The sequence below is a fragment of the Hemiscyllium ocellatum genome, chromosome 42, assembly GCF_020745735.1.
Source record: "Hemiscyllium ocellatum isolate sHemOce1 chromosome 42, sHemOce1.pat.X.cur, whole genome shotgun sequence".
Classification (NCBI taxonomy): domain Eukaryota; kingdom Metazoa; phylum Chordata; class Chondrichthyes; order Orectolobiformes; family Hemiscylliidae; genus Hemiscyllium; species Hemiscyllium ocellatum.
The window spans coordinates 20983211-21044158 of NC_083442.1; the positions used below are offsets into that span (position 1 = coordinate 20983211).

The window sequence follows — 60948 nt, forward strand, 5'->3', positions numbered from 1 at the left end:
CTCTCATAATAAAGAACGTGGGCACACCTAGGGGGTGATTTCATTTGATTTGTTATCGTCACATGTGCTGAAAAAGGTAATTTTGTGTGCTAACCAAAGAATTTGTAAGTACATCAGACTGCAGTAGGTAGCATTGAACTCAAAGTAGAGTTACTTACTTAATGAAGACCTAGTCCACTGAATAGCCTGTTTCCAAAATAATCATAAGATTTCAGCTGACATGAGGAAATTTTGCCATAAGTAAACGTTTAGATTCTCTGTATGAATTTCAGAGAAAAAAAATCCCTCACCTCACTTAATTCTGTTTTCTCAGCTTTACTGAGAGATTAACAGAGCAGTAATGTTCCAACGACCTTGAGGCTAAAAGAGGCCAACTCCCTCTTTATCACTTAGATCCCAGGTCAGATTGCTGTTGTGGGATTGAATTGGTTTTGTCTGCATCAATCAGGAGAGGTAGGACTGCCCGAAATCCTCCGTCTCCTTGTAAATTGTCAATCCATTCATTCTCACGCTATGAATGGGGACTCAGGTGATACCGAAAATAAGCTAAGCATTCAGTTTAAAGGGAAAAAAAACATTGATGTTGCTTTTGGCAGAAAATGGGTTAGGGTTCGTTAGTGTTAGGTTTAGGGTTATTTTGGATGCAGTTTGGTTGTGGGGAAATGGCAGATAAATGACATTTTGGAGTAAAAGATTGCCTGTGCTTTACCCATATAGAGCAACAATAATCCATTGTAGAGTCCAGCATATGCAGAAATTTGCTCCTATACTTTAGTACTTGCTTTAATAAAAAAAAACTTGCACCCAGTCAGGATTTTAGGAGGTCTTTAACGTGCTTTATAGTCAATTAAACTATTTCTCTGCAAGTATGCCTGCTGCGCTATAGAAACTCGGACAGCAATGTAATCATGTCCAGGCAATCTGTTTTTAGTTATTGCTTAAGGGATGAATAATGGCCAGCAGTGATGGGTTGGAAGGAAGGGTGTGTTTCCATGCTGTGATGCCAGGGAGAACTTGCAGCTGTTCTTCATACAATACCACTGGAGCTTATAGCTGAGAGTGTAGATATGGGCACCAGCGTCGCGTCTTGCATTCTGGTGCACCAGCTCATCTACAAAGTGGCACTCAAATGATGTAGCACGCCACAAACATTGTTACGGAGTATCAGCCTAGCTCTTTTCTTCTGTGGAGAAACTGAGGGCTGCAGATGCTAGAGCTCAGGGTCGAGAGTGTGGCGCTGGAAAAGCACAGCAGCTCAGGCAGCGTCCGAGGAGCAGGAGAATCAATGAAGGGCTTATGCCTGAAACATCGATTTTCCTGCTCCTCGGATGCTGCCTGACCTGCTGTGCTTTTCCAGCGCCACACTTATTGACTCTGAACTCCAGCGTCTGCAGTTCTCTCTTTCTCCTCTCACTGTATCTGACCTTTTATGGAGTATAGTCATACAGCACGGAAACAGACCTTTGGGTCCAACCAGTTCATACCATCCTATAATCCCAATCTAAATCAGTCCCACCTGCCTGCCCTTGGCCCATATCCTTCGAAACCTTTCCTATTCATGTATTAATCTAAGTGTGTTTTAAACATTGTAGCTGTGCCCAATTCCACTACTCCCACAGGAAGTTCATTCCTCACATGAACCACCGTCTGTATAAAAAATTTATTTCCTCTCACCTTAAAAGTATTCCGCCTAATGTTGAAATCCCCCATCCTAGGGAAAGGTGTTGGTCTCTAGATAGATGTAATAGAGACGCAGAAACAGAAAGAAAAGGAGCAGGAGTAAGCCATTTAGCCCTTCAAAGCTGAAAATGTGTTGCTGGAAAAGCGCAGCAGGTCAGGCAGCATCCAAGGAACAGGAGATTCGACGTTTCGGGCATAAGCCCTTCTTCAGATTCCTGAAGAAGGGCTTATGCCCGAAACGTCGAATCTCCTGTTCCTTGGATGCTGCCTGACCTGCTGCGCTTTTCCAGCAACACATTTTCAGCTCTGGTCTCCAGCATCTGCAGACTTCACTTTCTCCAATTCAGCCCTTCAAGCCTGTTCTACCATTCAATACAATTGCAGCTGATCAGTCATTTGTTCCCACTTTCTTCCCATACCCTTTCATCCCTTTAGCTCTGAGAACTATCTCTATCCATTGGGCAGAAGATGTAAAAGTTTGACTCTCAAATGTTAATTCTGATCTGTCTCTCCATACATTCTCTGCGGCTGTAACACTGCACTCTGCTCTGCTATCCTGATGCACTTTGTATAGTACGATCTTTCTGTATAGCACGCAAAACAACACTTTTCACTGTATCTCAGTGCATGTGACAACAATCAATCAATCAATCAAATAAATTGCTGGAAATGCTCAGCAGGTCTGCCAGTATCTGTGGAGAGAAATCAGAGTTAACGTTTCGAGTCGAGTGACCATACCTCCAAACTCACTGGATTCGAAATGTCCACTCCGCTTTCTCTCCACAGATGTTGCCAGACCTGTGGAGCTTTTCCACCAACTTCCCTTTTTGTCTCTGACTTACAGCACCTGAAGTCTTTTCGGTTTTAATCAAAGCAGTCAATCTCATTTTTTGAAAATTCAAACTGCTTTTGTGGCAGAGAATTCCACAGACTTACCACTCTCTGGCTGGAGAGAATTCGCCTCATCTCAGTCCAAAATGGCGTACTCTTCGATCTGGGTTGCCCAGTCATTGGGAACATTCTTCATGCGTTTACCCCGTCCTGTTAGAATTTTATCGGATTCTAGAGATCGCTAATTCTTCTAAGCTCCAGTGAATATAGTTCTAACCAGTCCAGGCTCTTTTCATTAATACTGGGAGATTTGTGCATCAGAGAGATGAAACCTTCTGACAACACAGTGTTATTGCCTTTACTCGTCAACAGCCCCAGGTACTTTGGGTCCCATTGGAGACAGATAGGAAATCACCTCAAATTCTGGTCAACATTTCTCAGAATCTAGGAAAGACAAGACCCAGACATAGTCAGTGAGGTGGAGGTCGATTCATAAAATCAAGGGCATGGAGAAAGGCCCTTCGGCCCATCTCATTCTTTGTTTTAAAGTTCAGTTCAGGCAGCAAGGAGATTGCTCCACACAAAAAAAATGCCTCAAAATCCACAAGAAACCAGAAACGGTGGATATTCAGAAAGCCACTATTCTCAGTTCGCTGAACGTGTTACAAGATTAAAAATATTCCGTGGGCGGCACGGTGGCACAGTGGTTAGAGACCCGGGTTCAATTCCCGACTCAGGCAACTGACTGTGTGGAGTTTGCACGTTCTCCCCGTGTCTGTGTGGGTTTCCTCCGGGTGCTCCGGTTTCCTCCCACAGTCCAAAGATGTGCGGGTCAGGTGAATTGGCCATGCTAAATTGCCCGTAGTGTTAGGTAAGGGATAAATGTAAGGGTGTGGGTGGGTTGCGCTTCGGCGGGTCAGTGTGGACTTGTTGGGCCGAAGGGCCTGTTTCCACGCTGTAAGTAATCTAATCCAATCTAATCTAAAAAACATTTCTGCAACAGCAACAGATATGGGCACCAGTGCCCCACATTAGCATAAATAAAATGGCTTCCACAAGGTTTACAGATTTGAGATTCAAACCAGTCTGAAAAACACCTTTGGCATTGCCCTGTGGATGTATACCGTGGTAGCACGGTGACTTAGTGGTGCTGCCTCACAGCCCCAGGGACCCGGGTTTGATTCCAGCCTCTGTGTGGAGTTTGCACTTCTCCCTGTGTCTGTGTGGGTTTGCTCCAGTTTCCTCCCGCGGTCCAAAGATGGGCAGTGTAGGTGGATTGGCGATGGGAAATTGCTCCAGTGTCCAGGGATGTGCAGGCTACACAGATTAGCCACGGGAAGTGCAGGGTCTGAGTGGGTTGCCCTTCAGAGGGATGGTGTGGACTCAATGGACCGAATGGCCTGCTGTAGGCACTCGATACTTTTGCAGAACCCTTAAAATCGCTGTTATATGTCTGTTTGGCCTTTGGAGAAATGTCCTGCCTTACCAGACGGTTACCTGCAGCCAGTGGTATGTTGAAGACAGTTATCAGTTAACTTCCTGGTCTTAATGTAAACAGATAGGAAGAGGCAGTCACAGGTAAATAAGGGGAAGTGTCAGTTTGCCAGTACCACTCACTAACACATAGATACACCTCATGTGGGCTCAAGCAAATCTCATGCAGGCAGTAAAACTGGTGCAGTGGATCAACTTGTTATTTATATCTATCCCTGTTGAGCCACATCAGGAAATGTGTTCAAAGATGCCAGAGGATGTGGTGGAGGCTGGTACAATTGCAACATTTAAGAGGCATTTGGATGGGTATATGAATAGGAAGGGTTTGGAGGGATATGGGCTGGGTGCTGGCAGGTGGGACTAGATTGGGTTGGGATATTCAGTCAGCATGGACGGGTAGGACCGAAGGGTCTGGATCCATGCTGTACATCTCTATGACTCTATGTAGATTCCAGAAAGTGCTTCACAGAGAAAGGTATGTGCTTGATGGAGTTCAGGACGGGGAGGAGATTAAATTAAATCTTACAGGATACTGAGAGACCTGGACAGAGTGGACATGAAGATGGTGTTTCCACAACTAATAGAGACTAAGTCCCAAAGGTACACCCTCAGAGTGAAGGGGACAGTCCTTTAGAACTGAGATGAAGAGGAATTTCTTCAGCCAGGGGTGGTGAATCTGTGGAACTCAATGCCACAGAGGGCTGTCGAGGCCAAGTCATTAAGTGCCTTTAAGACAGAAATAGATAGATTCTTGATCAGTAAGGGAATCAAAGGTTTTGGAGAGAAGGCAGGAGAATGGGCTTGAGAAATGGAACAGCCATGATCGAATGGCAGAGCAGACCCGATGGGCCTAATGGCCAAATTCCGCGCTTATTACTTATGGTCTAATGAGGGAAAGAGGTTTGTAGTGAGTGAATTCCAGACTGATTGTCGAGACAGCCCAGTGTACAGTCATTGAGGTGAAGGACTGTGACAGTTTGGAAACAAGAGGCCAGGATTTAAGTGATACAGAGACCTCAACACTAGAGGCTGGTGCCATTTACTGGAATGTAGGATTCGTGTAGATAGATCAGCACAAACTCAGTGGGCCAAAGGATCTCCTATGTGCTATATGACTCTACGACTCTCTCTCGGATGGCTGTAAGACGGCAGAAAGAGTGAGGGGAAGTCCCATGACGCAAGAACGAGAGTTTCGTAAAGTTATCGAAACTGGAAAGGGTGCCAAAAAAGATTTACAAGGATATTAACGAGACTGGAGGGTTTGAGTTATAAGGAGAGGTTGGAGAGCTTGGGACTTTTTTTTCCCCCTGGAGCACTGGAGACTGAAAGGTGACTTTAAGGAGGTTTATAAAAAAAATGAGGGGCAGAGATAAAGTGAATAACCAAGGTGTTTTCCCAGGTTAGGGGAGTCCAAAACTAGAGGGCATAAGTTTAAGGTGAGAGGGGAAGGAGACTAGAGGGGCAACTTGTTGTTGGGTGATGTATGTATGGAATGAGGTTCCACAGGAAGTGGTAGAGGCAGGTACAATTACAGATTGTTCTTCTATAATGCAATGGTTGCGTTCTTGTGCAAGCCCATGTTACAGAAAATCGCGCTTTATAAAATCGCTTAAAGTGTTGGGGATGTAATCACCTTACGGCCAAAACATGTTTCAGAAATTCCCGCTTTAGAAACAGTGTCCTCAATTCATCAATTGCATTGCAGCAAATTCACATTGACGAAACGTGTGAGGGGCAGACCTACCTGTAAAACATTAAACAGAAGTTTGGACAGGCACAGGGATAGAAAAGGTTTAGAGAAATATGGGCCAAACACAGGCAAATGGGACTAGTTCAGTTTAGGGAACCTGGTCAGCATGGATGAGTTGGGCCGAAGGGTCTGTTTCCATGCTGTGTGACTCTATGACTCTATAGCATTCCTGCATAGGCAGCAAGGGTGTGTCACCAAGCACAGGGGTAAAGGGCCAACGCCAGCTCAAGTAGAATGCTGTGTACAATCCCCCAAATAGCATTGCGTTTCTGCAGGGGTCAGCTACACTCCCATGGGGAAGCAACGACTGAGAGCAAGTGAGGACTGCTAATGCTGGAGAGGCAGAGTCGAAAAGTATGGCGCTGGAAAAGCACAGCAGGTCAGGCAGCATCTGAGGGCCACGAGTGTCAACATTTCTGGCAAAAGCCTACATTCCAGATGAAGGGCTTATGCCCGAAACATCGACTTACCTGCTCCTTGGATGCTCTCTGACCTGCTGTGCTTTTCCAGCACCAACACTGTTTGACTCCCGAAGGGAAGCCTCAAATAGAGGTCAGACTGTTCACTGTAGGAGACTAAGGAACGGGGAAACTGCCACTCATTCCCATGGGGTGTGATCCAGAACATGGTTGAGAGAAGCCTGTTTACTGACCTATAGAATGCATTTGGCAAAAAGAGGGTACAAGAAGAGGGAAGAGGGAAGAATTTATGTGGGAGCCCTTTCTGCTGCACTAACTGGAAACCCAAACTAAAAGCAGAACCAGCATTCTGTTTCTCCCCACAGATTTTGCGATCTCTAGCGTTTTCTATTGTTTTTGTAACCATTTTCTGTTTGCCTTGCTCCAGCAGGTAGTGAAGAAGGCTAATAGCATGCTGACCTTCATAACAAGAGGGATTGAGTATAGAAACAAAGAGGTGCTTCTGCAGCTGTACAGGGCCCTGGTGAGACCACACCTGGAGTACTGTGTGCAGTTCTGGTCTCCAAATTTGAGGAAAGACATTCTGGCTATTGAGGGAGTGCAGCGTAGGTTCACGAGGTCAATTCCTGGAATGGAGGGATTACCTTACACTGAAAGACTGAAGCGACTGGGCTTGTATACCCTTGAATTTAAAAGACTGAGAGGGGATCTGATTGAGATATATAAGATTATGAAAGGATTGAACACTCTGGCAGCAGGAAACATGTTTCCGCTGATGGGTGAGTGCCGAACCAGAGGACACAGCTTAAAAATACGGGGTAGACCATTTAGGATAGAGATGAGGAGAAACTTCTTCACCCAGAGAGTGGTGGCTGTGTGGAATGCTCTGCCCCAGAGGGCAGTGGAGGCCCAGTCTCTGGATTCATTTAAGAAAGAGTCAGATAGAGCTCTCAAAGATAGTGGAATCAAGGGTTATGGAGATAAGGCAGGAACAGGATACTGATTAGGAATGATCAACCATGATCATATTGAATGGCGGTGCAGGCTCAAAGGGCTGAATGGCCTACTCCTGCACCTATTGTCTATTGTCTATTGTCTATAATGTATATTGACAGTGAAAAACCTGCTCGACAAGCCAGAACAATTAGCACATTGAGATTTTGCTCGTTTTGAAATCTAGGGTGTCACTAGATGAATGATTGCCACATGTTCCTCATTCATTGTTTTCGCAAAGAAAATATGTTTTCAAAGAGTTTCCATATTGAAGATTCATCAATTTCTGTGTCATTCTGATTCAGTTAACAACCTCAATTTGCCATTTCCCCACTGTCACTGAGAATGAAGCTCAGTGTGTGTATTGCAAAGTCACATTTACAAATAAAATATAAGAAGGCGTTTGATAGGCTTGCCTTTATTATTCAGTCCACTGATCACTGGAGTTGGGAGGTCACGTTGTGGCTGTACAGGACATTGGTTAGGCCACTTTTGGAATACTGCGTTCAATTCTGCTCTGCTATAAAGATGTGGTGAAACTTGACAGGGTTCAGAAGAGACTGACAAGAGCACTGCTAGGGTTAGAGGGTTTGAGCTATAGGGAGAGGCTGAATAGGCTGGGGCTGTTTTCCCTGGAACATCAGAGGCTGAGGGGTGAAATCATGAGGGGCATGGTTAGAGTGATTAGCCAAGATCTTTTCCCTGGGGTAGGGGAGTCCAGAACTAGAGGGCATGGGTTTAGGATGAGAGGGGAAAGATTTAAAAGGGACCTGTAGGGCAACGGTTTCACGGAGAGGGTGGTACGTGTATGGAATGAGCTTCCAGAGGAAGTGGTGGAGGCTGGTACAATTACAGCATTTAAAAGGCATCTGGATGGGTTTATGAATAGGAAGGGTTTGGAGGGATATGGGCCAAATGCTGGCAAATGGGACCAAATTAATTTAGGCTACTGGGTCAGCATGGACGAGTTGGACCGAAGGGTCTGTTTCTGTGCTGTACAGCTCTAGGACTCTAATTGGGCAAGTTGGACCTTGTAGAATCTTCTGGGTTGGAGGAGGCTATTTTCCTCCCTCCCGTTCAATTTTGTGTTTTGCATAAAGTTGCTAAAACTGAGGCTTGAAACAGACGGGAGACAAATTAGACCAGCTGGAATTTGATACTGGCAGTACATGTTGATTCCTGTCTGTGCATCAAAAACCTTTTTATTGGGGAAATTTACAGGAGCTATCCTTCTGCATGGAGTCGCTGGAATGCGTGACACCCTGCAGGATGAGTGACTGTTTCCTTAGTTTCCAGCAGCGAACAGTCTGACCTCTAATCAAGGCTTCCCCATGGGACAGTGCCTGACTGCAGGCGTGCAATGTTATTCAAGGATTTGTCTTCACAAGCCCACCCCGATAAACTTTGTTTCCAAGTCAAGCAAAGCAAGACCCCTTCTGCAGGGAGGTTAATTGTTTGATGAAAGCAAGTCTGATAAAGGAATCAAATTGTTTAAACTCTGAGGAAGTTTCAGCAAAGGAGTCCAGAGGGGACATATTCTGAAATTTCGATCTGGGAATTCAAGGAATTCTTAATTTCTTCCATGCCGCAAGGAATGGAAATCCGAAAGGCAGATTCCAAAACATTGTGGATACTGAGTTAATTGTAATATTCAGTGGTGAGATGGACAGATTCTTACTTATTAAGAATATCAAGATTTAGATTTTGGCTCACACAGTGAGAGGAACAGGAAACTCTAAGTCTCCACCACCATCCATGGGCCATCGGAATGTCAGTTGCTCCAGCCTAAGTGGTCTTCCACTCGTTAGGTCTGGCACGTTGGCTCAGTGGTTGGACTCAAAGCCCTCCGCTTCTTCCTTTCCCGCCGCACTAACCAGTACCCTTCCACTGACACCCTCCTTCGACTGACTGAACTGGTCCTCACCCTGAATAACTTCTCTTTTCAATCCTCCCACTTCCTCCAAACTAAAGGAGTTGCCATGGGCACCCGCATGGGCCCCAGCTATGCCTGCCTCTTTGTAGGATATGTGGAACAGTCCATCTTCCGCAACTACACTGGCACCACCCCCCACCTTTTCCTCCGCTACATCGATGACTGTATCGGCGCTGCCTCGTGCTCCCACGAGGAGGTTGAACAGTTCATCAACTTTACTAACACCTTCCATCCCGACCTGAAATTCACCTGGACTGTCTCAGACTCCTCCCTCCCCTTCCTAGACCTTTCCATTTCTATCTCGGGCGACCGACTCAACACAGACATCTATTATAAACCGACTGACTCCCACAGCTACCTGGACTACACCTCCTCCCACCCTGCCCCCTGTAAAAACGCCATCCCATATTCCCAATTCCTTCGTCTCCGCCGCATCTGCTCCCAGGAGGACCAATTCCAACACCGCACAGCCCAGATGGCCTCCTTCTTCAAGGACCGCAGATTCCCCCCAGACGTGATCGACGATGCCCTCCACCGCATCTCCTCCACTTCCCGCTCCTCCGCCCTTGAGCCCCGCTCCTCCAACCGCCACCAAGACAGAACCCCACTGGTTCTCACCTACCACCCCACCAACCTGCGCATACAACGTATTATCCGCCGCCATTTCCGCCACCTCCAAACGGACCCCACCACCAAGGATATATTTCCCTCCCCTCCCCTATCAGCGTTCCGCAAGGACCACTCCCTTCGTGACTCCCTTGTCAGATCCACACCCCCCACCAACCCAACCTCCACCCCCGGCACCTTCCCCTGCAACCGCAGGAAATGTAAAACTTGCGCCCACACCTCCACACTCACTTCCCTCCAAGGCCCCAAGGGATCCTTCCATATCCGCCACAAGTTCACCTGTACCTCCACACACATCATCTATTGCATCCGCTGCACCCGATGTGGCCTCCTCTATATTGGTGAGACAGGCCGCTTACTTGCGGAACGCTTCAGAGAACACCTCTGGGCCGCCCGAACCAACCAACCCAATCACCCCGTGGCTCAACACTTTAACTCCCCCTCCCACTCCACCGAGGACATGCAGGTCCTTGGACTCCTCCACCGGCAGAACACAACTACACGACGGCTGGAGGAGGAGCGCCTCATCTTCCGCCTGGGAACCCTCCAACCACAAGGTATGAATTCAGATTTCTCCAGCTTCCTCATTTCCCCTCCCCCCACCTTGTCTCAGTCGGTTCCCTCAACTCAGCACCGCCCTCCTAACCTGCAATCCTCTTCCTGACCTCTCCGCCCCCACCCCACTCCGGCCTATCACCCTCACCTTGACCTCCTTCCACCTATCCCACCTCCATCGCCCCTCCCCCTAGTCCCTCCTCCCTACCTTTTATCTCAGCCGGCTTGGCTCTCTCTCTCTTATTCCTGATGAAGGGCTTATGCTCGAAACGTCGAATTCTCTATTCCTGAGATGCTGCCTAACCTGCTGTGCTTTGACCAGCAACACATTTGCAGCATCAGTGGTTAGCACTGCTGCCTCACAGCACCTGGGACCTGGGTTCAATTCCCACCTCAGGCAACTGTGTGGAATTTGCACATTCTCCCCATGTCTACGTGGGTTTCCTCCGGGTGCTCTGGTTTCCTCCCACAGTCCAAAAACGTGCAGGTCAGTTGAATTGGCCTTGCTAAATTGCCTGTAGTGTTAGGTGAAGGGGTAAATATAGGGGAGTGGGTCTGGGTGGGTTGCACTTAGGAGGGTCAGTGTGGACTTGTTGGGCCGAAGGGCCTGTTTCCACACTGTAGGGAATCTAATCTAAATGTACCCCCACCAAGTTTCCCTCTCCTTTCCCCATTTGGTGGTTCCCATTCCATTGCTGCTCGCAGGATCCAGAAAGCAGAGGACCTGTCGGTCTCAGTCATAGCTGTAAGGGCCTCTGACCAATCTGATGTGGCATTTCTTCACTTAGGGGTGACATGCCTCCCAGTGACATCTAGGGTCTTCTGTTGACAATGTTGATAGAAGGTGCCCAACTTACATGCCGCCTTCAGTTCCATGTCTCACTGGCATCAAGGGATGTCGAGCAAAGGCCAATTGAGGTGTGGCTATAATTTAACAGAATGGTCGAACAAATTCAGAATCTCTTGCTGTTAACTGCTATGGTTTAGTTCTGGGCTACCTTTTCCGATTGGTGTACAGTTTTTTAAGGCCAACTTTCGAAGAGCTCCAGGTAAAGCTGGAAGGGGCAAATTTCTCTATTTCTTTTGTGGACCGGTCCTCCAATGCTGGGCACGAGCCTGCGTGGTTAACTCGGATGGATAGTGTCAACATCACTCAGCTCGGGATAATGTTTTCGGGGCCTGGGCTCAAATCACACCAGAGGTTGTTGGAATTTGAATTCTAGCCAGAAATCGAAAGCTTGCCTCAATGACAAAACTGTATTTGCCAAAATGTGTCTGCTTCACTGATTTCCCTTTAGGGAAGGAGATCTGCCTTCCGTACCTGGTCTGGCCGCCATGAGATTCCCGGCCCACTTAACTCTAAACCAGATGACTCCTTCCCTGTGAGTCCTTACTCTGTAACTAACAGTAGGGTGAAATTAATGGATGATACAAGTGTGCAGAAATTAAAATGGTGATGTTTTTGTTCTACTTTAGAATTTCCACGTGTCACCCAAGGACACGAAGATGGGTCTGCTGACACCAATCCTCCTGGCGCTTGTCACAAGTAAGAAAACTGTTCTGAATCATGTTAAAAATATCACTGATACAAAACAAGCAGATTCTGTGGTCTGTGATTTCAATGCAAATAAGAGTTGAGATGGCACAGTGTCTCAGGGGTTAGCGCTACAGCCGCCAGCGACCTGGGCTCAATTCCAGCCTCGGGCAAGTGTCTGTGAGGGTTTCCTCTGAGTGCCCAGGCTTCCTCCCAGAGTCCAGAAATGGACAGGTTAGGGTGGATTGACCATGGGAAATGCAGGAACCCCAACATAAAGGACGGCCAGGCCCAACTTTGAGAATCATTACAGGTGGGTGGAAGAAAGAGGAGGAGGGGTTTAAGGAAGAGTTGGAGCATCTCCTCAGGACTGTGGTTTCACAGTGAAACAAAACCAAACTTCTGGCTGTAGGCCTGACTGACAGAACAATACACGCTCACCGGAGCAGAACCCAAAATGTGGGTTTTTGTTCCATTCATTGGCGAGGCCAGCTTTTATTGCCTCATCCCGAATTGTTCAGAGGGCAGTTAAGAGTCAGCCATGTTGCTGTGAGCCTCGAGTCACATGTAAGCCACATCACCTGCCCTGAAGGGCATGAGAGAACCAGGTGGAATTTTGCAACAATTGTTAGTGGTTGTCATGAGTTTCATTTCAGAACTTATTAAAGAGTTCAGGGTTCACCATCTGTCAGGGTGGGAATCGAACCCATATCCCAAAAGCATTGGCCTGGGGATCTGGATTGCTACCTCAGTGACATTCCCACTGCACGCTGCCAACCTACACTGATTGGAGCCCAAAGTGCAGTCAAGGCCTTAAGTTTTTGAAACACATAGGCTTGGGGCCTGAGCAGACTAGGCCCCAGGCCTGTGTATTTAAAGAGGCCAAGGCCTGAACCAAAAGACTTTCAAGCTGCGCAACGTGATATCAATCTCACCAGCACCATCAGTGAAATTTTGGGCTAGAATATTTTAAAGTCACCTTATGCCTAAGGTAAGATGCTTGAAAATCTCCCTGTACTTGATTTCCATCAAAATATCTGGCCGTGTTTTGGTTGAAATAGACAACCTCCAAATAATGAACAAAGGCTATCTAGCAGCAGCTGTCAATCCCTCAGGATTACCACCACAGGAACAACAACACCAGGATTATCCAAGCCGCCTGCCATTGGTACCTGCCCACATTGAATAAACACTTCAAAGTTTGAGGTTCCTAAATCGAAGGTCACATTTTCCTGTTGACATCTACACATACTAAATCCAAAATCTTTCTCTTCAACATGACTTGCACAAACCTTCAAGCTTATTTCGACACCGACTTCCTTCTCAGGCGTATCTTGGGAGTGGGTTGCTAACCTTAGAAGTCTGTCCTTACCAGCCCACCCAACAGTTCATTCAAAAGGTCAACAAAATACCTGACAGCAGACATCTTTGGCTACAGGCCTGGGTTGGTGGTGGAGGTGAGGGGGGAAGTGTAAGGGGAGAGAGCATAACTGCTTTGGGCCTTTTGTCATTCGGAAGAATAAAAACACGCCCAGATATTGGAAGCACTTGTAGAACAGTAATGATATACTCAGGCATGGCAGAATTAATAAGTGTGTGCAAAACTGTTTTCACACAGGTGCCATTCTTACAAATGCCTCATCAACTTCAGAACCAACTACCACCACAGGAACAACAGCATCAGAACCAACGACCACCACAGGAACAACAGCATCAGAACCAACGACCACCACAGGAACAACACCAGAACCAACCACCACCGCAGGAACAACAACACCAGAACCAACGACCACCGTAGGAACAACACCAGAACCAACAATCACCACAGGAACAACACCAGAACCAATGGCCACCGCAGGTACAACAGCATCAGAACCAACGACCACCACAGGAACAACAACACCAGAACCAACTGCCACCGCAGGAACAACAACACCAGAACCAACTACCACCACAGGAACAACAGCATCAGAACCAACTACCACCGCAGGAACAACAGCATCAGAACCAACTACCACCGCAGGAACAACAGCATCAGAATCAACGACCACCACAGGAACAACAGCATCAGAACCAACTACCACCGCAGGAACAACGGCATCAGAACCAACTACCACCGCAGGAACAACAGCATCAGAATCAACTACCACTGCAGGAACAACAGCATCAGAATCAACGACAACCACAGGAACAACAGCATCAGAATCAACGACCACCGCAGGAACAACAGCATCAGAACCAACTACCACCACAGGAACAACAACATCAGAATCAACGACCACCACAGGAACAACAGCAACAGAACCAACGACCACCGCAGGAACAACAGCATCAGAAACAACTACCACCACAGGAACAACAGCATCAGAATCAACGACCACCACAGGAACAACAGCATCAGAACCAACTACCACCACAGGAACAACAACATCAGAATCAACTACCACTGCTGGAACAACAGCATCCGAACCAACTACCACTGCAGGAACAACAGCATCAGAATCAACGACCACCGCAGGAACAACAGCATCAGAATCAACGACCACCGCAGGAACAACAGCATCAGAATCAACTACCACCGCAGGAACAACAGCATCAGAATCAACTACCACCACAGGAACAACAGCATCAGAATCAACTACCACCGCAGGAACAACAGCATCAGAACCAACTACCACCGCAGGAACAACAGCATCAGAATCAACGACCACCACTGGAACAACAGCATCAGAATCAACGATCACCACAGGAACAACAGCATCAGAATCAACGACCACCACAGGAACAACAGCATCAGAATCAACGACCACCGCAGGAACAACAGCATCAGAATCAACTACCACCGCAGGAACAACAGCATCAGAATCAACTACCACCACAGGAACAACAGCATCAGAATCAACTACCACCGCAGGAACAACAGCATCAGAACCAACTACCACCGCAGGAACAACAGCATCAGAATCAACGACCACCACTGGAACAACAGCATCAGAATCAACGATCACCACAGGAACAACAGCATCAGAATCAACGACCACCACAGGAACAACAGCATCAGAATCAACGACCACCACAGGAACAACAGCATCAGAATCAACGACCACCGCAGGAACAACAGCATCAGAATCAACTACCACCGCAGGAACAACAGCATCAGAATCAACTACCACCGCTGGAACAACAGCATCCGAACCAACGACCACCGCAGGAACAACAGCATCAGAATCAACGACCACCACAGGAACAACAGCATCAGAATCAACGACCACCACAGGAACAACAGCATCAGAATCAACGACCACAGCAGGAACAACAGCATCAGAACCAACGACCACCGCACAAACAACAGCATCAGAATCAACTACCACCGCAGGAACAACAGCATCAGGACCAACGACCACCGCAGGAACAACAGCATCAGAATCAACGACCACCACAGGAACAACAGCATCAGAATCAACGACCACCGCAGGAACAACAGCATCAGAATCAACGACCACCGCAGGAACAACAGCATCAGAATCAACGACCACCGCAGGAACAACAGCATCAGAATCAACTACCACCGCAGGAACAACAACATCAGAATCAACTACCACTGCAGGAACAACAGCAACAGAACCAACGACCACCGCAGGAACAACAGCATCAGAATCAACGACCACCACAGGAACAACAGCATCAGAATCAACTACCACCGCAGGAACAACAACATCAGAATCAACTACCACTGCTGGAACAACAGCATCCGAACCAACTACCACCACAGGAACAACAACATCAGAATCAACGACCACCGCTGGAACAACAGCATCAGAATCAACTACCACTGCAGGAACAACAGCAACAGAACCAACGACCACCGCAGGAACAACAGCATCAGAATCAACGACCACCGCAGGAACAACAGCATCAGAATCAACGACCACCACAGGAACAACAGCATCAGAATCAACGACCACCGCAGGAACAACAGCATCAGAACCAACGACCACCGCACGAACAACAGCATCAGAATCAACTACCACCGCAGGAACAACAGCATCAGAACCAACGACCACCGCAGGAACAACAGCATCAGAATCAACGACCACCACAGGAACAACAGCATCAGAATCAACGACCACCGCAGGAACAACAGCATCAGAATCAACTACCACCACAGGAACAACAGCATCAGAATCAACGACCACCGCAGGAACAACAGCATCAGAATCAACTACCACCGCAGGAACAACAGCATCAGAATCAACTACCACCGCTGGAACAACAGCATCCGAACCAACTACCACTGCAGGAACAACAGCATCAGAATCAACGACCACCACAGGAACAACAGCATCAGAATCAACGACCACCACAGGAACAACAGCATCAGAATCAACGACCACCGCAGGAACAACAGCATCTGAATCAACTACCACCACAGGAACAACAACATCAGAATCAACGACCACCGCTGGAACAACAGCATCAGAATCAACTACCACTGCAGGAACAACAGCAACAGAACCAACGACCACCGCAGGAACAACAGCATCAGAATCAACTACCACCGCAGGAACAACAGCATCAGAACCAACTACCACCGCTGGAACAACAGCATCAGAATCAACGACCACCACAGGAACAACAGCATCAGAATCAACGACCACCGCAGGAACAACAGCATCAGAATCAACGACCACCGCAGGAACAACAGCATCAGAATCAACGACCACCGCAGGAACAACAGCATCAGAATCAACTACCACCGCAGGAACAACAGCATCAGAATCAACGACCACCGCAGGAACAACAGCATCAGAATCAACTACCACCGCAGGAACAACAGCATCAGAATCAACGACCACCGCAGGAACAACAGCATCAGAATCAACGACCACCGCAGGAACAGCAGCATCAGAATCAACTACCACCGCTGGAACAACAGCATCCGTACCAACTACCACTGCAGGAACAACAGCATCAGAATCAACTACCACCACAGGAACAACAGCATCAGAATCAACGACCACCACAGGAACAACAGCATCAGAATCAACGACCACCGCAGGAACAACAGCATCTGAATCAACTACCACCACAGGAACAACAACATCAGAATCAACGACCACCGCTGGAACAACAGCATCAGAATCAACTACCACTGCAGGAACAACAGCAACAGAACCAACGACCACCGCAGGAACAACAGCATCAGAATCAACTACCACCGCAGGAACAACAGCATCAGAACCAACTACCACCGCTGGAACAACAGCATCAGAATCAACGACCACCACAGGAACAACAGCATCAGAATCAACGACCACCGCAGGAACAACAGCATCAGAATCAACGACCACCGCAGGAACAACAGCATCAGAATCAACGACCACCGCAGGAACAACAGCATCAGAATCAACTACCACCGCAGGAACAACAGCATCAGAATCAACGACCACTGCTGGAACAACAGCATCAGAATCAACGACCACCACAGGAACAACAGCATCAGAATCAACGAACACTGCAGGAACAACAGCATCAGAATCAACGACCACTGCAGGAACAACAGCATCAGAATCAACTACCACCGCAGGAACAACAGCATCAGAATCAACGAACACTGCAGGAACAACAGCATCAGAATCAACGACCACCGCAGGAACAACAGCATCAGAATCAACGACCACCACAGGAACAACAGCATCAGAATCAACGACCACCGCAGGAACAACAGCATCAGAATCAACTACCACCGCTGGAACAACAGCATCCGAACCAACTACCACTGCAGGAACAACAGCATCCGAACCAACTACCACCGCAGGAACAACAGCATCAGAATCAACGACCACCGCAGGAACAACAGCAACAGAACCAACGACCACCACAGGAACAACAGCATCAGAACCAACTACCACCGCAGGAACAACAGCATCAGAATCAACGACCACCACAGGAACAACAGCATCAGAACCAACTACCACCGCAGGAACAACAGCATCAGAATCAACTACCACCGCAGGAACAACAGCAACAGAACCAACTACCACCGCAGGAACAACAGCATCAGAATCAACTACCACCGCAGGAACAACAGCAACAGAACCAACGACCACCACAGGAACAACAGCATCAGAACCAACTACCACCGCAGGAACAACAGCATCAGAATCAACGACCACCACAGGAACAACAGCATCAGAACCAACTACCACCGCAGGAACAACAGCATCAGAATCAACTACCACCGCAGGAACAACAGCATCAGAATCAACGACCACCACAGGAACAACAGCATCAGAATCAACGACCACCACAGGAACAACAGCATCCGAACCAACGACCACCACAGGAACAACAGCATCAGAACCAACGACCACCGCAGGAACAACAGCATCAGAATCAACGACCACCGCTGGAACAACAGCATCAGAATCAACGACCACCACAGGAACAACAGCATCAGAACCAACTACCACCGCTGGAACAACAGCATCCGAACCAACGACCACCGCAGGAACAACAGCATCAGAATCAACTACCACCACAGGAACAACAACACCAGAAATAACTACCACCACAGGAACAACAGCATCAGAACCAACTACCACCACAGGAACAACAACACCAGAACCAACGACCACCGCAGGAACAACAACACCAGAACCAACGACCACCACAGGAACAACAACACCAGAACCAACTACCATCGCAGGAACAACAACACCAGAACCAACTACCACCACAGGAACAACAACACCAGAACCAACTACCACCACAGGAACAACAACACCAGAACCAACGACCACCACAGCAACAACAACACCAGAACCAACTACTACAACCACTGGTACAACTGAAACAACATTCTCAGCAACTACTTCAATCACAACTTCTTCTACCAGTACAGAGGCACCAGTAGCCGGTCCTGTGATCGTTTTGGAGTTCCGAATAGATCAACAGTTTAATCCACGTTTAAGAGATCGTAATACTGATGAATTCAGGAATTTTGCGAGCATTATAATAATTTCAGTAAGTCTTGTTCTTTGAAAACCTCTTTTTATGTTGCCTGTTCCGATTATGGTCCCTAACACCTAGTCAGTATCATAAAAGTTTTAATATATTGTATCTTACCTTTCTCAAATGGAGATTTTCAGCTTGCAAACCTTTGTAGGGATAGCAAACAAAATTGTTGTATTACCATGCTTATGCCACTGCCTATGTCTGCAGAATTTTATCACCCTCCTATGTCCCTGAGTGTGCTGGTTCAATTCAGCTGCAGAGAATTCTGTGTCCCAGCACGTTTCATATATCAGACATTAAAGGCAGCCACTCCTGCCAGTCACGATGGGAAGGGGAGCTTTACCCACTTTGTGCAGTGGCTGTTTACATTTCATTCACATGCATCATTTTTTGTCTCGACTGGATATAGGACAGCCACAGCACTGCCTTTTTTTAAATTATCGCGTAAATATATTTTATTCATTAAAAGCTTCAGGGACATACACAGTTACTGAAGCAGTTCTGTCCAGTCTTTGAACTTGGATAATATTTACATATATCTGAGAGGGTCTAATAACTGAATGGACCACTATTGTACTTTGGCAAAAAGATCTTAAATGTTGTTTCTTTTCCCCATTCCCCCGTGCCAAGGTTCAGTGTATCCCTCAGCACATAGTCTGGAGCTTGCAATGTGCCAGCCTGCAACACTCAGTCAAGGGCAACTTTTACATCTGTTTCATAGCATAATAGAATCCCCACAGTGTGGAAACAGGCCCTTTGGCCCAACAAGTCCACACTGACCCTCCGAAGCATAACCCACCCAGACCCATTCCCCTACCCTATACTTACCCCTGACTAGTGCACCTAACCCTCATATCCCTGAACATAGAACATAGAACATAGAACATAGAAGGATACAGCGCAGTACAGGCCCTTCGGCCCTCGATGTTGCGCCGACCGAATCCTACCTAACCTATACTAGCCCAATAACTTCCAAATGCCTATCCAATGCCCGCTTAAATGACCATAAAAACACTATGAACAATTTACCTAAACTGCACATCTTCAGATTGTAGAGGACATGCAGACACGGGGAGAATGTGCAAACTCCACACAGACAGTCACCCAAGGCTGGAATCGAGCCCAAGTCCCTGGCGCTGTGAGGCAGCAGTGCTAACCACTGAGCCACCATGCTGCCCCATAACCACTAAGCCACTGTGCTGCCCCATTGTTTCCATTGCTGGATTCTTCCTGGGACACATTGCCAGGCTTAGATTTGATTCTCTACAGTGTGAAACAGGCCCTTGGGCCCAAGTCCACACCGCCCCTCTGAAGAGAAACCCACCCAACCCCATTCCCTGACCCTATATTTAACCCTGACTAACGCACCTAACACTGTGGGCAATTTAGCTTGGCCAATCCACCTGACCTGCACATCTTTGGACTGTGGGAGTAAATCGGAGCACTCGGAGCAAATCCACGCAGACACAGGAAGGATGTGCAAACTCCACACAGACAGGCGGGAATCGAACCCAGGATCCTGCTGCTGTGAGGCTGCAGTGCTAATCACTGAGCTACCGTGCCACCCAGAGCATGCAGCTAGAAATGGTCCCATTCACAGTCAGTGTGCCTGACCAAGAGAATTGTCCACCACCTTTCTTAAAACTCTGCCAGAAGTGTGCTGGGGTGATTGTTAGGTTGAAAAGGTGTGCTGGAAAAGCGCAGCAGGTCAGGCAGCATCCAAGGAGCAGGAGAATCGACGTTTCGGGCATGAGCCCTTCTTCAGGAATGAGGGGAGTGTGCCAAACAGGCTAAGATAAAAGGTAGGGAGGAGGGACTCGGAGGAGGGGCAGTGGAATGCGATAGGTGGAAGGAGGTTAAGGTGAGGATGATAGACGAGAGAGGGGGTGGGGGCGGAGAGGTCAGGAAAAAGATTGCAGGTTAGGAAGGTGGTGCTGAGTTCGAGGGTTGGGATTGAGACAAGGTGGGGGGAGGGGAAATGAGGAAACTGGAGAAATATGAGTTCATCCCTTGTGGTTGGAGGGTTCCCAGGCGGAAGATGAGGCGCTCTTCCTCCAGCCGTCGTGTTGTTATGGTCTGGCGATGGAGGAGTCCAAGGACCTGCATGTCCTTGGTGGAGTGGGAGGGGGAGTTGAAGTGTTGAGCCACGGGATGGTTGGGTCGGTTGTTAGGTTGACCCACCCTCATATAGATGCTCTTTCTGTAGCCATCAGCTCGTGGACTGGGAGACAAAACTGGAGCTTCAGGCTCAGAATCAGGACACTACACACTGTGCCACATGTGCTCCCTTTGTCTCAATTACTAGGAAGAGAATGATGTGTGCTTCATCTGGTCCAGCCTCAATTTGAGGGTCCTGTACGCAACTGAGCACACCACAGCCCTGAAGTGATTTTCCAAAGTTCTTCAACAATGTGTCTGAGCTTTAATAAGCAAACTCGCAATATGTTAAACAATCCCTTTTGTATAGCTGGTGCTTTGTCACTCATTAGCTGAAGTGCTGAGATGATCATAAAACACTAATAGTCGCAGAAGCAGTCCAGGCAGCTTCTAAATAATAGCCTTAATTGGTTTTTCATTTCAACTGGAATTAACAAGTTCATTACCAGAGAGCTGGGGGTCAGGGAAGTGACAGGGGAAAGAACACAGAGGGAAGAATTTCCAAGCTGCACTACCTCCATTCCCTCCCAGATATTAAGTCCAATGTCCTTAAATTTTCCCAGTGGATGACCTACCATATCAGTCTCTCTTCCCAAAAATCACCTGGCCTGCTGAGTTTTTCCAGCACTTCTTGTTTTGATTGCTGTTTTTGAGAGGATGTAAAATCCCGAACGAATGCTGCTGTTCTGATGGAGGTGCTTAGGGGTCCTCTGAGACAGCCTGACAATGTGTCCCAGGAGGAATCCAGCAATGGAAACAAACATAAGAGTTGACCTCAACCGAGTGTTGCAGACTGGCACATCCTAAGCTCCAGGACTACATGCTGTGAGACTCACTGAAGCCTGGGGGTCAGCTGTTGGCAAGGGGCAGTGGATAAAAAAAATCTAAGATCTTTCTGGCAAACTACAATGGTGGTCCATTCAGTTGTTAGTTTTTCAATAGTATCTGGAGTCTGTGTTAGGGCCATTGTGTTATTCATGGCAGCATCTCTTCTAGGAATGGTCCCTAGAGCGAGATGTTAAACTGCATCTGGCCTCCTCATTGACATGAATGGAATGAATCCAAACATTCATTATGGAAATGAGCTTTTATTGCTCACCTAAGACTTAAAAAGTGTTGATTATCTGATCAGCTGAACAATTCCCTCCAAAGTAAGGCAACTCCATCGGCACCGCAACATTCAACATGGGTTTTACACTCACATTCCCCTGAGTGAAACCGGAGTTTAAAATCTCTGGTTTGCGACTAAAGGTTGAGTGTATTTAAACAGACATTAAAGCGGTTAATTTTACTGATTAATTATAAAACAATTCCAACCAGATCCTAATGTATTTCTTTCCTTTGAAGCTCGAGAGATTATTCCGTGGGCTGCCTAACTTTATTCGAGTAGAGATCCTCAGTTTCAGGTAAGAAATGGGCTCAATTTAAGAACCTTGGTCATGGTTAATTGATGAATAGTTTTCTTGTCGTGCTATGTATGCATATATAGAGCTTGGAACTAAAGTTATGCATGGTTTAACAGGAGAGCAAGATTTGGATAAGCATGTCATGGTGAAAAGGGGCCAGTAGGGACCAGAATGATGTAACTGGAACTGGGGACTCTTTCAAGCAACCTGTAGAATTAAACAAGATAAAGCTCAGATTTCTTCAGTTTTGAGGTGTGATTGACCAGACCTCGCAGAACTCATAGCAACAACTCAGTTCATTTACCTACAAACTAATGATGGGATTTTGAGAAATAGAGAGCTCACCTGCAGCCACATGGTTAGAAACAACTGCTAACATAAAATTGAGCAGGGAATGTTGCCTGTGAGAAACTTTGGCCACAAATGAACACAAATTGTGATTGCAGAGACAAAGCTTGTGAATAGAAAGTGTGTTAATGTCCAACGTTGCAACTTGCTCATTTTAAAATGCTCACATGGATTTTTGATTGCCTTGACATCACTCAGATGGACGCCATTTGGTCCATTGAGTCAGCTCCAACTCTCCAAAGTGCAATCCCACCCTGTCCTCGTAAACTCACATTTACCATAGTTAACCCACCTAACCTGCACACTCCAGGGCAACATAGCATGGCCAGTCCACATGTCTTTGGAGGATGGAAGGAAACCAGAGCAGATTCAAGGAGGAGATGCAAACATCAGATAGACAGTCACTCTCATGGCTGGAATTGAACCCGGATGGCGTGTGCTGTGAGGTAGTACTGCCAATGTGCGACCCTGGTGGTGTTATACATTTTATTTCTCCTTGAATCTATTAAATAAAGGATTGCTCAGAAACATAATGTTGAAATGGCAAATTCTCAAAATTGGAAGATGGGAGTACAAGCAGCAGTAACATAATGTGATCAAAAACCGATTCTTTAATTACACGGTTTATTAGCCTATTTTACTAATCAACCTTTCCACTATCTTCATTTAACATGCAGGAGGTAGTTCATATTTAATTAGAGATACTGCAGGAGAGGGTTGGTTGAAAGATTGATACAAAACAGATAGGCCATTCAAATTCTGACTTGTCCTTGCCTTTTAACGTTCTGCTCTCTCACACAACAACACATACCCTAAAGTACAACAAAATGTGAAATCACAGACTGACGTCAATGAATCTATTAACGCAGTATGTATAATTTATTCCTTTTTCAGTCCAGGATCCATTGCTGTAAACAGTACCTTGGTTTTTGAAGAAAACACTCAACCACTATCTCCTTCAGAAACAGTCAAAGTGTTGGCAAATGAAGTGAATAATAGCACAAATTTAGGGAACCTTTCAATCATTCGGGAATCCATCCAGTCTGAAGGTAAGTATGAGATGTTGCGAAAAATGTATGACATTTTATATTGTTGGTCTTACCTCAACTTGTGAAGCTCAATGCCATCTGCATGATCCTTTCCAAGCTGCACGCATAAGAACTAGGAGCAGGAGAAGGCCCATCGAGCCTGTCTTTCCATAAACACAGCTCCACTGACCCGCCCGCTCATCATAATCCTTAATTACTTTACTGTTCAAAAATCTATCTTTGCATTAAAAAAATTCAATAAGGAAGCCTCAACTGCTTCCCTGGGCAGGGAACTCCACAGATTCACAACCCTTTGGGTGAAGAAGTTCCTCCTCTACTCAGTCCGAAATCTGCTCCCCCTTATTTTGAGGCCCCCTCCCTAGTTCTAATTTCACCCACCATTGGAAACAACTCCTTGATTCTATCTCATCTATTCCCTTCATCATTTTATGGTTTCTACTTACTTTCCTAAATTCCAATGAGTATAGTCCCAGCCTACTCAATCTTTCCTCATAAGCCAAGCTCTCAACTCCAGAATCAATGTAATGAACCTCTTCTACATCCTCTCCAGCGCAAATAGATCTTTTCTCATTTCAGGAGACCAAAACTGTACACAGTAGTCCAGGTGTGGCCTCACCAGCACCCTGTACAGCTGCAGCATAACCTCCCTGCTTTTAAACTCCATCCCTCTCGCAAGGAAACACAATTTGCTGAATTAATTAGCTGCTGTACCTGCAAACCATTTTTTTTGGGATTCATGCACAAGGACACCCAGGTCCCTCTGCACAGCAACATGCTGCAACTGTTCACTGCCGGATTTGGAAGTACATCGCCATTCCTTCAGTGTCACCAGGTCAAAATCATGGCACTCCCTCTCTAACTTTGCTGTGGATGCCTGTACAGCGCACAGACTGCCACAGTTCATGTAGGGAGGAGGCACCTACCATCTTCAAGATGGCTACTTGGGATGGGCAAAGAATACTGATCCCGCCAGTGGTGCCAACACATGTATCACAGAATGTGTAGAGCTGCAATTCTGCGACAGGTCAGGCAATAGGGTGGAGTCTTTTCATGTGCTGTAATGATTAGATTCCTGGTGGGAGATTTTCCAACATGTCCACCAATGCAATCAATGGCTTTCCCTGGAGTTATAAAGGAGAGTGTGAGGAGGTTCACCTGGCCTGTAAACATTAGTATTTAGTGTATGGTGAATGGCCAATTCCTGCATTACCTAAGTAGCCTTCCACAATGTTTAGGCAATATAATAAAGTGTCTAATATTTATTTTTCAAAATAAATTGCTAATACAGTGTTAAAATCTCTTCTAATTTTATCCCAGCCTGTATTCCAGGAGCAGAGGTTCTATTTGATCAACATTCCGTGAATATCAATGCTCATTCAGTGGTCATCAAAATGGTGGCTTGTAGGGATTTGTAGCTCTTTTGACATCCAGCACCTGGCATTCTGCAGGAATGATGGTTTGATAAATCCTAAACCGCAGTATCCTGTAGTTTAAATGGAAAAGAGAGACACTTTGGGCTTTCTACTTCTGTTGTTGTCAAGTTAATGTTTAGTGATCAGTTGTTTAGCAGGAATTGGTTAACTCGGGGGAATTAATTAACTCAAATAGGAAAACTATTCAAAGACATGAGGCTCATCTTATAGGAAACCCGGGGCAGGTTCTTGCAGTTTGCAGCTGCAAATGTGTTGCTGGTCAAAGCACAGCAGGCCAGGCAGCATCTCAGGAATAGAGAATTCGACGTTTCGAGCATAAGCCCTTCATCAGGATGCTGCCTGGCCTGCTGTGCTTTGACCAGCAACACATTTGCAGCTGTGATCTCCAGCATCTGCAGACCTCATTTTTTACTCTTGCAGTTTGCAGACAAAGCAGATGGTCAAGGCACATTGTGTACACGCAGAGCGTGGTGTTCTTACGCACGGTTCACCTCCTTGTTTCACTTCCCCATTGGGGGTCAGTTGCATCTTATCAGAACCTCATTCTGTATCTTGGGACCAGCTCTGTCGCCCTCTCTCTGCTGCTCTGTGTCCTCTGGAGCAGAATTTGCTCCAATCACCCAGTCACCTTATTCACCAGCCTGTGCCAATCCCCTAACCAAATTCCAACCCACTGGCAGCCATGAAGTTGATGGGAGTAGAAGGGTTGAATTAATAAATGCACACAGCAGAGAGGGGGGTCTCCAAATTGGAGGTTGCATATTGAGAAATCACATGTCTCATTGTCTTAGAACCTTCCTGCATTTCAAAATCTGTAGCTGGAAAACTGGAATCTGAGATTGCTCTCTACAGATTCCCGATCAGAATTCCCAGAGACTCCACCTGGAACACAGAAACTGTAATGTTTCATGATCTACATTGTCAGCTGACTGTGTTTTCATACCGATCATCTGCTTTTTATTCAGGTATCACTGTGAACAATTTGGAGCCAGTTTCTCTGAATATTACGTATGTGATAGAAAACGTGACTTTCACTGCTTCACTCACCAACAACGCTTCCAGTGACTTTACAAGCCTGCGAGATGCAGTCCTCTCCTGGGTACGTAGCAACAAGTTGTGAATACAATTTGAAAATCTCAAAGAGCCGAGATTAATGATACAGTCTTTCTCACTGGGTTTCTCTTTCTGTCAAACAGCTCGAAAACGTTCTCAGATCAGGATTTTCCCCAGAGGTGCTGCCTAATTCTAGTGTTGTGTTCAGGTATGTCCACTTCCATCCCGTTTCTTTTTTCAAGTTTTCGAAGGCTGCCAATGATGTATCTGTCAGTGATTTGTAGCTGGTAGAGGCTAAAGTTGCAGTGAATATTTGTGCTTCACTATTCAAGGCCTTCGGCAACATAGGAGTCTAAATCACTTCATCAGGCTCAGTACAATCTCCTGAAGGTGTTTGAATAAACAAATTCCAGTCCAAGTTGAACAACTGATCTCAGAACTTCCAAATGAGGAATGGAAATCACTCCAGTTGATTGCAGGGTCATAAGAAGTCATGGTTGGTCTTTCCCTCCGAAGTGCTTCACTCTCCTATCTTTGTAGCCATTGATTCCTCATGGACTATAAGACAGTTCACACATTCACCTCACCTTCATGCCTCCACACAGAGTGAACGAACCCATTGCTGCACGAATTTGCCTTAAATGTCACCCCGCATTGAAAGAACGGAAGGGAGATTCACATTGGATGGAAATTTCCAAGCCCACTAGATGTTAGAATATTGCCCAGTAATGGGGTAAAACCAATGACTGCAGTTGCTGGAAACCAGAAGAGCACAGCAGTTCAGGCAGCATCGAATAAGCAGCGAAATCGACGTTTCGGGCAAAAGCCCTTCATCAGGAATAAAGGCAGTGAGCCTGAAGGGTGGAGAGAAATGTTTGCCTCTTGAGCTCTCACGGAGAGACCAGTCTGTGTGTTGATCAGTCGACTTGGCATAATTTTCACTCTTGGCGGTAATGATTGTCAGGTTAATGGGGAAACGCATGAGCAGTACTGCAAACCCAATGTCTCCCATCTTCCAGTGTCACCAAGAGGTTAAAATTTGCCCATCTACATGAAGAAAACATTCCTCATTTCATTAATTTTCTTCACAGTTGCTTGGACTAATTGTCCAGCTCTCATGATTTATTTTTCAGATCAGTAACCATTCCATTTTAATGTTGAGCTCTCAATTGATTCTTTTTCCTGATTGTAGTCTTTAGTATTTCCTCCCACATCAGGTCTCAGATGTTAGCTGAAGCCCTTGATTGCCATCCCTTGGTGTTAGAGACATATAATATAATCAGAGTGTTAGATAGGGTGGACAGGGAGTGCCTTTTTCCAAGTATGGTGACGGTGAGCACGAGGGGACATAGCTTTAAATTGAGCGGTAATAGATATAGGACAGATGTCAGAGGTAGTTTCTTTACATAGAGAGTAGTAAGGGCATGGAATGCTTTGCCTGCAACAGTAGCGGATTCGCCGACTTTAAGTACATTTAAGTTGTCACTGGACAAGTATATGGACATACATGGAATAGTGTAGGTTAGATGGACTTCAGATTGTTATGACAGGTCGGTGCAATATCGAGGGCCGAAGGGCCTTTACTGTGCTGTAATATTCTATGTTCTATGTTTTGGCAAGTAAACCTGGATGCCAGCCATCTTTCTAATGAATCAGTGGCTACTTTAATAGGACAGGGCTGAGCCGATGTCCGACTGAAGCATTCTGTGCAGTCAATAGCATCCCAGCTTTGGATTACTGTTTTACAGACATCTGAGCCAGGCGCTAATTGAATGAAACATTGTGAGTGGGAGAAGGGAGACCAAGCGACTTATTGAGCAGGATTCTGCCCAGTAACCAAGCAGCCTATCACGTTTCTGTTCTTTTTCCAGCAACGCTTCCTCAAAAGTACAGGTGACTGCATTCATCCAGATCAACACGACCAAACTAGAAAACCGAACATTCCTGCTAGATCTGATCATTAATAACGTTAACATTTCAGGTTTTGATATCATCAGATCCACTGTTCGAGTAAACGGTGAGTGCCTGTTTGTGTGAATGTGTTTTGTCTTGATGCCTAGCATCAAGAAATGACTCAAAGTGCTTCATCTGCAAAGACGATAAACTGGCTTGAAGTCCAGGCATTATTGTTCTGCAGCGTCAAGATTAGAGTGGTGCTGGAAAAACACAGCAGGTAGGCAGCATCCGAGGAGCAGGAAAATCGACGTTTCAGGCAAAAGTCCTTCACCAGCCCTGCCGAATTTCCACTACCTCCTCCCCCCCCCCACTCCCCCGACCTCTCCCTCACTGAGGGCGAATGATCAGTCCTCAGCAAAGGCCTTACCTTCATCCCCCACCGTCCACATATCAACAAATGCAATACGCGTTGTGACATCAAACACTTCTTCCGCCGCCTCTGCCTCCAAGCTTACTTTTTTCATCACCCACCCTCTGAGGACCCCTTTGCCCACCCCATCCACCTGGATACCCCATGCCGGTCTATTACCCGCCCTTGATCTTTCTGTTTTCAACTGTTTCCTGCTATTTTGATGCTGTCTGACCTGCTGTGCTTTTCCAGCACCACTCTAATCTTGACTCTGACTCTCCAGCATCCGCCGTCCTCACTTTCTCCTCAGTTTATTTGAAAGTACCTTCAAATAAACCTGTTGGACTATAACCCGGCATTGTTTTGATTTTTAACTTCAGCCACCCCAGTCCAGTTCCGGCACCTCCTCATCATGATTGGTATTCACCAGCCGTTTAACTCTTCACAGTGTAAACGGTGAACGCCTAATCATCAGTCAGGATGATTTCTACGCACCCAAATGCTCTTCCTGTTTGTATTGAACAGTTGAACTTTGCAAATAAAGATGACTATTTTGATATTTAAGAAAAATTAAGGACAAGCAGAACTGCCTTGAAGCGTCAATTAATATTTGTATTTCAATACGCCATGGCATTTTACCATGGTGGCACGGTGGCACAGTGGTTAGCACTGCTGTCTCACAGCACCAGGGTCTCAGATTGATTCCAGCCTCAGGTGACTGTGTGGAGTTTGCACATTCTCCCCGGTTTCCTCCCACAATCCAAAGATGTGCAGGTTAGGTGGACTGACCATGCTGAATTGCCCATAGTGCTAGGTGCATTAGTCAGAGGGAAGTGGGTCTGGGTGGGTTACTCTTCGGAGGATCAGTGTGGACTTGTTGGGTCAAGTGGCCTGTTTCCATACTGTCGGGAATCTAATCTAATACAGGCTACATTCCACTTGGTGGAACAGTGAATGACGAGTGGCAATGCTGCTACTGGATTGCACTGGAAATGGATGGGAGCAGCCAAAATGTAGCCATTGATTCCTCATGGACTATAAGACACTTTACACATTCACCTCACTTTCATGCCTCCACACAGAGAAAACAAACCCACTGCTGCACTGTGGCAAATGAATTTACCTTAAATGTCACCCTGTATTGAAAGAACGGAAGGGAGGTTCACATTGGATGGAAATTTCCAAGACTACTAGACGTTAGAATATTGCTGCAAATGTGTTGCTGGTCAAAGCACAGCAGGCCAGGCAGCATCTCAGGAAAGTAATGTTTGCCCTCTCATCAAAAGACCATTCTGTGCATTTCTTAGTCATTTTGGTGTAATTTTCATTCTTAGTTGTAATGTTTGTCAGTATAATGGGGAAATGTATGAGCAGTATGGCAAACCCAGTTTCTCCCATCTCCCAATTTTACAAACATCCCAATGGCTGTGCTTAATACATGCGGGAGTAGCAGTGATGGAAGAATTAGCTTACTTGTATTCTGAGGAAGCAGAGAAGGATTAAATGTGGGCTTTATTTGATGAACATCCCAAATTGACAGATCTTCTTTGCATCCCATATTTTAATCAAAGATCTTCCAGTGTAATCACCCTGGTCCCTGAAGAATGTCAGGGTTGATCTCTCATTAGAAAAAACACCTCCGGTTAAACTCAGGATCATCACACCTCAGGCAAAGAGCAAGGTTGAGAAAGAGAGTCCTTCACAATAACCTCAGTCACTACAGGAATAGAGCCAACACTATTGGTCTCACAAGCCAGTCATACAGTCTATGAACTAAGCTATCCCTACAGTCCAAGTGCATGCATTATAAACATGAAATGGATGAGTGTATCTGCACAGCTTAAAGCAGCTACTTCGCGTGGTGCTGGCCCCCTCGCCTGTGTTGGGAACACAATTAAATACGTAGGTGACGATGTGCTGTCTGAAAAGAAGTTGAGATGTAAATGTAGCTTTGTAAGACTTTGGTTAGGCCACACCCAGAATATTGTGTGCAGTTCTGGTCATCACATTATGTGGAGGCTTTGGAGAGGGTGCAAAAAAGGTTTACCAGGATGCTGCCTGGATTAGAGATTAGATTCCCTACAGTTTGGAAACAGGCCCTTCAGCCCAACAAGTCCATACCGACCCTCCAAAGACCAACCCACCCAGACCCACTTCCCTCTGACTAATGCACCTACGCTATGGGCAATTTCCCATGGCCAATTCACCTGACCTGCACATCTTTGGACTGTGGGAGGAAACCAGAGCACCAGAGGAAACCCACGCAGACATTGGGAGAATGTACAACCTCCACACAGACAGGTGCCCCAGGCTGGAATCAAACCTGGGACCCTAATAATGTGAGGCAGCAGTGCTAACCACTGAGTCACCGTGCTGCCCAGAGCACATGAGCTATAAAGAGAGGTTAGAAAAACTCAGGTTGCTTTCTTCTGGAGGAGCGGAGGCTGAGGGGAGATCTGACAGAAGTCTATAACATTATGAGATGCATAGACAAGGTTGACGGTCAGAAACTTTTTCCCAGACTTGAAATGTCTAAACCTAGGGAGCATGCATTTAAGGTGACAGGGGGCATGTTCAAAGGAAATGTGAGGGACACGTTTTCTGCGCAGAGCGTGGTAGGAATCTGGAATATGTTGCCAGGGGTGGTGGGGGATGGAGGTACATTAGGGGCATTTAGATAAGGACATGAATATGCAAGGAATGGATGGGGACCAAGGGCAGATAGAAGGGACTAGTTTAACTTGGCGTCACGTTCAGCACAACAATGTGGACCGAAGGGCCCACTCCTGTGCTGTCCTGTTCTATGTGCTATGTAAATGTACATTTAGACGTGATCTATCATGGTATTTCCTTCCTCAGGTCAGGGTCTTGAAGTTGACAGTATTCCAGTGGCACTACGGTTTGAAACTACTACCTTCACAATTGAGCTGAACAATAGATCAAGTCCTGAGTTCATTGCACTCAGCTCCAGAGTGACAAATGTGGTAAGTCTTCCACGCAGACTTGTGTGATGTGCGAATATAAAAGAAATTTTCTAAAACTGGCAAAAATAATATTCTCAGATTTCCAGCCATGCTTAGCTGCAGTGTTTCATTACCGCAGCTTATAGCCCACACACATTTGCATGGGAGAGAATAGAATAATTGATTTACAGGCACAATACTAAAGCCTTCGCCCTCTACCAAGGAGTGCTGGTATAGTTAGAAGCTTTAACATGTTAAACTGAGCACACACCATTTGCTGTTAGTCCCCATGCATTACCGTTATTGTGGTGGTGATATTCTGTTAGGGGCACTTACCAAGATCTATCAGAGCCTTATTCAGCACAAACATCTTTCTGAGAAAGCTCCAAGCAATTCTTGGTCCATGAAAGTGCTTGGGTAGAAATCAGCTTCACAAGTTAACGAGAGGTGCACTTGGTCTGAATGGGTCATTGCCAAGCACAAAGGCTCTGAAACATTCATTTGTACTCTGTTAATACTGGAGCACTGGCTTGTCACCACCGTTGAGAGGTAGCTCACCACACTGGGTGCGCTCAGCTTTATGAGTCCTGTTGGTATAAGGCTTGAAGCAGCAGGGACACCCACTAGGAATTCGAGCCTGGGATGATCAAACCTGAAAATGTGTTGCTGGAAAAGCGCAGCAGGTCAGGTAGCATCCAAGGAACAGGAAATTCGACATTTCGGGCATAAGCCCTTCATCAGGAAGTCCTTCATCATGTAATCCTGATCAAACCTCAGGATTACAACATCCTGGCCTAATGGCCTTTTCCCAGTGGAAGCCCGCCACCCACCATTCAGTGTTCCTGTCCCTTCATTCATGGATCATGTTGGAATGGATCACGGGAACGGGAGTGTTTAAATGGCCATTTGGAGAGGTGATTGATGTGATTCCGAACACTTCCACTAGAGTTGATACGTTCCGTGATGAGTCCTGTGTGCATTTTCGATCTGTAACATTCACAGTGGGGGTTGGTGATGATTCGCCACGGCAGATTCACCACCGATGATTAGCCACTGCCAGTTCGCCACCAGCATTTCTCCACTGGGGTCGTTTGACCTCTGGGAGACTATTCACCACCGTAAACATATATAAATGTACTGATTGTTTTCCCTCCCGCCTGTTCTTTCATACTTCTCAGTCCCCTTTATTTATACAACTACATACTACATATTGATTAAAAAAAGGTAAAATAAATATCATTTTATTGGTTTATATATAAAAATGAGTTACAAACTTTAACCAGAAAAAGGTAATATATTTTAAAAATCTTTATAATGGCAGTAAAATCTCACATTAATATTAAACAATGAAATTTTAGTTCATTTGATAATTATGTGCTATTCCTCTAAGATATTCCAAACAGTCTCTTTCACCGTACAGTCTCTTTCACCGTATTCAAGAACAATTTTTTTGTATTCTATCATCTGCGACTCCTATCATTCCTTTATCGTCAAATTATTTTCTTCATGCTGCTTGTCGTCAGTAAGGATGCTAGGACTGACTGAAGGACATCAGCTACACATTCGTTAATAAGAACACTATAAGAACACAATAAGAATGTTCACATCGCCAAAACTTAATACTTGAATCACTCTTGGACAGTTTATCAAAAACATATATAAAACCATCGTGGTAAAACTTCTTATTTTCACGTTTACTAATAATTGCTTTTTCCATTTTGAAGACTTGAGGGTAAATGGAAAACAAATACAAGCTTAAAAAAAACTCTCCTGTAGTGAAAATAACTGTTACTGAAACAACGCAAACACTACCTTAACCAATATAACGACAATTTTATATAGTTTAGATATGCTTGTTCTCTAACATTTTAAACTTATTTGCGGTGGCGAATCATCTTCAGTGGCCAATGGGCAGTGGCTAAGCATCCTTGGTGGTCAAAGGGCAGTGGCTAATCATTTGCGGCGAATCTGCTGTCGCGAATGGTCCCATCCCGCACAATGGAAGTGTCATGCAACTTGACTCCTATTGCCAGATTGCCCAGATGACACTCCCCTCATACAGAGTTCTCCATAAGGAGCGAGAGATTGTTTTGGGCACGTCGGGAGGGATTCATGTCCTTAGAACCTGACACAGAGACCACTGCATGGCCCCTTTTAAACACATTTATTCTTGCCTTCTTGTGCTGTAGATGAACAGTGTCTTTGGAAATAATCTGAACTTCATTGAGGTCGTAGTCAATGGATTTAGGTAAGTACCAATCACTTGAAAATAAAGAAAATGTTAAACATATCTCTGTATTATCGGTAAGGGTAAGGTCCCTTTCCTATTATTGGTAGTACCTATGAGTACCAGAACCAGTTCGCCGGTACATTCAATAGATTTGATGCATCTGTGTTTTCAGGCTACAATGAGTCCACTGAATTTAACCATTTCCCAAACTCTTTTTTTTGTTTCTCTTTACAATCTAGGAATGGATCTACTATAGCAGATGTAACAACAGTATTCAGTCGTGGAACAACACAGCAATCAACTGTTACCCAAACAATCATTAATAACAATCAAACATTCGTGAATGCTGATTTCAACTTGGACATCAACTTCCTTACGGGCACAAGTATGTTATCCATAAATATAACACCTTCTCTTTGTTTGTAGTGTTTAACTGTGAATCTAAATGGTGAATAAGTAAGGAGTGACCACCTCCAAACTGCCAGAGACATGCCAAGCTGGCGGGTACAGGTTATAAATCTGACCTCCCCCCGCCTCGGTTGTATCTTGTTGTGGTAAAGTCCTGGGGAGTGTTGCTGAACAAAGGGAGTGCACCAAAGAGAGTCCTTGAAAGTGGAGTCGAAGGGAGACAGGATAGTGAATAAGGCATTTGGGTATGCTTGCCTTTATTGGTCCGAGCATTGAGTATAAGAGTTAAGATGTCACATTGTGGCTGTACAGGACATTAGTTAGGCCACTTTTGGAATACTGCATGCAATTCTGATCTCCCTGCTATAGGAATTAATGTTGTGAAACTTGAAAGGGAACAGAAAAGATTTTCAAGCATGTTGCCAGGGTTGGAGGGTTTGAGCTACAGGGAGAAGCTGAACAGGCTGGGGCTGTTTTCCCTGGAGCATTGGGGACTGCGGGGTGACCTTATAGATATTTATAAAATCACAAGGGGCATGGATAGGGTAAATAGACAAGGTCTTTTTTCCACGTTAGGGGAGTCCAGGACTAGAGGGTATAGGTTCAGGGTGAGAGGGGAAAGATACAAAAGGGACCTAAGGGGCAACTTTTTCACACAGAGGGTGAGAAAAATATAGTACGAGCTGTCAGAGGAAGTGGTGGGGGTAGGTACAACAACAATGTTTAAAAGGCATCTGGATGGGCATATGAATAGGAAGAGTTCACAGTTATGGGCCAAATGCTGGTTAATGGGACTAGATTAATTTAGGATGTCTGGTCAGGATGGATGAGTTGGACCAAAGGGTCTCTTTCCACGCTGTGCAACTCCAAGACTCTATGAGCCAATGGTACCACTTTGGAATGGTTTGCTTGAACACTGTGAAGGTGTGCTGCATGGAACAAATGGAGACTGTGCCTCCTTCCCTGCCCAATCCCAGTACAGAGGTCAGTATTCATTACGACCTGTGCAATTTTGTTTCTGTTCCTTTTTGACAATGCAAAATTGTGAGAGTTATAAATCCAGCCAAACGATTCCTTTGTAGTTTGTACACCAAAAGCATCTATTTATATAGTCCCTTTAAGGTGCTAAAAGGAAATAGAAATGAAGATCGTTGAACAATGGTTAACATTAAATCACAAAAGGCAGATGGCTAAAAAGCTGATCAAAGATCTAGTTTTGAATGGAGGAAACAAATGGAGGAAAGTGGGGCTAAAAAGGCAGTGAGGTTTAGAAATGGAATTCCACAGCGCCTGAAGGGACAGCGGCTAATGATAAAAGGCGGTGCGGAGGCCATAGTTAAATGAGCCCAGGTATGTCAGAGTCTTCTGCAACTGGAAAAGGTTACAGATCTTGGAAGGGGTGAAACCCTGGTCAAAATCAAAAATGAGCACATAATTCTAAAGTGAAAGCGTTGTTTAACTGGAGACCCTTGAGACGAATGAGCCATAACTGTCAACCTGAAGGTCATATACAGCCTATTTAGGCACAACAAGCTCCCACAAACAAGGAGATACATAGTTGAATAATTTACTTCAAGTGTTGTTTGAAGGATGGATGTTGGTTAGGACCCATTGAGAACTACCTCAGAGTCCTTCCAAATAATGCTGTGTGATCTTCTATCTGAAGGGATAGATGGAGCTATGAGCACCTTATCCAAATGGAGTTAATTTTTTTCAACAAAGAGAAGGATCTCCATAAACTAATTCCATCATAATAATATTGAGTACAGTATCTTAGCTGGTGGTGCTAGGCACAGTTAACCATGTGACAATCTTGGTCTCTCCTTAGAACCTCAAACTTCTCCACCATTAATTCCATAATTCAAATACAAATATTTAAAATCAATAGTTTGGAGCAGGAGAATATTCAGAATATTTGCAACATTATTAAAATAATGCATGTTATGACATACCATATATCTTTTACTGTTCCTGCACAAAGACGTTGCACACTTCAGATGAAGAAAAATTCATGTCCTCTCATGCTCTATTGTTTCTTAGTGAACTTTAATGGCCCAGGGGCAACATTATCTTATTCACTTAATCATATGAGATCAGGTTGAAGGTTTTTTCAGTTGTGGTATGTCTGTCAAATGGACAGTGAGTCTCAGACATCATTAAAAGAAGAATGCAACTTAATTTGTAATATAGTAATAGGATATTTTAATTCAATGTTGGGGAAAATGCACTGTTGATCATTTTTTCTTGAGATATCTCATTCCAACTTTATTAACCAGAGAGAACGGAATGCATTAAAATTGTTCAGGAACATAAACAGTACTCTTTCCATTCTCAGCGACCACCATCCCAGCAATGACCACCACCAGAACATCAACACCCACAACCAGAAGCACAGTGTCAACTACATCTGAATCTCCAACAACGGCCAATGTAACACAAGCAACAACAACAGCCAATACCACACAGGTATTAACAACAACAGCCAATGCAACAGAAGCATCAACAACAACAGCCAATACAACACAAGCATCAACAACAGCCAATGTAACAGAAGCAACAACAACAGCCAATGTAACAGAAGCAACAACAGCCAATGTAACACAAGCAACAACAACAGCCAATGTAACAGAAGCAACAACAACAGCCAATGTAACACAAGCAACAACAGCCAATGTAACACAAGCAACAACAGCCAATGTAACAGAAGCAACAACAGCCAATGTAACACAAGCAACAACAACAGCCAATGTAACAGAAGCATCAACAGCAGCAGTCAATGTAACACAAGCATCGACAACAACAGTCAATGTAACAGAAGCAACAACAGCCAATGTAACAGAAGCAACAACAACAGCCAATGTAACACAAGCAACAACAACAGCCAATGTAACACAAGCAACAACAGCCAATGTAACACAAGCAACAACAACAGCCAATGTAACACAAGCATCGACAACAACAGCCAATGTAACACAAGCAACAACAGCCAATGTGACAGAAGCAACAACAGCCAATGTGACAGAAGCAACAACAACAGCCAATGTAACACAAGCAACAACAGCCAATGTAACAGAAGCAACAACAACAGCCAATGTAACAGAAGCAACAACAGCCAATGTAACAGAAGCAACAACAGCCAATGTAACACAAGCAACAACAACAGCCAATGTAACAGAAGCAACAACAACAGCCAATGTAACAGAAGCAACAACAGCCAATGTGACAGAAGCAACAACAGCCAATGTGACAGAAGCAACAACAACAGCCAATGTAACAGAAGCAACAACAGCCAATGTAACAGAAGCAACAACAACAGCCAATGTAACACAAGCAACAACAGCCAATGTAACACAAGCAACAACAACAGCCAATGTAACACAAGCAACAACAGCCAATGTAACAGAAGCAACAACAACAGCCAATGTAACACAAGCAACAACAGCCAATGTAACAGAAGCAACAACAACAGCCAATGTAACACAAGCAACAACAACAGCCAATGTAACACAAGCAACAACAGCCAATGTAACAGAAGCAACAACAACAGCCAATGTAATACCAGGTTTTCTTGTGACTTCTGTGATGTTGGCTCTCGATGGAATTTTTACATCAGCATTATCTAATAGTACTTCACCTGAGTTTCAGAATCTTCGAGACAGCGTAGAATCTCAAGTAAGTTTGTTTTTCCCCTGCTTCTCTACTTGTATATAGTATTGAGTGTTTTAAAATGTTTTGTAAAGATCTACAAAGTGTACATCTACACTGGTGCAGATTTAGCATAGATCCTATCCTTAAATGGAAAATCTTAGCAGTAAAATTTTGAAGTTAATGGAATGGAAATTTTTTTCCCTTAATCTTGCCATTTTGATAATGCTGAATTTGCTTCTACGTAGATGATTCCTTGATGACTCATTTAATATCAGACTCAAATGATTCAGTGAATCAAAGTCTGATGGAATATGCTTTTCATCTTCAGAATATCTGAAATAAAATCTGAGAATGTTAGAAATACTAGGTAGGCCTACTGCTGTGAAGTGAGAATCAAAGTTAACAGGCAGAATTTTCCATTCTGGTTTGGGTACCTGACTTTGACATGAAATGTTAGCCCTAACTCCACAGTGTGTCAGGAATTGTAACCCCACAGCAATTTTTGCTGCACAGCCTAAGCTTGGCTCAAGGGTAAGCAGACAATGGAGGACAAGAGGTGATGGCTAGTCTGTTAATCCAGTGACCCAGGTAATGTTACTTTAACTCCCCCTCCCACTCCACCAAGGACATGCAGGTCCTTGGCCTCCTCCATTGCCAGACCATGGCAACACGATGCCTGGAGGAAGAGCGCCTCATCTTCCGTCTAGGAACCCTCCAACCACAAGGGATGAATGCAAATTTCTCCAGCTTCCTCATTTCCCCTCCCCCCACCTCATCTCAGGCCCAACCCTTGGACTCGACACCGCCTTCTTGACCTGCAATCTTCTTCCTGACCTCTCCGCCCCCACCCCCTCTCCGGCCTATCACCCTCACCTTAACCTCCTTCCACCTATCACATTCCCAACACCCCTCCCCCAAGTCCCTCCTCCCTACCTTTTATCTTAGCCCGCTTGGCACACCCTCCTCATTCCTGAAGAAGGGCTGATGCCCGAAACGTTGATTCTCCTGCTCCTTGGATGCTGCCTGACAGGCTGTGTTTTTCCAGCAACACATTTTTCAGCTCTGATCTCCAGCATCTGCAGTCCTCGCTTACTCCTAATGTCCTGAGGGACTGGTTTCAAATGCCACCATGGGAGGTAACATGATGAATTCCATAAATATCTGGCATTAAGGGTGTATGGTGATTGCAAAATGATTGTTGGGGAAAAACCCATCTGGTTCACTAACGCCTTTTACAGAAGGAAACCATCCTTACCTGATTTGACTCCAGACCCACAGCAATGTGTTTGACTCTCAACTGATCTCTAGGAAATACTAGGAATGGGCAATAAATGCTGGTCTAGCCAGTGTAGACAAACTGGAGGCTGTAAGAACAAAGAAATCCAGCAGCATCTTGAGATGGAAATGTCAATGTTGTGGGTATTAAGCCTGCTTCAGGACTCAGTTATACCCATAACCACCTCTTCCTCTGGCATTTCATTCCACACACAAACCAGTCTTGGTGTAAAACATTACTCTCATGTCTTTTTTTAAATCTTTCTCCCCTCATCTTAAAACTGTTCTCCCTGGTTTTAAACTCCCCCCACTCTGGGGAAGTGAGCTTTGTCATTCATCTTTTCTGTGTCCCTTGTGATTTTATAAACCTCAATAAGGTCACCCCTCAACCTCCTACGGCTAGAATGAAAATGTCCCAGCCTTTCCAGTCTATTTTTATAATTCAAACCCTCTTTTCATGGCAACATCCTGGTTAATGATTTCAGAACCTTCTCCAGCTTAATAATATCCTTCCTACAGCAAGGCAATCAGAACTGGGCACAGTACTCCACAGGAGACCTCACCAATGTTCTGTATAACCTCAGCATGATATCCCAACTCCTGTACTTGCCACTTTATCTGCTGATGGTTCGTCCTGAGCTGTGTTTTATTTTAGCTTTTGAGTCACTACCTTCACTCTCAGGGATGGGGGGAGGAGATTTTCTTCACGTTCTACCTCAGCCAATAACGTGGTCACTGTCGGTTTCTTTTTAACTGAGGTTTTTATTGAATTCCTCAATATTTTAGGGAATTGTGAATTACTGGTCCAATGACATTACCATGTATGCCCAGATCTTCTGGGTTAGTCGGGTGATCCTGGCTTTATTAATCGGGACGTAGAGTACAAAAACCAAGGAAATGATGTTGAACTTATACAGAATAGTTGTTCAACCTCAGCTGGAGTATTGTGTCTAGCTGCGGGTGTCACATTATATAAACAATGTGAGTGCATCACAGAGAGTGCAGAAGTGAGTTACTAGAGTATGAGAAATGCCAGGTACAAGGATCAATGGAAGAAATTGGAACCATTTCCCTTGGAGGGAAGGTGGCTGAGAATTTTGTGCTCAGGTCTTTGAAGGGAGACGTCAAGCCACAGCATTTCAATTCGGGAACTCCAAAGATCTATAGGTTAGATGGATTGGCCATGCTAAATTGCCCATAGTGTTCAGGGAGGTGTAGGTTAGGTGCATTAGTCAGGGGTAAATGTAGAATAATAGGGTCGGGGAATGGCTCTAGGTGGATTACTCTTCGGAAGATCGGTGTGGACTTGTTGGGCCGAAGGACCTGTTTCCACACTGTAGGGGTTCTGTGATTCAAATACATTACTTGTTGAACCACAACTGAAGTGATAAATATTCAAGATTCTGTTATCAGTGATTACTTATGAAAATTATTCAGACTGGATCCTAAAATGTTTCTTTCTTTTAAAGCTTACAATGATATTCCGTCGATTTATAAGTACTGGTTTTCGAGAAGTCAATGTCACCAGTTTCAGGTAGGCAGTGGACTCAGTCTAATCAGTCAGTGGTCGTGGTTTGTTAATGAATTCGTTAATAGCTTTTGTTTTTAATTTGCAACCCCTGATGCAATTTGGAGAAAACTAACCTCTCAGAGTTTGTCCATGACTTCGAAACTGTTGCCAGGACAGTGGATATAGAATCACAGAATCATAGTGTTCGCCAACACGGACACAGGCTCTTTGGCACAAACTGGTCATGCCAACCTCAATGTCAATTCGCTCTGACCCCATAGCCCTACACTTGGCCCATATCCTTCTAAACCTTTTCTGTCCATGTATTTGTTCAAATGCCTTTTAAATATTGTTTACGTACCTGCCTCAATCACTTCTGCTGGCAGCTCATTCCATACCACCATCTGTGTGGAAAAAAATTGCCACTCAAGTTCCCTTTATTCTTTCCCCTTTAACCTTAAACTGATGCCCTCTAGTCCTTGATTCCCCAATCCTGGGGAAAAGACTGAGTGCGTTCACCCAATCCGTGCCTCTCCTGATTTTCTACATCTCTATAAAGTCCCCCCTTAGTCTCCTATACTCTTTAGAAAAAAGTCCTATCTTGTCCAACCTCTCCCAATAACTCACTTCCTTGAGTCCTGGCAACATCCTTGTAAATTTCTTCTGCACTCTCAATTTCATTATAATATTATGTTGGGAGATGGTGGTGTAGCAGTGTCTCAGGATCAGAGAATTATTGTGCCTGCACTGACTGCCTTTGGCTGGTGTAGGGTCTCCTTACTTTAGCCCATCTCCCTACCTACCCAAATGCTCCAATGCCTCAATTGACTCTGCCTTTCCCACACTCCAGACAGTGCACTACTTACTCTAACATACTTTCACTTTGCTCTTGCTTCAATCACACATCATGTGAAGTCTAGACCCTCTCGTTCATGTGCCTTTTACAAGCGGTAACAGCTTTACCCCCTAACTACTTGCTCATGGTCTTGGAAAACACAATTAGACCTCCTCTCAGCCATCTTCCCTCCAAGGGAAACGGGTCCACTTTCTTCAATTGATCCACGTGCCTGGCGTTTCTTATACCCAGAACGTTGCTAATAACTCACTTCTGCACTGTCTGCGATTTACTCACATTGTTTACATAATATGGCACTCACAGCTAGACACAATACTCCAGCTGAAGTTGAACAACTATTCTATGCAAGTTCGATATCACTTCCTTGGTTTTTGTACTCTGCGTCCCTTATTCATAAGGGCAGGATCAGCTGACTAACCCAAAAGATCTGGGGAAGCATGATAATGTCATTGGACTAGTAATCCACAATTCCCTAAAATATTGAGTTAAAAAATCACACAACATCAGATTATAGCCCAACAGGTTTATTTGAAAGCCAATGCTTCCAAATAAACCTGTTGGACTATGAACTGGTGTTGTGTGATTTTTGACTTTGTCCACCCTAGTACAACACTGGCACCTCCAAGTCTAAAATATTGAGGAATTAATTAAATCAATTAAAACATCAGCCCAGTAGTGACCATGTGGCCACTGCTGAATGTCGTAGATATCCATCTTGTTCACAAATTTTCTTTACGCTGTCCTGACCTGATTAAAACTGAAAGGACTATGGACTCTGTAAATCAGAAACAAAGTCAGAAATTGTTGAGAAGCTCTGCAGGCCTAGAAGTGTAGAAATGAGAGTCAACGTTTTACATCAAGTGACCCTTCCTGAGAACTCAGAACAGTTCCAAGGATAGGTCCCTTGACCTGAAGCGATAACTCTCATTTCTGTTCACAGATGTTTTCAGACCTGCAGAGCTTTTCCAGCAATTTCTGTTCTTTTCGCTGTCCTTACCTGGTCTGGCCAACATGTGACTCCAGATCCACAACGCTGTGGTTGACTCTGAGTAAAAAATGCTGGCCTAGCCAGCAGTGCACACAGGGAATCAAACAAAAAATTGAATGGGCCATAAGCCAAGTCAATGGGCTGAATAGCCTCTGTCTGCATCTTCCGGTCTGTGTTGGCATCACATTCTCCTGTGTTTAAAAGGGAATCAAAGAATTCAATCAGCAACAATCTGAATGAACATGAGCTGTACTGGTACCAATAAAAAGTTCCCACTCTGATGTGAGTATAGAGCACTCACTCGTGAACTATCACAAAGGATGTTGCAAAGATGTTGTACCTCTCCAGCTGGGGGAAGTCACAAAGGGTTATTCAAATGAAAAAGCAACAGTCCAACCTGAATTCTGAAAATAGAAGAGTTGACATAACACTATGATCAACATTTAATCCTCTAATTCATCAATCTGCACACTCAGCCATTTATCTGAGCAGCACTGAAAGGGGAGCACACCTCAATGCCTTACATTAGGAGTCAGTGGGAATAAAGTGCCAATTTGTTTCCAAAAAATATAAATCGAGATTGGTCTTTCAGAAGTGCTTGTTGTTTAGAAGTTCTGTATGCGACAATACAAATCAAATAGTGATCTGACATGTGAAAATAAAAAGCTATTTTGCTGAAGCTAATAAAAGGATTGATATGATTTATTGCATTTCAGGAATGGATCCATTGAAGTAATAGGTCAGCTGGAATTTGAAACTAATGCCATACCACTATCAAATTCAGAAGCAGTGAAAATATTGGCAAATGCAGCGGAGAACAATCAAACATTAGGGAACCTTACGATCATTCGCTCGAGCATCCGCTCTGGCAGTAAGTATTAAATTTCACAAAGTGGGCAGCATGTTGTGAAATATAGGTCTGGGCCCAAATGGTACTTAGGAAGCTCGGCTCAACCGTGGGTAGGAACACAAAAGTGCCATTCAGCCCCTTGAGTCAGTTCCATCATTCAATGAGATCTTGGCTGATCTGTAGCTTAACTCCACACACCTGCCTTTGGTCCTTATCTCTCAACATATTTGCTTAACAATTGTTGATCTCAGATGTAAAATTAACAACTGATCCAGCATTCACTGCCAATTATGGAAGACAATTCTTAACCCCTACCACCCTTTGTGTGTAGAAGTGTTTCTTAGCATCTCTCCTGAATGATCTGGTCCTTCCTCTCACACAATGCCCTGAGTTCTGGAATCCCCAATCAGAGGACATAGTTTATCATTATCTACCCTGAGTTTTCCTGTCAATATTTTGAAGGCTTTGATCAGATCACCGCTCAACCTTCCAAAGTCTAAATAAAATTTGTATAATGTCTCCTCATAACTTAACCCATGAAGTTCAAATATCATTCTTGTAAACCGACATTGTTCTCTGTCCAACGCCAATCTATCCTTCCTAAGGTGTGATACCAGATCTGCTTACTGTACTCCAAGTGGATTTTGTATAACTGCAGTATACCTTCTGCATCCTGTATCCCAGTCCTCCTGATGTAAAGGCTTGTCTTGTAATAATTGATTATTTTCTGCACCTATTCATAACATTTTAAAGATCTATGCACCTGAACCCCTGAGTGCCTTTGGGCATCCATTGTTTTTAACATCAGACCATCTAGAAAGTACCTTGACCTATCCTGTTTTAGTCCAAAATGGATAACTCATACTTGTTTATATTAAACTGTGTCTGCCATGGTTTTGTCCACCACTTAGTCTATTAATATCACTTCCTAATTTCAAGCTATCATCTACACTGTCTACAATGCTGCCTAACTTTGTGTCATTAGCTACAGTTATTTAACCAGCCAGTTGGCAGGGTAAGGTCATTCAATGCTCTGTAATGATTGCTGTCCTGAAGGGAGTCTTTTTCTAATCCCAATGCCAGCAATGACTGCCTGTAGTTGTAGAGTGTGAGGAGGTTCATCTAGTGAGTAAATCTTGGCATGTAGTGAATGGCAGAATGACCGGCTCTATAGTGTGCCAAAAGCACCTTTCCTGTGTTTTGATCATGTATTAAAGTGTTTAATATTCACTTTTCAAAATGAAATCAATCCTCATTGCTTGAAAAAGCAGTGTAAAATCTTTTCAACAAACTAAACATGAGTGTTTACTATCAAACTAGGGGGTACAGGTTCAAGGTGCAAGGTATGGGGGAGGTTTAAAAGAGATGTACGAGGCAAATCTTTCACACAAGGGGTAGTGAGTGCCAGAGGAAGTGGTGGACACAGACACAACAGCAGCACTGAAGAAGAACCTGAATAAATACATGAATAGGAAGGGAATAGAGGGATATGGATGCTGTAAGTGAAAACAGTTTTGGTGTGGAAAGGCAAAATATGACAGCGCTGCCTTGGAGGGCCAAGTGGCCTGTTCCTGTGCTGTATTGTTCTTTGTTCTACTTTTTGTGTTCTCCTTTGGTGGGGATTTGCTATTCTCTGACACTTTGCTTCTACCTTTCTGCAGGGGTTGTTGGATAAATCAATCCCAGTTTCAGCATTCCTGCTTTCCATTCTCTAATTTCAAAGGAAAATTATGGCTCCATGAGTTTGGCAGTTTGCAATCATCATCACCTTTGTTCACCTTCCCCATTTGGGTTACAACTCTGTTTTATCAAAACCTTATTCTGTATCTTGGGACCAGCTCTGCTGCTCTCTCTCTGCTGCTCTGTGTCCTCTGGAGCAGAATTTGCTCCAATCACCCAGTCACCTTATTCACCAGCCTGTGCCAATCCCCTAACCAAATTCCAACCCACTGGCAGCCATGAAGTTGATGGGAGTAGAAGGGTTGAATTAATAAATGCACACAGCAGAGAGGGGGGTCTCCAAATTGGAGGTTGCATATTGAGAAATCACATGTCTCATTGTCTTAGAACCTTCCTGCATTTCAAAATCTGTAGCTGGAAAACTGGAATCTGCAGATTGCTCTCTACAGATTCTCGATCAGAATTCCCAGAGACTCCGCCTGGAACACAGAAACTGTAATGTTTCATGATCTACATTGTCAGCTGACTGTGTTTTCAAACCGATCATCTGCTTTTTATTCAGATATCACTGTGAACAATTTGGAGCCAGTTTCTCTGAATATTACGTTTGTGATAGAAAACGTGACTTTCACTGCTTCACTCACCAACAATGCTTCCAGTGACTTTACAAGCCTGCGAAATACAGTCGTCTCCTGGGTACGTAGCAACAAGTTGTGAATACAATTTGAAAATCTCAAAGAGCCGAGATTAATGATACAGTCTTTCTCACTGGGTTTCTCTTTCTGTCAAACAGCTCGAAAACGTTCTCAGATCAGGATTTTCCCCAGAGGTGCTGCCTAATTCTAGTGTTGTGTTCAGGTATGTCCACTTCCATCCCATTTCTTTTTCAAGCTTATGTTGCGGTGAATATTTGTGCTTCAGTATTCAATGCCCCTTGGCAACACAGGAGCCTAAATCACATCGTCAGGCTCATTAAAATCACCTGAAGGTGTTTAAATTCCTGTCAAAGTTGAACAACTAATCTTAGAACTTCCAAATGAGGAATGGAAATCACTCCAATTGATTATAAGGTCCTAAGGATGTAAGAAATATCTTGAAGTCGCCCACCCTGATGATATCCCAGTGTTTCAATGGCAAGTTAGGAATTAATTAATTCAGTTAGGATGCAGAGTGCAGGTTTAATTCATTCATGTCACTGGGCAGACCTGGAGTCTTATGTAATCAAAGTGAGGACTACAGATGCTGGAGATCAGAGTTGAGAATGTGGTGCTGGAAAAGCACAGCCAGTTAGGCAGCATCTTGAGGAGCAGGAGAATCAACGCTTCAAACACAAACTCTTCATCAGCCAAGCGGCAAATTAGGGGCCAAGCCGCAATATGATGATGACTGGACTCTCCTGTGGTTCGGTGGTAATGTCCCTATGACTGGACCTGAAGACCCTACTCCAGAGGTGTGCAAATAACATCTCTGAGCAGGTTGTTCAGAAAACTAGGTTAAAGAATAAAATCAAAATGCAATGATGGCTGGGCTGCCTTGTGGCACGGTGGTAATTTCCCTAACCTTGGATCCAAAACCCTGGGCTCAAGTCCCACCTACTGTGATGATATCTCTGTGGAGAGTGCGTTGCTGGAAAAGCACAGCAGGTCAGGCAGCATCTGAGGTGCAGGAAAATCGATGTTTTGGGCATAAGCCGTTCATTGGGAAAGTGATGGTATCTCTGAAAGGTTGATTGGGAAAGAAAAGGTTTAAAACTATGATGATGATTGGCTCGTGTATTTGTTGTATATATTGGCGAAAACAATTAGCGAGAACCTCCTCCTATTTCTTAGCAATAATGCCACAGGACCGTTTTACTGAAAAAGCGCCCATTCAGCCTCACTTTGCCAGGGGCTTGGGTTCAATTCCAGCCTTGGGTGACTGCCTGTGTAAGGTTTGCTTGCTCTTCCCATGTCTGTGTGCGTTTCCTGGCACAGTGTAACATTGTGTGGGTTTGGTGGATTGGCCATGGTAAATTGCTCCACAGTGTCCAGGGATGTGCAGACTAGGTGGATAAGCCATTGGAATAGGGATAGGGTAAGGGTCTGGGTGGGATGCTGTTCGGAGCGGGAGGTGCAGAATCAATGGGCCTCTTTCTGTGCTGTAGGGATTCAATGAATTCCGAGTTTAAACTGTTGCCAAATAAGCCGCAAGTATAAATCCTGCACCAAGATATCAATTTTAGGCAAAGATGCATATGAGCTATTCATATTGTAAGTCAGGCGATGGAACCAAAAGCATGTTTTACACTAATGGATATGCTATGCAAAAAACAAAGCACTACGCTAATTACATGTCACGGAGATAAAAATGCTTCCCTGAGATGTAGAAAAAGCATTTCACAGATGCCAGGGTCCTCAGGCTTCTAGTCTTGATGCTGACTGATTTGAAGAGGGTGAACCTCACCAAAATGACTGTGCGAGCGGAAATCTGCCTAGTAACCAAGCAGCCTATCACGTTTCTGCTTTTATTCCAGCAACGCTTCCTCAAAAGTACAGGTGACTGCATTCATCCAGATCAACACGACCAAACTAGAAAACCGAATATTCCTGCGAGATCTGATCATTAATAATGTTAACATTTCGGGTTTAGATATCATCAGATCCACTGTTCAAGTAAACGGTGAGTGCCTGTTTGTATGAATGTGTTTTGTCTTGATGTCCAGCACATCGTCATGTAACTCAGAAACTCCTTAATCTGCTTCATCTGCAAGAGCAAATGTTTTTAAAGTCTAGAGTCTGTTGTTACATAAGGAGACCAAAAGACCTGAAAAAAAATTGAATGTTTTCTGGGCTAATGGAATTCCCTCATTCTCTACCTCTCTTTTCTCCTTTGAGATATCCCATAAACCCTATTTCTTGACCTCACCTGCCCTATCATCTATTTTACATGACATGACCGCAAAGCACCTTGGGACATTTTGATCATAGAATGATTAAAAGTAACACAAAGAAATTGAATCTTTGATTTTAACAAGATCAGTGTGAGGATGTATTAAATCTTGCATGCATTTCCTTTAGAAACTTCATTTTGTCTTGTCCCAGTCTATGGTTGCATTTCTCTATTAATGTCTCTCTATTGTAAATTGTTATGTCAACAAGCCCTATTCAATCCTCACATGTCAACAGTCACGATGTAGGTGCAGCCTCATGCCTTAAGGTAGTGCTGTGGAATATATTTCTGAATATTCTTTTATGCACCTCTGTCCATCAAGTTTCCTAAAAATATGTCACAGGTAATTTAATCATTTGTATAAGCTGAGGTATAATTTAATTTTCAGAACATAGTAGGTTAGTTGCAGGGCTAATTTCACTTTCAGAGTAGCTTAGAACAGGAAATAGGATTTTTGCACTGTGGTTGGTATTCACCACTCATTTAACTTGTCATCAGACACTGTGAAAGCTAGAGCATTTTGCTTCTGTCACGACAATTTCTACACACTCAAATGCTTTTCCTGTTTGTGTTAACAATTTTGCCGATATTAAAGACCATTTTTGTTCTCTAGGAAGAGGTTGAGCTGCAAGTGTGATCTTCAAACTGATGTACAGTATTCTTTCTTTCATCAGGTGAAATAATTTCCTTTGACTCGTTCACGCTGGATCTTCGGTTTACAAATCGAAGTTTCGATGATGCTCTGAACAACAGATCAAGTACTGAGTTCATAGAGCTCAGCACCACAGTGACAAACGTGGTAAGTTATCAGTTCAGACCAGGGCACTGCGAAGATGAAATGAATTTTCAAACATTGAGTGTTATTTGAACAGTAATAATATTGTCATTTTTCCAGCTGTGTTTTGGTGTAGAGATTAATTATGGCAGTTTATTACAAAGAAACAGAACCAGGGAATGTGAAGGGTGACTGCACCAACAATATTATCGAGTTCTGGTTCGAGTGTCAATCTCTAACCTTTCCTCCCATTACCCTCCCAGATTTACATGGATAAAAGAAAGATTTGGGAAAGTGAGGACTGTCGATACTGGAGGTCAGAGTCAAAAAGGGCAATGCTGGAAATACACAGCATCTGAGAGTCAATGTTTCGAGCATAAGCTGTTCATCAGGTATGTCTGACAAAGAGCTTATGCCCAAAACGTCGACTCTCCTGCTCCTCGGATGCTGCCTGACTGGCTGTGTTTTTCCAGCAACACACGTTTTGACTCTAAAAGATTTGTTGGTTTACAAATGCAGTGCTAAAGCGGGTCAACATTTAATCCTCACCCAGGCACAGTGTTGAGATAGTCAGGATTTTTACTTGTTACATTGTTCACACGTAATTTGTTGTTTGCCCACCAGCATTATAATTGCGCCTTGGCCTGTTAAGGGCCAGTTGCTAACTCCCATTGGAGCCACAGTACCACGAGCAACCTCTAAGCTTTCTGAGTAGGCACCTTGCTGTTTTAGACAAGATAGAAAATGGTGGGAGGTCCTACATGACTTCAGCAGTGGGTCATCAGGAGCAACACTGCACTCTCTTATCATTGTCTGTACGTGTGATATTACGAACTTCTGGCACCAACAGAGAGATGGCTCTCCCCATTGTGTGAGCTCCGTTTTGCAAGTCCTCTTGGTGTAAGGCTTGAAGCAGCAGGGGCATACACTAAGAATTCAGGCCAGGGACGGTCAAAGTCTAGGATAGAAAAGCCAGGTCCGGTGCCCTCTACCAGTGGAATCCCACCATCCACCATTGAAGTGTTCCCTTTTCCTTTATTCAAGGATAATGTTGGAATGAACAAAGAACAAAGAAGATTTCCAGCCCAGGAACAGGCCCTTCGGCCCTTCAAGCCTGAGCTGATCCAAATCCACTGTCTAAATTGTCACCCAATTCCTAAACTTCTGTATCCCTCTGCTCCCCACCTACTCATGCATCTGTCCAGACGCACCTTAAATGACTATACCGTGCCTGCCTCTACTACCTCTGCAGGCAATGTGTTTCAGGCACCTACCACCCTCTGTGGCATGTATCCCTCTTAAACTTTTCACCTCTCACCTTGAACCCATGACCTCTCGTTATTGAATCCCTCACCATGGGAAAAAGCTTATTTCTACCACCCTGTCTATACCCTTCATGATTTTGTAGACCTAATGAATCACAGGAGTATTTAAGTGGGCACTTGGGGAGGGCAGACCTCTTGATGCGGTTCTGGCCTTCTCCACAAGAGTTAGCGTATCGTAGAGGTCTACAGTATAGAAACAGGCCCTTCGGCCCAACTTGTCCATGACATCCAGTTTTCACAATTAATCTAGTCCTAATTGCCTGCGCTTGGTCTATATCCCTCCGTACCTATCCCATCCATGAACCTGTCCAAATGTTTGCTAAATGACAAAATTGTACTCACTTCCATCACTATCTCTAGCAGCCTGCTCCAGATACCAACCACTCTGTGTGAAACCGTGGCCCCCCCAGACCCTCATGTATCTTTTCCGTCTCCCCTTAAATCTACTCCCTCTAGTTTTACACTCCCTTACCATGGGGAAAAGCTGTTGGCTATCGACCTTACATATGCCTCTCATCATTTTATAGACCTCCATAAGATCTCCTCTCCATGTCCTGTGCTCCAGGCTAAAAAGTCCCAGCCTATCTAACTTTCCCTTAAAACTCAGACAGCATGGGTGGCACGGTGGCTCCGTGGTTAGTACTGCTGCCTCACAGCACCAGGCTCCTAGGTTCAATTCCCACCTGTCTGTGTGGAGTTTGCACATTCTCCCCGTGTCTACGTGGGTTTCCTCCGGGTGCTCTTGTTTCCTTCCACAATCCAAAGATGTGCAGGTCAGGTGAATTGCCATGCTAAATTGCTCACAGTGTTAGGTCATCAGGGGTAAATATAGGGTCGGGGAATGGGTTTGGGTGGGTTTCTCTTCAGAGGGATGGTATGGACTTGTTAGCCTGAAGGGCCTGTTTCCACACTGTAAAGAATCTAATCTAATCTCCTACTCCAGGTAGCATCCTAGTAAATCTTTTCTGCACTCTTTCTAGTTTAATAACGTCATTTCTATAGTAGGATATACATTGCACTCAGTACACCAAATGTGGCCTCACCAACATCTTGACATGTTCCTTTGTGAGCCCCATGTGTGTTTTCTAGCAATGACATTCACATAGATAGTGTCGTGTAAGCTTGACTCCTATTGCCAAATTGTCCAGATGGTGCTCCCCTCATACAGAGCTCTCCATCTGGAGCGAGAGATTGTTTTGGATTTGAAGGGAGGGATTCATGACCTCTTTAAATACACTCATTCTTGTCTTTTTGTGTTGTAGATGAACATTATCTTTCAAAACAATACAAACTTCATTGAAGTTATAATCAACGGATTTAGGTGAGTACCAATCTTACTCATGTCTTGAAAAGAAAGAAAATGCTGAATATTTTGGACAAGAGTGAGATCCTTTTCTTGTGATCGGTATTATCTGTGTCGGCCAGAACTAGTTATTTGGAGCATTCAGATCCATCTGCATTTTCAGGCTGAAGTAAGGCATTATTTTTCTTAGTCGTTGCACAGATGAAAGAAGTTTGCACGTTTCCACTCTTGGTTAAGGGGTGGAATGGTAACTCAGTGGTTAGCACTGCTACCGTATAGTGCCAGGGACCTGGGTTCAATCGCACCGTTGACTGACTGCCTGGAGTTTGCACATTCTCCCCATGACTGCATGGGTTCTCTCTGGGTGCTCTAGTTTCTTCCCACAGTCCAAAGATGTGCAGGTTAGGTGGATTGGCAATTGTCCCATACTGTCCAGGAATAAGTCAGCCAGGTGGCTTAGCTGTAAGGGTGACAAGGATACAGTAGGTGGCGGGTGGGATGCTTATCAAATGGTTAGTGTGGTCTTGATGGGCCAAATGGCCTGTTTCCACACTGTAAGGATTCTGTGGGAAAGCAAGCAGTTTAAATTGATAAGAGAAGCAAATTGTGTTTTGCATCTAATTATTCTTGTTGCATTCTGTATTTAACTACATTGTTAACAACTTTCTTTCTCTTTATAACTGTACAGCAATGGATCTGTTGTGGCTAATATCCAAGCAATATTCCTTCCTAATACAACTCAGCGGTCTGATGTTATCCAGCAACTTGTCGATAATGTTGCCGCATTCAGCAATGCTAATTTAAGCTTGGACATCAACACCCTCACAGGTAGGTTACATATGAAGGTGCTACCTTCTTTTCTTTGTAAATGATATTTAATAGAGTATCTTTATGGTCAGAAAACAAGGACTGACTACCCTTTCTAGTGGGAGAAAGTGAGGACTGCAGATGCTGGAGATCAGAATCAAAATGTGTGGTGCTGGAAAAGCACAGCCGGTTAGGCAGTATCCGAGAAGCAGAAGAGTCGATGTTTCGAGCATAAGCTTTTCATCAGGAATGAGGGGGTGGTGGAAGGGGGCTGAGAGATAAATGGGGGCGGTGGGGCTGGGGGGAGGTAGCTGGGAAGGTGATGAGTCGATGAAGGTGGGGGGGGTGATGGTGATAGGTCGGACCAGAGGGTGGAGCGGCTAGGTGGAAAGGAAGATGGACAGGGAGGACAGTTCAAGAGGTCGGCAACAGGTTGGAAGGTTGGATGTGGATGAGGTGAGGAGAGGGGAGATGAGGAAACTGGTGAAATCAACATTGATCCTGTGTGGTTGGAGGGTCCTCTCTGGTGCTGTTAAAGGGACAGAAAGACCTGGGATGTGTATGAGTGCTCGACCTGTGGCCCAACCAGTACGTACTCGCAGTTCCTTGGTGTGAGACGTGCCCTCACTGAGTTGAAGGTGTACTCTCATGGCATGGGCAGTCATCTGGCAGACTGTGCCACCCGCACTGGCCAAACAGGTACTGGGGCCAGTTTGCTTCATCATGGTCCATGCAATTTTGTGCTCATTCTTTTCTCAACTGGGTAAAGCAAACACAGCCTGAGATGTGGATCAGGCCAATGGTCTAGAACGTGTTAAAGTCTACTGTGGAATGTGTCAGAAAAAGAATTGTATCTGTATAGCGCTCAGTGGTTAGCACTGCTGCCTTATGGCACCAGGGACCCGGATTCGATTCTGTGTGCCTATGTGGGTTTCCTCCGGGTGCTCCAGTTTCCTTCCATAGTCCAAAGATGTGCAGGTTTCGCTCATTGACCATGCTGAATTGCCCATAGTGTTAGGTGCATTAGTCAGGGGCAAATGTAGGGTAGGGGAATGGGTCTGGGTAGGTTCCCTTCAGAGGATCGGTGTGGACTTGTCGGGCTGAAGGGCCTGTTTCCATTCTGTAGGGAATCTAATCTAATCAAAAACAAGTGAATGTGTCTCAGAGGAGCTTTATAAAGCAGATACGATACTAAGTCACCTGCAGTGGTATGATGAGCAGAAGTTTGAAGATACAGGGGAAATATGACATTGAGCAATTGATCGGTCGTGATATAGATCAATGGGCTGAATGGCCTACTCCTGTTTCTATTTTCCTAAAGGAAGGAAATGAGACAGAGAGGTGCTGAAGCTGGAGAGAATTCCGGCGTTAGGGAGCAGTGTAGCATTGAAGGGATTTGGAAACGAGGATGAGAAGTCTAAACTCAAGCTATTTGCTTAATAGGGAGCCAGTATAGCTGAGATATTTCCATCTGTGCCTCCCCACTGTTTCCTATCTCTTAGCCAATTATCGGCTGCTATTCAGGCCGAAGATCATGACAGGTGCATTCCCTCGAATCGGCAATGAATATACATCAGCTATTGTTTAAAAGGGGAGACATGTTCATTTGGAGGTATCATGGTGACTTGTTTTAAATAGGCTTTTGGGTGGAAATGCAAAGCAGACAATACTACTTGTGCTGTTAGAAGCCCACATACATTAATCTGAGTGATTGGAATCTGTTAAATCACTCAGGTATATTGAACATAACTCTTTTCTGTTCACAGGTGCTAACACCACCACTGCACCCACGACCACCTCTGCCTCAACCACGGCCACCCCTGCTTCAACCACCACAGTAAACCAGCCACCTCCTGGCACAGCCTTCCCAGGATTTGCTATTGCAATCATTGTGATGTGTCTGTTGGCTATCATTGCAATCCCAATCCTCATCGTTGTGGTAAGTCCATAAAACCATTTGCTTGGGACCTCGAGGTACACACAGCTATCTTAGCAGCCACTGCAATACTGAGCATCGAAATTGACCATGTCTTCTCCTTGTCTCTTGCAGTCTGTTAAGACTGGATTTTGTTCCAAAGTGGCAAACGCGTTCAGACTGGAAGGCCCTGATGAGTTGGATATGAAACTTCCAATGTTTGGTGTAAGTGTCAACTCTAGCCCAAACCTTCTGGTTCTCCCTTAAGTCTAGAATGCAAATTTCTCTTTACAGATTTCTACTAGCCATTGTGTAGATGGGAGCCATCTTGGGAGCTGCCTTCTATTGGCTCAGCTTTAAGCATCAACACTTTCCAATACTTATTCGTTGAAATAAAAAGTGAGGTCTGCAGATGCTGGAGATCAGAGCTGAAAATGTGTTGCTGGTTAATGCGCAGCAGGTCAGGCAGCATCCAAGGAACAGGAAATTTGACGTTTCGGGCACAAGACGTTTCCTGATGAAGCCCGAAACGTCGAATTTCCTGTTCCTTGGATGCTGCCTGACCTGCTGCACTTTAACCAGCAACACATTTTCAGTTCTTTTTCGTTGAAGTGACTCAATTTCAGTTAGGATCATGTAGCAAATAGATTATCCACGCATTTTGGGAATATTTATCAATGAATGAAAGAAAATGCAAACTCACTGTGTGAAAGTCATTTGGATGGGTAGTGGGAGCAGATTCAATAATATATTTGTACAGATAAAATTGCAGAACAACAGTGAGAGAGCAGGATTTCACCTTCGAAAAACTAGCATACATAGGACAGGCTGAATGGCCTCCTGTGTTGAAAGATTCTAATATACAGGGCATGCTTGTAGGGACTAGTCCCCCACCCTGCTGGTGTTCTTGGAGATCTGGGTGTTCTTGTACACCAGTCAATGAAGGTAAGCCTGCAGGTACAGCAGGTAGTGAAGAAGGCTAATAGCATGCTGGCCTTCATAACAAGAGGGATTGAGTATAGAAGCAAAGAGGTGCTTCTGCAGCTGTACAGGGCCCTGGTGAGACCACACCTGGAGTACTGTGTGCAGTTCTGGTCTCCAAATTTGAGGAAAGACATTCTGGCTATTGAGGGAGTGCAGCGTAGGTTCACGAGGTCGATTCCTAGAATGGAGGAATTACCTTACCTGAAAGACTGAAGTGACTGGGCTTGTATACCCTTGAGTTTAGAAGACTGAGAGGGGATCTAATTGAGACGTATAAGATTATGAAAGGATTGGACACTCTGGCAGCAGGAAACCTATCAGTTTCCGCTGATGGGTGAGTGCCGAACCAGAGGACACAGCTTAAAAATACGGGGTAGACCATTTAGGACAGAGATGAGGAGAAACTTCTTCACCCAGAGAGTGGTGGCTGTGTGGAATGCTCTGTCCCAGAGGACAGTGGAGGCCCAGTCTCTGGATTCATTTAAGAAAGGGTTGGATAGAACTCTCATAGATAGTGGAATCAAGGGTTATGGAGATAAGGCAGGGAGCGGATACTGATTAGGAATGATCAGCCATGATCATATTGAATGGCGGTGCAGGCTTGAAGGGCTGAATGACCTACTCCTGCACCTATTGTCTATTGTCTATTGCTTAAGACCAAATGGGGTCAGCTTAGTAATCTCTCAATCCATCTCCTTGCCTTTGGAATGAACTCGGTCTTGCTCAGCTGGCGAGATCGATCTTGCTAACTTTGTTTAGAAAAGATCGTCAGCTGATCTGTAGCTTATGGTTTCAACATAGAGTCATACAGTACAGAAGCAGGTCCTTCAGCCCACCATGTGTGTGCTGACCAACAAGCAGCAAATTGCACTCTTCCCATTTGCCTGCCCTTGGAAAATAGCCTACGATGACCTGGGTTACGAGAGTACCTGCTTTTACCACCCTCTCAGGCAGTGCCTTCCACGTTTCTGCCACCCTCTGAGTGAAAAAGGAATTTATTTTAAACCGTTCGCACCTTGCCTTAAACATATGCCCTCTGATCTTCCACATGTCCGCCATGGGGAAAGGATTCTCACGATCTACTGTGTCTATGCCTGTCTTAGTATACCTCCAATCAGATCCACCCTCAGGCTCCTGTGCTCCAGGGAAAATGAACCCAGCCCTATCCTGGCATAACTGAGACTTTCCATCCCAAGCTACATCCTGAGGAATCTCCTCTGCACCCTCTCCAGTGTGATCATATGCTTCAATAGAGTGCGGTGACCAGAACTGCACACAGATTGAAAGGTGTAACAATGATTCATTTGTCTCACATTAGGGTCGATCGTACAACTTCCAGTGATGATGGGGTGTCAAGGTGTGATACAACATGGACTTTGTGTCGAGAGAAGTTAACTGACATGGATTATGAAGAACACAAGAACGCTGTTGATAACACGATTATCTCACAAAATCAATGCCACACATGAACTGTCAAACACGTGTGCTGTCATGCTGCTCCAGAATTATTCTTAAAATGGCTGCCTTCTTGAAGTGGGTGGTTTCCCTGGCAACCAGTGGACACATTCACCACAGTGGAAAGCATATGCTTTATGAGGCTGTGAGGGCAGAGTCTGCCTGGTCAATATCCCTTTTTGTTGGTAGTTTAGTCTTTACGTGTTAAATGTGAGTTTATTTTGTAAGATTCCCCCCTCCAGCCACCATCCCCGCTCCTCCCTCCTAGCGAATAATGACTTCCTTTGAGTTTCTCTGGCCAAAAATGGAGTCAGTGTGAACAATGTTTCTGATGAATCCACGAGACTTTGAGAAACCTGGCTTTGTACTGGGAAGCTTTAATTCACCTCAGTTGTTATATTATTAATGTAAGTAAAGGTAACCCGTACTCGGTGAAGTTGTAGTCATATTTAAAAAGAGTTCCTTTTGCTTAGCACTGTAACTGGAGGCCAATGAATAATGTGCTGGGTGGTTCATTGGTGTAGAGTTTAAGATGCTGATGGGACAAATACAGCAGTAGAAGGCTTGTAGCTGCATATGTCAAGCTGAAATGGTGTTCACGAGAGGTGGAATTCTCCCTCACTTGCAGATGATTTCCAAGCTGCAGTCTTTGGGAGTATTAGGAGTAAAAATATCCCTGGTTCCACTGAAAATGAGTGGATCTGTGTCACAGGTAATCGCTGTGTCCTCCAACACAATTTTGATAAAAGGACAGCTGAAATACAAACCAACCCTAATACTCTGAAAATGTATATTTGCACATGACACTGCTGCTATTGTTATCCCAATGTCCCCAGGCATTGCTGTTTTATTTTGCGCGCAGAAGAAAGCTAAAGCCCCAGAAATGGCCTCATCAGAGGGGAGGCTGTTTGAACCAAGCTGTTTGTGAAGAAAGTGGATTTAGTGATCGGGGCTACAGCAGTCCCAAACAGCATGCTCATTCCTCCCTGCGCTCTGCTTAGCCACTTGTGAAGATGGCCATTTATTCCGCACAACACTCATTTGAATTTTTCAGTGAGCCACAACGATGGGACAGAGAGTCCGTGGAATTATTCACAAAAAGGCTTCCTAGCCCGAGATTTTGCATGAGCAATTTTTTGCAAAGACATCATGGATTGAGATGCTCAGTGCATCCATCTGGGATTGTCCATCTTGCGCGGGCATCAGTTGGTCAACAATTAAGCTCAGACAATTGTGCCAATTGCTAATGCTCCATTTCAGTTGCAAGGCCCCAGTGTCCTGTATGTGTGAGCCAATGATATGAGGCACACTCAATTTTCAGTGCTGTCAGTTTGTTACAAAAGACATCACAAATTACGTTGTGTTTTATAATGAGTATTTACTTTGTGCATTTGATTGTGCTGATATTTAAGAATTTTTTTGTTCATATTGTTATGTATTGTTTTGAGTCACTGTAAAGCTATTAAGACCAGTGGCCATTCAGGGATGAGAATGTTTAATTTTGATGTGGGAAATGGGTGTGTATATGTATATATAATCAATGGAAATATATTTCAGATTAGACAGGGTATGTAATTCCAATTTAATACGTGCCTCTGTTTTGATCATGGAAAGAATTCTAGGCTGCCTTCATTTGAAATCACTGTGCTCAGGGTTCGCCTGGACATCTAAGCTTCTTTGGATTTCTGGATAACACTAATTGTTTCTTGTTACGAAATTCACATTAAGCCATCGCCTTCTGGTGTACAAGTTGACAAAATTTACGTGGGTTCAGTGACTGAAAGATATTTGACTCCTTAATGATTTCAGTTGCATGAACCCTGCATTTAACAGAACGACTCCTCTGCCAGGCTCAGAATAAAACCGGCCACAACTGTTGGAAACCAGTCTTGAAGTTGAACTGGATGGAGCCAGCTAGAATTAACTTGGCTGAGTGTAGCTCAAGTTTGGTGGGACATCCTGTTTGAAACTTTCCAAACATGCAACCCTTTGTCATACTGTTGTCAGCAAGGCTCACCCTCCGAAAACCTAGCTACTGATTAAACACAATGCTTCCATAACAAAGATCAGGGCTCAGCCTGCGGTAACTATCTCAACAGTACAAAAAGACCTTTGTGGATGTATACCACCCTTCGAAGTTTGTGGAAAGTAATGTGATTGACAATAAAACATGAGAATATTGAAATTGTCACAACATCTGCTGCTTTTTCTACTGATATCCCTGTATTAGCATGAATGAGATTATGGAAAAAACAATGCAAAAAAACAGGTATTTCCTAAGGGAGCTGCTCTGAAGGACAATATATATGTAGTGACTTTCACTTATTCATACTGTTTCAAGCACTGCTAAGCATGATGAAAATGTGCCATTTTTTAAAATGTAAGACCTTTAATTCAGGAGATTAGTTATCACATGCTTTGTTGAAAACAAATGTACAACTAAGGAGAGATATTTTTCTGACATAATGTATTTTTTTGTAAGCGTTACTATTAAATAAATATTTCTTATAATTCAAACTGCTGACGTTTATGGATAATCATTTCACATAGTCATGAGGGAAAGGAATTCCTTCATGACAGAGCCTTTGACCTATTTGTTTACCTGCATCCAACAAGTAAAAGGGATCTAAGGGGCAACTTTTTCATGCAGAGGGTGGTGCGTGTATGGAATGAGCTGCCAGAGGAAGTGGTGGAGGCTGGTACAATTACAGCATCTAAAGGGCATCTGGATGGGTATAGGAATAGGAAGGGTTTAAAGGGATATGGGTCAAGAGTGTGGTGCTGGAAAAGCACAGCAGGTCAGGCATCATCCAAGGTGCAGGAGAATCGACGTTTCAGGCAAAAGGCCTTCATCAGGAATTCTGTTCTCCAGCATCTGCAGTCCTCACTTTCTCTGAAAGGAATATGGTCAAGTGCTGGCAAATGGAACTAGATTAGGTTAGGATATCTGGTCGGCACAGTGGCTCAGTGGTTAGCACTGTTGCCCCACAGACCAGGGTTCAATTCCCACCTTGGGCGACTGTGTGGAGTTTTCATATTCTCCCTTTGTCTATATGGGTTTCCTCTCGGTGCTCCAGTTTTCTCCCACAATCCAAAGATGCGTAGTTTAGAATTGGCTGTTCTAAATTGACCATAGTGTTCAGGGATGTGTAGGTTAGGTGTATTATTCTGGAGGAATGGGTCTGGGTGGGTTACTGTTCAAAGGGTCAGTGTGGACCTGTTGGTCCTCAGGCCCTGTTTCCATACTGTTGGGATTCTATGGACATGTTGGACCGAAGGGTCCGTTTCTGTGCTGTACATCTCTATGACTGTAAGTGGATAACCCTGACTTTCTTTGTGTGTTTGATGCCACTTTAGGTCTTGGCTAGATGTTGTCTAAGCAAGCTTCACTAATCTCAGGTTGGTTCCTGTATTAAATGTGGACTGTGTTAAATGCCAATGAAAATCACAGTTCATTCAGCCAATCGAAATGGGTAAATTGCAACTTTTGGCCTTCACTCCAGAGTTCAATGGGTGCAAATGGACTTTTTATTGTCATTACTCCTGGTTCTCCATTCTAAACGTTGTATTTTCAGTTTGCCATCTGGTCCTAAGCAATGGGAAGGATGATGTGATGGTTTCTACACTGGGCATATTTCTTCCCACCTTTTAGCAAATTGAAAACTTAGCCCCATTAACTCTGACTGGCAAAGTTGTGAGCTGTTTATGGCAAATGCTGCCAGTCCAGCCTTCATTGTGGTTCCCCAGACTGTCCCTACCATTCCTTCTGTTGAGTAGCTTTAACTGCATTGAATACAACAGGGGAAAGGGAGAATTCCTCAAACCAATAATGGATAATGTTATGGACTCGGCCAGACCAATTCATATATTCTTAAGCAGGCAGCCCAGACCATAACTTTGCAATTTGTCTCGGTAAGTGTAACAGTGAAAATTACCCAGAGTTGGTTAGCCAAGTTGACTAGCAGGTATTAAAGCATACAAAAATGTATTCACAAAATTACATAATGAAACACAAAGAACAGAATAAAGAACTCAGTGTATCCATACTAGACTTAATTATGCTGTTCCGAATGTACACAACAGTCCCAATAAGCAAACCCCTTAAACGCTTTAAAAATGAAACAGAGGCTTACAGGTCGAAGTTAGAAGGGCAGAAGGAGAGAGAGTTTAGCAGCCCTTCTTCACCCAGTCCACTGCTGAACTCTCTGACTAGTTCTGGACTGAACTACTCAGCTAGAGAGTTGGCCATGCCCCCTTGACTTGTACAGGTTACTTTTAAAAACATAAAAGCTTTGGCCTAAAGAATCATCTGTTTACATATAAACAAAAAGGCCTTTCATCTCTGTACCAAGCTCAGCCGTTTCAGAGCCCGGCCTGTTTATAATCCCTCTGAGAAAAAAACCAAGGACACAGTATCCTTGAGAAAAGGAACAGTTTCTGGAAAAAAAGGGACCAGCTTTGTGA

At 44.6% G+C, this 60948-nt stretch overlaps 1 protein-coding gene across 1 annotated transcript; it reads left to right on the top strand.

The window, feature by feature from the left end:
- Positions 1-16574: 16574 nt before the first annotated feature.
- LOC132834706 (mucin-2-like) lies at positions 16575-59001 on the top strand (the record flags this gene model as incomplete). Its single annotated transcript, XM_060853668.1, has 21 exons — positions 16575-18842; positions 22338-22396; positions 23639-23793; positions 26192-26325; positions 26423-26487; positions 28151-28296; positions 31444-31568; positions 33737-33795; positions 34017-34162; positions 36521-37857; positions 40578-40642; positions 43179-43333; positions 45555-45688; positions 45786-45850; positions 47505-47650; positions 48595-48719; positions 51283-51341; positions 52012-52151; positions 53897-54069; positions 54181-54270; positions 56348-59001. Coding segments are annotated over 21 exons (5670 nt in total), but the record flags the coding sequence as incomplete, so codon positions are not given.
- Between the last annotated feature and the right edge of the window lie 1947 nt (positions 59002-60948).